Source organism: Anguilla anguilla, chromosome 2 (assembly GCF_013347855.1).
Source record: "Anguilla anguilla isolate fAngAng1 chromosome 2, fAngAng1.pri, whole genome shotgun sequence".
Lineage (NCBI taxonomy): Eukaryota > Metazoa > Chordata > Actinopteri > Anguilliformes > Anguillidae > Anguilla > Anguilla anguilla.
Window position 1 is genome coordinate 75,704,189 of NC_049202.1, and position 70,844 is coordinate 75,775,032.

General features: G+C 48.0%; 5 protein-coding genes and 1 long non-coding RNA gene across 7 annotated transcripts; 4 read left to right on the top strand and 2 right to left on the bottom strand.

The window, feature by feature from the left end:
- The first annotated feature begins 239 nt into the window (after nt 1–239).
- Nucleotides 240–2,124, top strand: LOC118220429 (repetitive proline-rich cell wall protein 2-like). Its single transcript, XM_035404288.1, has 2 exons — nt 240–251; nt 644–2,124. The coding sequence occupies exons 1-2, from the start codon at nt 240–242 to the stop codon at nt 1,976–1,978; spliced, it is 1,347 nt and encodes a 448-aa protein (XP_035260179.1). The 3' UTR covers nt 1,979–2,124.
- An 848-nt stretch (nt 2,125–2,972) lies between these two features.
- On the bottom strand, nt 2,973–5,599 carry LOC118221579. 2 transcript variants are annotated; one of them, XR_004764143.1, is made up of 4 exons: nt 5,515–5,598; nt 4,029–4,193; nt 3,420–3,514; nt 2,974–3,211 (listed from the first exon to the last, which is right to left on the bottom strand). It is a non-coding gene; the product is annotated as an uncharacterized LOC118221579 (long non-coding RNA). The 2 variants fall into 2 exon arrangements; XR_004764144.1 differs by lacking the exon at nt 4,029–4,193 and having other exon boundaries at nt 2,973–3,211; nt 5,515–5,599.
- An 8,035-nt stretch (nt 5,600–13,634) lies between these two features.
- Nucleotides 13,635–28,187, top strand: LOC118219905 (fascin-2-like). The gene is made up of 6 exons (XM_035403397.1): nt 13,635–14,329; nt 14,478–15,309; nt 21,128–21,284; nt 25,179–25,300; nt 26,368–26,535; nt 27,397–28,187. Exons 2-6 carry the CDS (start codon nt 14,487–14,489, stop codon nt 27,600–27,602), a joined length of 1,476 nt encoding a protein of 491 aa, XP_035259288.1. The 5' UTR covers nt 13,635–14,329; nt 14,478–14,486; the 3' UTR covers nt 27,603–28,187.
- Nucleotides 28,188–31,135: 2,948 nt separating this feature from the next.
- Nucleotides 31,136–40,711, bottom strand: faap100 (FA core complex associated protein 100). The gene is given in 10 exon segments (XM_035400643.1): nt 31,136–31,350; nt 31,858–31,944; nt 34,991–35,107; nt 36,565–37,438; nt 37,558–37,714; nt 38,068–38,630; nt 38,632–38,774; nt 39,059–39,230; nt 39,596–39,714; nt 40,276–40,711. Coding segments are annotated over 10 exon segments (2,517 nt in total). The 5' UTR covers nt 40,432–40,711; the 3' UTR covers nt 31,136–31,221.
- Nucleotides 40,712–40,792: 81 nt separating this feature from the next.
- Nucleotides 40,793–44,053, top strand: LOC118218170 (baculoviral IAP repeat-containing protein 5-like). Its single transcript, XM_035400630.1, has 4 exons — nt 40,793–40,984; nt 41,166–41,275; nt 41,570–41,687; nt 43,149–44,053. The coding sequence occupies exons 1-4, from the start codon at nt 40,877–40,879 to the stop codon at nt 43,239–43,241; spliced, it is 429 nt and encodes a 142-aa protein (XP_035256521.1). The 5' UTR covers nt 40,793–40,876; the 3' UTR covers nt 43,242–44,053.
- A 1,336-nt stretch (nt 44,054–45,389) lies between these two features.
- Nucleotides 45,390–56,328, top strand: LOC118218601 (transmembrane protein 235-like). The gene is made up of 4 exons (XM_035401234.1): nt 45,390–45,856; nt 49,502–49,585; nt 50,031–50,168; nt 54,974–56,328. Exons 1-4 carry the CDS (start codon nt 45,679–45,681, stop codon nt 55,258–55,260), a joined length of 687 nt encoding a protein of 228 aa, XP_035257125.1. The 5' UTR covers nt 45,390–45,678; the 3' UTR covers nt 55,261–56,328.
- Nucleotides 56,329–70,844: the final 14,516 nt, after the last annotated feature.

Below are 70,844 nucleotides of genomic sequence, written 5' to 3' on the forward strand. Positions count from 1 at the left end.
GTTATTGTATGAAGTGAACCCCAATCTGCAGTTTATGAATGAGTTTATACAGAGTCTATCAGTGAGTGTCACTGAGTGGAAGTGTGTGCATGTGTGTGTGTCTAAATGATTATATGTGTGAGTGTGAGCATGTGTGCATGTGTGTGTGTCTGAAAGTGTGTGTGTGTGTGTGTGTGTGTGTGTATGTTGCAGCTTTCAAATGTGATAATCTCCACCCCCGAACCTACAGGGATGACCCAATGGCACTCTGGGTAAGAGGTGTACCCAACCACCTCCCCCCCTCACCCCACCCCCCTAACCCCCACCAAGGGCCTGGAACCTGGGGTTAATGAGCTCCCATCACTCACTCTGCTGTGCACAGACTTGGAAAGGGCTGTGAGAGAGAGGGAATGTGTGTGTGCGCGCACGTGCATGTGCTTGTGTATATGCGTGCATCCGTGTGTGTGTGTGTGCATGTGTGTCTGTGTTTGCATGCATGCATCTGTGTGTGTACGCGTGTGTGCGTGTGTGCGTGTGTGTCTGTATGTGTATGCATGCATGCGTGTGCGTTTGTGTGAGTGCATGCGTGTCTGTATGTTTGTGTGTTTCTGTGTTTGTGCGTGTGTGCAGCACATACCTGCACCTCATAAATGTCTCACCCCAGGTGACCCTGTCTGGCCTGGAGGGGTCGGGGGGTGGGGGGGAGGGGGGTGGAGGGGTGAGGTGTTGGTGGTTCACTAAAAGGCAAACTGATCCTGGTTTCCATTTAAAGGGGATTAACCCTCATCCATCATCCTCCCCTTTAAGAGCTGTCAGACCTGCAATCTACAGGCCCCATGCCTACAGACCTATAAACTACAGGCCCCAAACCTACAGACCTAAAAACTACAGGCCCCAAACCTACAGATCTATAAACTACAGGCCCCGAACCTACAGATCTATAAACTACAGGCCCCATGCCTACAGACCTATAAACTACAGGCCCCAAACCTACAGGCCTATAAACTACAGGCCCCATGCCTACAGACCTATAAACTACAGGCCCCAAACCTACAGACCTAAAAACTACAGGCCCCACACTTACAGGCCTATAAACTACAGGCTCCAAACCTACAGACCTATAAACTACAGGCCCCACACCTACAGACCTATAAACTACAGGCCCCAAACCTACAGACCTATAACCTGCAGGTCCCAAACCTACAGACCTATAAACTACAGGCCCCAAACCTACAGACCTAAAAACTACAGGCCCCACACCTACAGACCTATAAACTACAGGCCCCACACCTACAGACCTATAAACCACAGGCCTCAAACCTACAGACCTATAAACTACGGGCCCCAAACCTACAGACCTATAAACTACAGGCCCCAAACCTACAGACCAATAAACTACAGGCCCCAAGCCTACAGACCTATAAACTACAGGCCCCAAACCTACAGACCTATAAACTACAGGCCCCAAGCCTACAGACCTATAAACTACAGACCCCAAACCTATAGGCCTATAAACTACAGGCCCCAAACCTACAGATCTATAAACTACAGACCCCAAACCTATAGGCCTATAAACTACAGGGCCCAAACCTATAGGCCTATAAACTACAGGCCCCAAACCTACAGATCTACAAACTACAGGCCCCAAACCTACAGACCTAAAAACTACAGGCCCCAAATCTGCAGACCTACAAACTACAGGCTTCAAACCTACAGACCTATAAACTACAGGCTCCAAACCTACAGACCTATAAACTACAGGCCCCAAACCTACAGATCTATAAACTACAAGCCCCAAACCTACAGACCTACAAACTACAGACCCCAAACCTACAGACCTATAAACTACAGGCCCCAAACCTACAGACCTATATACTACAGGCCCCAAACCTACAGACATATAAACTACAGGCCCCAAACCTACAGACCTATAAATCACAGCTGTAAACAGTCGCACACACATGCAAACACACACACACATACATGTGTAAACGTGTGAACACACACACACACACACATTTATTTATTGCGCTGACACCCCCTTGTCTCGCCCCATTTCCAAACAGCTGTTCTCTCAAGCACAACAACCTGTGCAAATCACACACAGATGATGTTCAAGGCTGCCAGTTCTGCTCTCTAAAATCAGCACACCTGAGTAAGGCTGCCAAGTCTGCTCTCTAAAGTCATGGTGGTGCTGTGAGCTGTGAGCCGGACTGAGAGCTGTATGGTGGTGCTGTGAGCCGGACTGAGAGCTGTATGGTGGTGCTGTGAGCTGGACTGAGAGCTGTATGGTGGTGCTGTGAGCCGGACTGAGAGCTGTATGGTGGTGCTGTGAGCCGGACTGAGAGCTGTATGGTGGTGCTGTGAGCCAGACTGAGAGCTGTATGGTGGTGCTGTGAGCTGTGAGCCGGACTGAGAGCTGTATGGTGGTGCTGTGAGCCGGACTGAGAGCTGTATGGTGGTGCTGTGAGCTGGACTGAGAGCTGTATGGTGGTGCTGTGAGCCGGACTGAGAGCTGTATGGTGGTGCTGTGAGCTGGACTGAGAGCTGTATGATGGTGCTGTGAGCTGGACTGAGAGCTGTATGGTGGTGCTGTGAGCCGGACTGAGAGCTGTATGGTGGTGCTGTGAGCCGGACTGAGAGCTGTATGGTGGTGCTGTGAGCCAGACTGAGAGCTGTATGGTGGTGCTGTGAGCCGGACTGAGAGCTGTATGGTGGTGCTGTGAGCTGGACTGAGAGCTGTATGGTGGTGCTGTGAGCGTGCTCAGTGACGCTCAGAAGCCGCTGTTTAATTAGCAGCTACACGCTGTGCTCCGGCAGCCTGCCTGCAGCTGATAACTCTGGGGAGGGGGGAGGCGTGGGGGGGGGGGGGAGTCTTGTCCTGAGGAATGGACACCAGATTCTTCATTTAATTAAATATCTGGAAAGCAAATATTTTCCAACAAGTACTTTTAAAAAAGCATTAGTCATCACCAACAGCTGTCAGGAAATAATATTGGCCAATGTGGGTATTATTTTATTTTATGAGTTTATTATATTAAGGGAATTTCCGTTGTTATTTTCCTTAGCTCTGCTAAAGGGAAAATTCAGAACCAGAGTTTTCACCTGTACACTGTTTTCTTCCCTGTTTGGAAGGCCCAGTCATGCTGAAACTGCCTGTCTTCTGATGATACCATTGTGCGTGTGATCAACAGGAACTGCTGAACTGAAGCAGGAAATGCCCGCATAGCATCTGGAGTTTTTGAAGAAGGAAGTAAAGTCAAGAGCCCTCAGCTTGTGGGCCACGTGGGTTAAATCGTATCACAGGAAGTGGTGAAAAGGTGCTTAAAACCGCAAAGAAAAACTCAAAAAAGAGAAATAAGAGAGCAAAGTTTGCATATTCAGGTTTGTAATAATACTGGAACAAACAAACTCCTACAGGGTGCTGGGGTATGACCTACCAGCCTCAGAAAACACTGTCTGTCAGGGACGGGCTTCATCCACAGGCTCCCAGGATGCATCACTGCACAGGACCCGACGGCCAGAGCGAGCGGTTCTGTGGGGGTCATAATTGGAGTGATTATACACATCCTTTTAAATATTGCCAGTAGACTTTGATCACCTTCCTTTAGAATGTAGCCAACTACAGGAATTTTTTTTTTTTTTATCAGAAAATGATTTATTTCACCTTTAGTGCACAAGTTTGTAAGTCTGTGTTATGAACTGTCATTACTTTAAATATGAATTAGAGATGGCCACCTCAGAAAATGATTTCTTTAATTTCATATCATAATTTCAAACAGCAGCTTGAACCAAAACAGATGCTTAATCCTTCGTTCACATCGCAATAGACCCATTAAACGCAACCTGGTTTATGAAGCTACTACTCTTTAAAATTTTATCTTTTTCAAATATCAGATCCAGATATGCATCCCATAGCCTATTTTAAGCCCAGCATTAGACCTCTTCATGTTTTTGGTTGTGCAAATCATTTGATTCCTGAAAAACCTTGACAACGCAGCACGTGCCCTTTTGGCTGGTGTGTACCGGATATTAGAAGACTGACTGACCGGCCTAAAGCAGATATGGTCCTGAGAATGTTCCCAACTTGTTTGGCTTCACTGGTCCTGTGCGAGGAATTTACAGTCCATTGGGTTTCTTGCGTTGGTGGGGAGTACCAAGCCAAAATCCATTGGCCAGCATCGCGCTTCTGACCGGGTTTGCTCTTGTCGAGGCTGCGAGGGGCACGCAGTTAAAAGACGCACCACAATAAAGATGAATTAAATAGCCAGATTGATTCTCGCGTGTATTTCACGTCTCTTAAAATGCGCAGTTGTATAACTTCCAGAAATGTGAAATACTACCGTGCCTGGCGGGAGGTGGGGGGAGGGTGAAAAAAAATCTATTAGTAATAAAAAATGAAATAAAATAACATGGAAGGTGACAGGTTTGCACGTGGCGCCTGCATTTGTGCTTCAAGTATAGAGGTGATGTACAGTTAAATATCATATCTAATAATCATGTTTTTAAAAGAAATCATATTAGGGATGTAAAGTGGTGCGGTGCAAAATGTCAGATCCCTGTTAGTTTCACGCACTGCCTGATAGATGCGAAGCGACAGACCGATGGCGCTAGCTTTGAGATCGCGGGCGGTGGGGGGGCGGGGTAGGGTAGGGGATCCGTCGAGTGAGAACAAGGGAGGAGGCGGGTCGAATGGGAACCAGTTCAACCAATCAAATAGCACCGGAGGAGGGGACGTGGCTTTTCTGATGCCTATTCAGCCCGTCAGCGCCGCACAATTCTCACACCCCACGTGGGAGAGACAACAGGGGCCATATGACAAGCCTCTTCTGGCCAATCATTGAACAGCAAGGTGTTAATCCCAAATCGGATTGGATAAAGAGAATTTTCTAACGCACATTCAAATTACTTTTAACCCCCCTACCCCCGACTTGTATCACATTAAGCACGCAGTCAATGAGTCGTTTATTAAATATAAAAATGGAAAGTTTCATTAGACTACAGTTGTACCGTGTTCATAAAATCTGCGTCTGAAGCGCTGCATAAATTGCTCGTTGAATGGAAATAAATTCGTATGGAAATAAAAGCCTGCCAATATTTGAATTAATCATGTCGTGCGACGCTGGAAACTTTGGGTTGACAAAAAAAAAAAAAAATCACCAGTGCAGCCCGTGCGCGAAGCGATTGACCAGCGTCAGAGGTCGCCCAATACAAAGCTAAACGGCACGTGCTTATTTAAGAGTTAAGATATACAGTTATTAAAACGAATGTTAAAGTGGTGCATTAAGAATAACGGGCAAAATTCACGAACAAAAAAATTATTTAGCCTGTTATATTGCCAGAATAACCTGGCAGGCTATCGCCATAATGTACACTAACGTGTCATTTCACACTTTTAAGTGTTTAAATAAACAGCTGCGTGAAAATGCTCATTTAGATAACATTCCCGTGTTGGTGTCTTTGGATTTCGCTACAGATGTGCCCGGAACTGCCCGGCGGTAAAAGCCTGATTAAAATAGTTATTACAAATATCACCTTTCCGTTTTCGCGGTCCCTCCTGAGCCAGTGGGGCTGACAGACTGAACATGAGTCCTTCATTTTCTCAGAACGCTGGCTTGCATCTTCCAGCCCTTATCATGACCGCCACCTTGATGGACAAAAGGAACTCCAACACTGTCACCCAGCGGCAGCGCTGCGAAGTTCATTAGATGCGGAAGGGGGATGTTAGTTACCATCTCAGTATTTCAGAGAGCACAGAGAACCGCATTTTCTTCGGACAAAAAAGGGCAATTTTGTGTTGAAACGGCCAGTAGAAATGTGTTATAATAATTCTAAAAACTATAATAAATTTTACTACTTCTGGTAACTATGGTTGCTACAATGGCTACTGCAACTGCTAATAACAACAACAGGTATAATAACAACAACAACAATACTACTACTACTACTACTACTAATAATAATAATAATAATAATAATAATAATAATAATACTACTACTACTACTACTACTACTACTAATAATAATAATAATAAGTATTATTATTATTATTATTGTTATTATTATTATTATTATTATTATTATTATTATTATTATTATTATTATATTAAGTGAGTGGTCGCCCCTGCCCACGCACATCCGCTCTGGCTGGCAGTGCCCGGTCATTAAAAAATGACGAGCTTCAGTCATCGTGTGGACAAACAAGCAAATGAACCAACTACCAAATATGCAAAGAGAATAAAAGAAAAGACATGACACCCGGCTCAGGATGAACCATCACAGCAATGTGAAGACGAAGCACTTCATGGCAATTACCCAAAGAGACTAAAAGAAGCAGATGTTGACCATCATAAAGCCATCCAATGGCTCAGCAGCAGCTGGCTAAGAGCAGAAACAGACAGGTCTAAAATCACAGCCCGAGTCCAAAGCCTGGCTGCTAGATGATCTCATGCCAGAGTTATCAGAGATGGCTCTAACACACTGTGCAGAATGAGAATGAAACAGTGGACCATATTGTGTCTGGCTGCCCTGAACTTGGCAAAACAGAACATATCCACGGACACAATAACAGCTACATATACACCCTGGAAGGTGTGTCAAAACTATAATGTGGTACAATCACAAACCAGAAACGGTCACTGAAAATGAGAATGTTACTGTGCTGCTCTCTCTCTCTCTCTCTCTCTCTCTCTCTCTCTCAAATTCAAATTCAAATTCAAATTCAAATTCAAATTCAAATTCAAATTCAAATGGCTTTATTGGCATGAGGTAACACTGTACATATTGCCAAAGCAAGCGTTTAAACATTGAAAAGCTAAACATTCATTAGAAAACATACTACAGTAAATAGTAGAAAATACAGTGGATGGAAGTAGAACATAGATAGTCATAAAAAAAGGTGATTGTTCATATCAACACAAAACAAAACAAATAAACTGTCATAAAATATAACAGCAACAATGTGTGTCAGGTGACTGTCACTCACTGTCCCTCAGGTTATGACAGGCAGCAACACAGACTGCTGCTAACTCACAGCTCTTTGGGTCCTCCCCTAGTAGGACTGGTAGTTTTTCTTCATCTAATAAATTAATAAAACCTTTTGTTATTAATTCAAATTTTTAAAAATGTGCTTCTCTAAGATGTTTATACTTTTCACATTTGGTGAGGAAGTGTAGCTCTGTTTCAGGCTCACTGAGGGTGCAATGACAGCACAGCCTTTGCTCTGCCGGGAGCCAGGTTTTCCTGTGTCTCCCCTTTTCAATAGCAAGGCTGTGCTCACTCAGTCTGTACTTTGACAGGGTTCTTTTTAGTTGTTGATTAGTCACCATGCTCAAATAATGTGCTGTGGTGTATTGTCGATTTAGAGCCAGATAGCACTGCATTTTGCTCTGTGCTTTTGTTTGTGTTTGCCAATAGGTGATGTAGTTTTGTTTTAACTGTGTTGTAATTTGATTCAGTCTGATTGGTGATGTGTTCTGTTCCTGAGGTGTGTTAATAGAGCAGGTTTGTGGACTCAGCCTCAGGACCAGCTGGGTAAGGGGGTTCCTATTACTCCTCATCTCTCTCACAGCTCTGAGCCTGTGCTGCTCTCGGAGCTGTGAGAGAGAGCGGCACAGGCTCAGAGCTGTGAGAGAGAGAGCAGCACAGGCTCAGAGCCTGTGCTGCTCTCTGTCACACAGCTCTGAGCCTGTGCCGCTCTCTGTCACACACCTCTGAGACTGTGCTGCTCTCTCTCTCGCAGTTCTGAGCCTGTGCTGCTCTCTCTCTCTCTCTCAGCTCTGAGCCTGTGCTGCTCTCTCACACAGCTCTGAGCCTGTGCTGCTCTCTCTCTCTCTCTCTCAGCTCTGAGCCTGTGCTGCTCTCTCTCACACATAGCTCTGAGACTGTGCTGCTCTCTCTCACACACAGCTCTGAGCCTGTGCTGTCTGTGCAGGCCTAGTCTGTAGAGGGAGGGGAAGAGAGGGAGAGTTGTTTGTGATTGGGGATCAGTGGGAGGTGTTGGGGTGAGTGACAGGGGATCAGTGGGAGGTGCTGGGGTGAGTGACAGGGGATCAGTGGGAGGTGCTGGGGTAAGTGACAGGGGATTAGTGGGAAGTGCTGGGGTGAGTGACAGGGGATCAGTGGGAGGTGCTGGGGTGAGTGACAGGGGATCAGTGGGAGGTGCTGGGGTGAGTGACAGGGGATCAGTGGGAGGTGCTGGGGTGAGTGACAGGGGATTAGTGGGAGGTGCTGGGGCGAGTGACAGGGGATCAGTGGGAGGTGCTGGGGTAAGTGACAGGGGATTAGTGGGAAGTGCTGGGGTGAGTGACAGGGGATCAGTGGGAGGTGCTGGGGTGAGTGACAGGGGATCAGTGGGAGGTGCTGGGGTAAGTGACAGGGGATTGGTGGGAAGTGCTGGGGTGAGTGACAGGAGATCAGTGGGAGGTGCTGGGGCGAGTGACAGGGGATCAGTGGGAGGTGCTGGGGTGAGTGACAGGGGATCAGTGGGAGGTGCTGGGGTGAGTGACAGGGGATTAGTGGGAGGTGCTGGGGTGAGTGACAGGGGAACAGTGGAAGGTGCTGGGGTGAGTGACAGGAGATCAGTGGGAGGTGCTGGGATGAGTGACAGGGGATCAGTGGGAGGTGCTGGGGTGAGTGACAGGAGATCAGTGGGAGGTGCTCGGGTGAGTGACAGGGGATTAGTGGGAGGTGCTGGGGTGAGTGACAGGGGATCAGTGCGGGACTTGGGCAGCAGGACGGGGAACTGGATCCCTTCCTCTTTCAGATAAAAGGCATGAATTAGAGATGGGAACCCTTCACTAGCCCCACGGGCCTTCCACAGGGGTCTGAGCTGTCTCTTTGCAGTCTCTCATTACCCACAGACCCATAACCCCGCCCCTGAACCCACCTCCAGCCAGTCAGCAGGGCCCTTCTTAGACAGACAGGTTGAGCCCACAAAAATGGGTGGAGCTACGGCATGTTTCAGATGACTTCACTGATTCTATTCCAATCAAAGTTTTCCTGCAGTAAAGTGCAATGTTTTTTTTGGTTGGCTCAAAGCGAGTGATTGACAGCACATTATGGCTCTGCCCAATATGGGGGTCCATGCACCTCACTCTTTGGCTCCCATCCAACCAACAGGGCCAGGAGAAGCTCCAGCAATGCAGTCTCCTGTGCATGGCTTTCTGGGAGATGTAGTATTTATGGGCAGATGAGCTGGGACAGCAGAGGGAGTATTTTTTATTTCAGCTGCAGCACTTAATCCTGGAGAAATAGACCTGTCACTTACACTTTCCCTCTATCTCCCATATTCACTGCAAACAACCAGTATGGGTTAAGTTTAAGAGTTATAGATTATGAGCTATGCTAAAGGGATATTATTTATGAGTTTGATTAAGGGCTATTGATCATGAGTTATGATTAATGGCTATTGATTATGAGCTATGATTCAGGGTTTATTCAGTATGAACTATGACGATGATGATGATGATGATTATTATTATTATTATTATTATTATTATTATTATTACTATTATTAAGATATACAACCACTTCTCCATTTATGTGAAAAAAATCATTGAGTTCAAAATCATTGGACTGATTTTAGCACAAAAGCTTTAAGGTTTAGAAAAATGTTTAAAACCTAATTTAAGGCTTTAAATTAATTATTATTGATTTTTATTGTTTCACAAGGCAGTAATGTTCCGTTTGGTTCATATAATTTTAAAACTTCAGCTGATGCTCTTGACTTGGTTCTCACTTCTTAATTTGATTTGGATCCAGAATTTTTGAAGATTAAATTCAAAACCCCTTTCTGTTGAGAAATAAAAACCTCAAATGCAGCATTACACTGCCAGGCCAATGAATAACTATATAAGAATGCTTCTGATCAGCAGTTCTTGTTCTGTGGTAAGTGTGAGGATATCTACAGCCCTATTGGCATTTGAGCTCCCTCTGCTGACAGGTGTCTTGCTACTGCATTGGCAAGAAGGTCAAGGTATGTCAATCACTCTATTTAGACATAGTAACAGAATGCCGGTCACCACTAGAAGGTCACCCTAGAAAGGACAGAAATCCCGATCAGCACTGAGATTGACAGATTAAACTAAAATAAGACCGTTTGGGGTCGAGGAGAGGGCAATACTGATTTCTCGTTTTTTTCTAATTTTTCTCAATCTTAATTTCTGCAGTGAAATTTATTTATACAACAATTAGATGTCCCTAGTCTAACAAAACATGAAAATGGGTCATGTGGAGGACTTAACCAAATGTCCTGATAGGCTGTTGGCTGGGCTTGGGTGGGGCTTCTATCCTTTCTAGGATGGCCATTTAGTGACAGCAGGGAATGCCTGGCACTGACTTACCCATTTTACCCAGCTGAAAGTAACCCCCTTATAAAAGGAATCAATAAAACTCTTTCTTCCCTCGAGCTGTGGGATTTGTGTGAACAGTCTTTTTCTGAGGCTTTTTCTTAGTTACTAATATCCCCTCAAAAATGTGTGTGTGTTTGTGTGTGTGTGTGTGATAGAGAGAAAGAAAGAAACAGTGTGTATGTCTGTGAGAGGGAAAGGGAGAGAGTGAAAGTGTAAGTGTGAGAGAGAGTGAGAGATACACTACATGGACAAAAATATGTGGACACCCCTTCTAATCAGTGGATCTGGCTACTTCAGCCATACCCATTGCTAACAGGTGCATAAAATCAAGCATACAGCCATGCAATCATCATAGATACACATTGGCAGTAGAATTGGTTGTATTGAAGAGCTCATTGACTTTCAATGTGGCACTGTCATACGATGCCACCTTTCCAACAAATCAGTTCATCAATTTTCTGCCCTGCCTGAGCTGCCCCAGTCAACTGTTAGTCCTGTTATTGTGAATTGGAAACACATAGGAGCAACAACAGCTCAGCTGTGAAGCGGTAGGCCACACAAGCTCACAGAACAGGACCGCCGAGTGCAGAATCATATAGTGCATAAAAATAATCTGATCTTGGTTGCAACACAAGAACTGTTTGTCAGAAGCTTCATGAAATAGGTTTCCATGGCCGAGCAGCCACACACAAACTTAATGCGCAATGCCAAGTGTTGGCTGTTGCGGTATAAATCACACCGTCATTGGACTCTGGGGCAGTGGAAACACGTTCTCTGGAGTGATGAATCACGCTTCACTATCTGGCAGTCTGACGGATGAATCTGGGTTTGGCGAATGCCAGAATGCTACCTGCCCAAATGCATAGTGCCAACTGTTGGGAGGAGGAATAATGGTTGTTTTTCATGGTTTGGGCCCCTTAGTTCCAGTGAAGGGAAATCTTAATGCCACAGCATACAATGACTTTCTAGAGAATTGTGCTTTTCCAACTTTGAAGCAATAGTTTGGGGAAGGTCCTTTCTTGTTTCAACATGACTATGCCCCCATGCACAAAGTGAGGTCAAAAAAGAAATGGTTTGCCAAGTTTGGTGTGGAAGAACTTGACTGGCCTGCACAGAGCCCTGATCTCAACCCCACCGAACACCATTGAGATGAGTTGGAATGCTGACTGCAAGCCAGCAGCCTTATGGCCTAACATCAGCACCTGACCTCACTAGTGCTCTTGTGGCTAACTGGAAGTGAATCCCCGCAGCCATGTTTCAACGTCTAACGGACAGCCTTCCCAGAAGAGTGGTGGCTGTTACAACAGCAAAGGAGGGACCAACTCCATATTAATGCCTGTCATTTTGAAATGAAATGTTCAACAAGCACATATGGATGTGATGTTTGGGTTTCCACATACTTTTGGCCATGTAGTTTACATTGTATGTGTTTGTGAGTGAGTGAGAGACCATGTCTATGTGTGAGAGAGATTATGAGTGTTTGAGAGAGAGGGTATGTATATGTGAGAGAGCAAAAGAGCATGTTTATGTGTGTGTATGAGAAAGAGTATGTGTGTGAGAGACACTAACAAGTGAGAGCCAGAAAAAGTATGCACAACTGTGTGTCAGAGAGTGAGAGAGATTGTGTGCATATTTTCTGTCAAAGTATATGAGACTCGGGTAACAGTATTAATACCATTCTATAAGAGAGGGCACACAAAGATATATAAACATGCATACACACAGAAACATATGCACACACAGCATAATGTAAAGTGTGTTTGTGTAAAAAAATAGAGATAAAGCAAATGTGTGTTTGTGCGTGTCCATTTGTATGAGGAAGATACAGAGAAAGTGTGTTGGTGTGTGTGTGTGTGTGCGAGAGAGAGAGAGAGAGACAGAGAGAGATGGGGGGAATGTATGTTTATATGTGTGGGTCAGACAGAGAGAGCGTGTGTGTTTTTGTTTGTGTGTGTTCATATGAGTGAGAGTAACTATGGAAACCAGCAAGAAGCACCTGGAGCTCTTTCATTCATATTTATTGTTTGAGCCAAATCACCCTGGGGCAAGGATCTCTTCACATAGCAGCTGTGATGGTCTCTGGGTCCCTGTATGAACTCTCACACCCACAGTGTCCCTGTAAGAACTCTCACACTCAGGATGTCCCTGTAAGGACTCTCACACTCACAGTGTCCCTGTGAGGACTCTCACACTCACAGTGTCCCTGTAAGAACTCTCACACTCAGGATGTCCCTGTAAGGACTCTCACACTCAGGATGTCCCTGTAAGGACTCTCACACTCACAGTGTCCCTGTAAGAAATCTCACACTCAGGATGTCCCTGTAAGGACTCTCACACTCAGGATGTCCCTGTAAGGACTCTCACACTCAGGATGTCCCTGTAAGTACTCTCACACTCACAGTGTCCCTGTAAGAACTCTCACACTCAGGATGTCCCTGTAAGAACTCTCACACTCAGGATGTTCCTGTAATGACTTGTACACTCACAGTGTTTCTGTAAGGACTCTCACACTCAGGATGTTCCTGTAATGACTTGTACACTCACGGTGTCCCTGTGAGGACTCTCACACTCAGGATGTCCCTGTAAGGTCTCTCACACTCACAGTGTCCCTGTAAGAACTCTCACACTCAGGATGTGCTTGTAATGACTCTCACACTCACAGTGTCCCTGTAAGGACTCTCACACTCAGGATGTCCCTGTAAGGACTGTCACACACACAGTGTCCCTGTAAGGACTCTCACACTCACAGTGTCCCTGTAAGGACTCTTACACTCACACTCAGGATGTCCTTGTAAGGCTTTTACTGGTGCCATCACAAATGGAAAAAATGCACTTAATTAAAGGATCTTGTTCATAGATGGAAAACCTGTGAAATCCTCTTTACTTAAGTTAAGAAGACAACAAAGTGATAAAACATTAAGCATCAACCGGACACTGCTGGTGATAACACTGCAGATCAAAAGATGTCTTAGTTACGTGTGTGTGTGTGTGTGTATGTGTGTGTGTGTGAGTTCATGTGTGTCCAAGTGTGTATGTATGGACACAAACATAAACACACATGCATATACACAAACACACACACACACACACACACACACACACACACACATATATATATAATGCCCCCCTTTCTCTGTCCCTGTCTCTCTAATAAAGCTGGCCCACAGGGCCTGGAATCAGAGATGCAGTGTAACTCTATACAGCCCTCTATGAGGGAAAACAGATACCGGCTTTGGCCAGTCCCACTGTGAGAGTGGGTCAGCTCCAGTGTCTCACTGCATTCAGAGAGACACAGAGCACAAAACAAACACAGAGAGAGCGGGAGAGAGAGGACAACCGGACCACAGCAGAGACAGAAATAGAGAGAGAAAGAGCGAAGGAGCACAGAAGAGAGAAAGGAGAAAGAGAGAAAGAGACTGGGACTGTAGTGAGGCTTATACTGGTTTTGCAGAGAGTTGAACCATGTGGTGAGAGAGGGCTTTGTGCAAAAGGCGAGAGGCAATTAGCCCGACCCTGTCCCGCTCCACACCAGTCATCAGCCGCCCCAGGGCTTACCCAAATCTGGGGGGAAAATCTGGTAATCCAAGATGTGCTTAATTAAGGGCTACTCACAGCAGAGAGAATGAGACAGGGATAGACACTACCAGAGAAGGACAGGGAGAGAGAGGAAAGAGAGACAGAGACAGCGCGAGGGAGAGAGGGAGTCAGTGAGAGAAAGAGGGGAGAGAGAGGGGGAGAGGTGGTGGGATCAGGTGACGTCAGCATCTCGCTGGATTGAGGTGTTGAGAGCTGCTGATTATAATCTGGGCTGATTAGGAAACGGAAAGAATCGGAGCGTGTGGGAGAGAGACAGAGGAGAGAGGCCGTGAAGAAAAAGGAGGTTAGGAGGAAAATGATAAATTAACACAGGACAAGAACAAGGACAAAACCAACAAGGACTGGCAAAGGAATAGATAAACTGCTACAACAGCGGCATTCAGGAGAGAGAGAAAATACCTGTGAGTACAACTCTTTCAGCTCTTTCCATCTGTTCAGAACAACCTGTTGGGGGGCAGGTGCTGGGGGTGGGGAAATAAGACAAATCGAAAGCTGCTTTGAGATCCTGTTTTTCTCCCCCCCCCGGCATAAATATTAACGCCCCCCCAGGAGGCCGACATGCCCACGAACGGGGTGAACAAAGCCCTGAAGCTGCAGTTTGGGCTCATCAACCACGAGAGCCGCTACCTGACGGCCGAGGCCTTCGGCTTCAAGGTGAACGCCTCGGGGCCGAGCCTGAAGAGGAAGCAGATCTGGACCCTGGAACAGGACGAGCGCCACACGCAGGTGGTCTACCTGCGCAGCCACCTGGGCCGCTACCTGTCCTCCGACCAGGACGGCAAGGTGAGCTGTGAGGCGGAGGAGCCGGGGGAGGGGGCGCGCTTCCTGATCGTGGCGCAGTCGGACGGCCGCTGGGCCCTGCAGTCCCAGCCCTACCTGCGCTTTTTCGGCGGGTCGGAGGACCACCTGTCCTGCTTCGCCCAGACCGTCGGGGAGGCGGAGCTGTGGGCCATGCACCTGGCGCTCCACCCGCAGGCCAACCTGCTGAGCGTGAGCCGCCGCCGCTACGCCCACCTGAGCGGGGAGGAGGGGGAGGTGTCTGTGGACGGGAACATCCCCTGGGGGGTGCGCTCCCTGCTCACCCTGGTGTACCTGGGGGGCCGGTACTGCCTGAAGACCTGCGACAGCCGCTTCCTCAACCACGACGGCAAGCTGGTGCGGGAGCCGGGCCGAGGCACGGGCTACACGCTGGAGCTCCGCGCGGGGAAGCTGGCCTTTAAGGACTGCGAGGGGAAGTACCTGGCCCCCACCGGCCCCACCGGCACGCTGCGCGCCGGCCGCTGCTCCAAGCCCGGCAAGGACGAGCTCTTCGACCTGGAGGAGAGTCACCCACAGGTGGTGTTCCAAGCCCCCAATGGGAAATACGTCTCCATCCGCCAAGGTAGGAGACCTGTCAATCACTGATTGATTGATTGAATTTTAATTAAGACCTGTGAATCATCAGCTTCACCTGTATGCCTGTGCACGTGTGCGTGAATATGTGTGTGTGTGCGTGTGTGTGTACATGTGTGTGCATGTGTGTGTGTACGTGTGTGTGAATATGTGTGCGTGTGTGTACATGTGTGTGAATATGTGTGCGTGTGTGTACATGTGTGTGCATGTGTGTGTGCACATGTGCGTGTGAATATGTGTGCGTGTGTGTGTATATGTGTGTGAATATGTGTGTGCGTGTACATGTGTGTGCATGTGTGCATGTACATGTGTGTGTGAATATGTGTGCGCGTGTGTGTACGTGTGTGCATATGTGTGCGCGTGTGTGTATATGTGTGTGTGATAATGTGCGCGTGTGTGTGTGAATATGTGCGCGCGTGTGCGCGCATGTGTGTGAATATGTGCACGCGTGTGTGTGTACATGTGTGTGCATGTGTGTGAATATGTGTGTTCTTTTGGTTGTCACTGTTGGGGTAACTGCTTTAGGACCGTGTAAGTTTGTGCGATTGGATAAAAGCATCTGTGGTGACGTAATGTGTTCCATCATGTGATTAAATTGCTAGAGAGATGAGACCTGGAAAGAGCCAGTCAGTGTCCTGCAGGGTAAACTTATGCAGAACACCAAAAACACACAGTAAACCCAGAGAGCAGATATTGGTCTACAGCTTTTTTATTATTTAAAGTATCCACAGGTTTTGTACTAAAGTCCTTCTCTAAAACCCTGCTCCACAAAATCCTCTTAATTTGTAGTTTTCAGAGCAATGGTGTGCTAGGGATACAGTCAGCAGGCAAGGGGTCATGCAGGATTGATGATGGAGCAGGCTTTGTGGAGTTGTGCTCATGGAAAATGTAGTTCTGGGCTCAGTGGTTGAATCTGTGCACGTGAATTTCAACTGTGACTAGCCTCTCCACCAATGGAGTCCCGCCAGCCCCTGCCCAGATCTGATCCAATCACAGTTCTTTGGATTCTCATTTGGCGGTATGGGGGAAAAAGTGTGGTGTCATTGCTGGGCAGTGGAGGCTACACCCCATACACCCTGTACAGATAAACTTAAGCTAAAACTACAGCCAATTATCTTGAAAAATACAGCATCGAAAGCTCTTTCATCTCACTGGTTAATATTTGGTTGGTTTGTCTTCTCAAACTAAATTCTTGAAGTCTAAATTCTTCTCCTTTGTCCTCTGATGATTAACTGCCCTTGCCTGTATCAGGCAGTTATTTTCTATATTTTATTTTTTACACATGCTTTACACATATTTACCCTGGGTGGTTGGTATCCATGGTGATTTAGCGGTGCTACTCTCAGGCCTGGATTCAGTCAACATATGCCCTTTACCCGGACCTGACTTACAAGCAAATACAAATCTTATCTTTCTACACAAATTAAGTTTAACAAGAGAATTTTGTGGTTGCCAAACAAACTTTTTAAAGAAAAAAACATCTGGTGGGAATGGGTGTAGGTGTTAGGGCGGGGGATGGTTGAGGTGGTAGTTTGGGGAATGGGTATATGTTCTCTGGTGGGTGGAAGTGTAGGTGGTAGTTTGGGGAATGGGTGTAGGTGGTAGGGTGGGGGTGAGGGGTAGGTAGTAGGGTGGGGGTATAGGCAGTAGTTTGGGGAATGGGTGTTGGTGGTTGGGAGAGTGAGGGTGTAGGTGGTATGGTGGGGGTGAGGGGTAGGTGGTAGGGTGGGGGTGAGGGGTAGGTAGTAGGGTGGGGGTATAGGCAGTAGGAAGTTTGGGGAATGGGTGTTGGTGGTTGGGAGAGTGAGGGTGTAGATGGTAGGGTGGGGGTGAGGGGTAGGTGGTAGGGTGGGGGTATAGGCAGTAGGAAGTTTGGGGAATGGGTGTAGGTATTAGGGCTCAAGTGCTTTCAGGTGTTTCGTGGGAAACTGGGCCAGTGACGATCCCCCTCCCCCCACTGCCCACCATCCCTCCCCTGTTCCTCGGACATCGGGGGTGGGGGGGGGGGGGGGGGGGGCGGGGGTATTGACCAAAACTGAGGAAGCGGCCGCAGTGGTGAAGTGCGCGGTGTGAATTATTGATGTGAAAAGGGCATTTCATTGATGGGGGGGTTCGCGTTTCTGTAACACAAGCTCCCGGGCCAGTGTGTGTGTGTGTGTGTGTGTGTGTGTAGTGTGTGTGTATGTGTGTGCGTGTGTAGTGTGTGTATTGTGTGTGTGTATGTGTGTAGTGTGTGTAGTGTGTGTATTGTGTGTGTGTGTGTGTATGTGTGTGTGTAGTGTGTGTGTGTGTGTGTGTATGTGTGTGCGCGTGTAGTGTGTGTATTGTGTGTGTGTGTGTATGTGTGTGTGTTTATGTGTGTAGTGTGTGTAGTGTGTGTGTGTGTGTGGCTACCCAAGGGGAATAGTGGGGTCTTTTTATGTGCGAAAATGGGTGGGACTCACAAAGGACACCTGCGTGTGGAACACAGGTGGGACATCCACCTGCTCACTGACACCTTCCTGAAGCCATAAATCTGCAGCCTGCTGACTCTATTCAGCAGGGAATAACAGGAGGCAGGGGGCAATAACTGTGGGCGGGGGGGGGGGGGCAATAACTGGGGGGTGGGTGTGAGACCTCATTTTGCCCTGGAAAGAAAAGCGGACACTGGTCATGGTGATAGGGGTGGGATTAATAAAAAAAGAGAGAGAGAGAAAGAGAGAGAGAGTGAGAGAGAGCGAATGAGAAAGAGAGGGAGTGTAGAATTGGTTTACCGTTAATAATTAATAACCTTTTGCTGAATTACCTGTACCTGCTCCAGTCTGGGTTGACATGGTTCCAACCCCCCACCCCCAACCCCCACACCAGACATCACCGTAAGCCCCAGTTCAGCTCTGCTAGTCAAAGTTGCCATCATATAAGAACTGCACTCGCTTTTTCCATTGGGGGAATCATGTGCTGAGTCCGAATCAGCCTCTGAACTACTGTGTCCTCAAAGTAGGTACTGTCCACTAAGCATACTACGTACTTTGTAGTACGCGATGGGCAGGATACCAAAAATTATTCTCTATACTATTTTCCTTTCACGGCCATGCTTGTGTTTCCTTGTTGCGGATCCTGAGTGCAGTCTGCGCAGACTCTGCAGACCCTGAGTGCAGTCTGCGCAGACTCTGCAGACCCTGAGTGCAGTCTGGGCAGACCCTGCAGACCCTGAGTGCAGTCTGCGCAGACTCTGCAGACCCTGAGTGCAGTCTGCGCAGACCCTGCAGACCCTGAGTGCAGTCTGCGCAGACTCTGCAGACCCTGAGTGCAGTCTGGGCAGACTCTGCAGACCCAGAGTGCAGTCTGCGCAGACCCTGCAGACCCTGAGTGCAGTCTGCGCAGACCCTGCAGACCCTGAGTGCAGTCTGCGCAGACACTGCAGACCCAGAGTGCAGTCTGCGCAGACTCTGCAGACCCAGAGTGCAGTCTGCGCAGACCCTGCAGACCCTGAGTGCAGTCTGGGCAGACCCTGCAGACCCTGAGTTCTGGCAGACCCTGCAGACCCTGAGTTCTGGCAGACCCAGAACGCTAGTTTGTGCAGACAGTTCTATGTCTCTGCACATACTTCTCAGGGTAGGGGCAATAGAGTTGCCATTGACAGGTGTGCATTGTTCAGTTAGAGGCTGGAGGGGAGGGGGGGGTGACACCGCAGAAACAAATCAGCTTAAGTGGCCGTGTGGGACGGCTTTGCTCTCACCCCTCCAGTCAGCCCGGGGGCGGGGTTTAAATACAGGGGGATTAGGCAGAACCATGCTGAGATATTCTGGGTGGTGTCAGCTGACCCAGTCTGCTCTGAGCAGCAGCGAGAGAGAGAGCAGCAGGGCAGGAGGCTGGGTCCCACACAACAGGAGGTAACAAGTTGGGTCCCACACATCAAGAGGTAACAGGTTGGGCCCCACACATCAAGAGGTAACAGGTTGGGCCCCACACATCAAGAGGTAACAAGTTGGGTCCCACACATCAAGAGGTAACAGGTTGGGCCCCACACATCAAGAGGTAACAGGTTGGGCCCCACACATCAAGAGGTAACAGGTTGGGTCTCACACATCAGGAGGTTATGGGTTGGGTCCCATACATCATGAGGTAATGGGCTGGGTCGCACACATCAGGAGATAATAGGTTGGGTCCCACATATCAGGAGGTTATGGGTTGGGTCCCACGCATCAGGAGGTTATGGGCTGGGTCCCACACATCAGGAGGTTATGGGCTGAGTCCTGCACATCAGGAGGTTATGGGTTGGGTCCGACACATCTGGAGGTAACAGGTTGGGTCCCATACATCAGGAGGTTGTGGGTTGGGTCCCACACATCAGGAGGTTATGGGTTGGGTCCCACACATCAGGAGGTATTGGGCTGGGTCCCACACATTAGGAGGTCATGGGTTGGGTCCCATACATCAGGAGGTTATGGGCTCGGTCTCACATATCAGGAGCTCATGGGTTGGGTCCCACACATCAGGAGGTAATGGGCTGGGTCCCACAAATTAGGAAGTCATGGGCTGGGTCCCACACATCAGGAGGCTATGGGCTGGGTCCCACACATCAGGAGGCAACAAGTTGGGTCCCACACATCAGGAGGTTGTTGGTTTGGCTCTGGGACCTACACAGTGGTACTGAACACTCAGGCTTGACATGTCAGTGAACTGGAGTTCCTGCAGAATGTGCTTTGGTCAGATAAATGAAATGGGGATTAGCTCCTGCCCTGCAAGCCACCCGGATTAAGTCCTATTATTACGGCAGCCTGTGCTGGATTAAGGAGTTCCACAAAGTACATTTTCCTTTCGCAATGAGACGGTCATTAACGTGAACCAATCACAGCCAAAGTCTTCCTTTCGGAAACAAGATGGTCACTACCATAAACCAACCATTGCTAAAGTCTATTTCAAATCATTCATAAATGACTACCCCTTAGCATGTCATCCCTTAGCATATCATCAGCAGCATCAGTGGACATTTACAGAAGGACCTGCTGTAAATCAGTTAACAAAAAACTGCTTTGAGGCTGAAGATATCCAAAAGGATTCCTATGTTGTACTAAGAAATAAGATGTCAAATGAGCATATATATATTTATTTGCATTATAATCTCACCCCTTTCCCATAATTAGTACTCACGTACATTTTCAGTTGCATAATTTGGGGTCGCTTGTTCTTCATTCTCCAGGGCATCCATTTCAATTCACAAGAGAGAGCAGCAGTGTGGATCAGTGATCAGAGCAGCAGTGTGGAGCCGTGGTCAGAGCAGCAGTGTGGAGCAGTGGTCAGAGCAGCAGTGTGGAGCAGTGATCAGAGCAGCAGTGTGGAGCAGTGATCAGAGCAGCAGTGTGGAGCCGTGGTCAGAGCAGCAGTGTGGAGCAGTGGTCAGAGCAGCAGCGTGGAGCAGTGATCAGAGCAGCAGTGTGGAGCAGTGGCCAGAGCAGCAGCGTGGAGCAGTGATCAGAGCAGCAGTGTGGAGCAGTGGTCAGAGCAGCAGTGTGGAGCAGTGGTCAGAGCAGCAGTGTGGAGCAGTGATCAGAGCAGCAGCATGGAGCAGTGGCCAGAGCAGCAGCATGGAGCAGTGGTCAGAGCAGCAGTGTGGAGCAGTGGCCAGAGCAGCAGCGTGGAGCAGTGATCAGAGCAGCAGTGTGGAGCTGTGATCAGAGCAGCAGCATGGAGCAGTGATCAGAGCAGCAGTGTGGAGCAGTGGTCAGAGCAGCAGTTTGGAGTAGTGTCCAGGGCAGCAGTTGCTGGAGGGTTTAGCTGCATTGATTTCTGTCACACACTCATTGTGATGTCATTTATTCCTACAGGGGTGAATATCTCAGCCAATCAGGATGACGAGACCGACATGGAGACCTTCCAGATGGAGATTGACAGGCAAAGCAGGAAATGCACATTCAGAACCAAGGAAGGAAACTACTGGACGCTGGTCTCCCATGGAGGCATCCAGTCCACAGCAACAGAAGTGTGAGAGTCAACTTCCTCTATTACCACAAAGTCCCCTACACCACCCAAACACCCCCCATTACCCCACATTCTCCTACACCTCCCAAATACCTGCTATTACCCCAAACTCCCCCACACCACCCTAATACCCGCTATTACCGCAAACTCCCCCACACCACCCAAATACCTGCTATTACCGCAAACTCCTCTACACCACCCAAATATCTGCTATTACCCCAAACTCCCCTACACCACCCAAATACCTGCTATTACCCCAAAGTCCCTACACCACCCAAATATCCCCTATTACCACAAAGTCCCTACACCACCCAAATACCCTCTATTACCCCGAACTCCCCTACACCACCCAAATACCCGCTATTACCCCAAACTAACCTTACACCACCCAAATACCCGCTATTACCCCAAACTCCTATACACTACCCAAATACCCGCTATTACACCGAACTCCCCTATACCACCCAAATATCTGCTATTACCTCAAAAAGTCCCCTACACTGCCCAAATACCCCCTATTACCCCAAACTAACCCTACACTACCCAAATACCCCCTATTACCCCAAACTCTCCTACACCTCCCAAATATCTGCTATTACCCCAATGTAATAGGAGGAGAATGGGGATGAATATATATATATATATATATATATATATATATTGAGGGTGTAAAAACCCATTAGGAAGAATAGATCCAGCAAGAGAGATGGGGGTATAGCTCTCTATGCAAAAGATAATCTTAATGTGCAGGAAATGACAGATATTGACCAGCCTAGTGAGGATATTTGGATTAGGCTCACTGGGGAACATGAAAAGGGTCTTATGTTAGGTGTGTGTTACTGGATGACAGTACTTCAGACAGTAATGTGAATTAAATGCTCTTTGGAAACAAAACAAACTTGTTAGGATTGTGAGACTATTTTTATGGGTGACATCAATTGGGAATTGATGACAGGACAAGGAAAAAGCGAGGAAGAATTAGAGGGAAATCAATTCTGGATCTGTTGCTATGTAATGGTGACAGAATTTGTAGCACAGAGGTAATCAAGCCACTTGGAACTAGTGATCATTCTGCAGTTAGATTTCCTGTATGTTGGATAATTAACAAGGGTTCCTCTATGGCCAGAATTTCACATATTAGACGAGGCAACTTCAACAAGATGCGAGCACTTCTTGACTGCAAGACTGTGAATGAAAAGTGGTGCAGGTTCAAAAGGGTTATTCTTGAAGCACAATGTAAATTTATTCCAAAGTTCAGAAAAAGTAAGTTTAAGAAGCAGTCCCCAGTGGATGTACAAAGCCATATGGGAGAGTTTGAGAAAGAAAAATATACTGTATAAGATATATTAAAATGACAGCACTGAGAGTAATAAGGCTGAATTTTGTATTATGTGTGCTAAAGTTAAAAAAGAACTACAGGAAGCCAAGAGGCTCTCTGGAAAGAAAAAAATGTAATCCTAAACATTTCTTTAAATACTGTAGTAGGAAAAGGACAGTGAAAGAAGATATCACAAATGAAGAAGGAGCATTGCTTTATAAGAATAAAGATATTGCTGATGCCTTAAATAGTTATTTTGAATTTTACTAGAGAGGAGGTTACTAATAGACTGGAATGCATATTCACTACTCAGCAGATTTTGATATAGAGGATAACGAAGAACTGGATGAATTCCTTAAACTAAAGACAAATAAGGCAGCAGGTCCTGATGGCATATACCCAAGGGTACTTAAAGAGGTAAGTGAAGTCATCTTTAAACCACTGGAAGGTATTTTTAGACAGTGCTTAGAAACTGGAGAAATACCTAAAGACTGGAAGCAAGGTAATATAATACCAATATATAAGAAAGGGGACTGTACTGATCCAGGAAACTACAGGCTTGTCAGTTTAACTTGCATCACATGTAAAATACTGGAATCTATCATTAGATAAGTTAAAAGTGTTTCTTGGAAATAGCAACATCCTAAGGGATGTTTTTCACAAGGGAAGGTCATCAATCAATCAAACACATTTCCGGCAGCGGGTGCAAGTCAATGTGTTCATGTCTGACAGACCTTCTGGTATTCTTTGAAGAAGCTACAAAGTGTTTTGAATATAATTTTGGTTATATTGTGATAGTATATACTTAGATTTCAAAAAAGGTATTTGATAAAGTACCACATGAGAGACTTGTTAGCAAAATGAAGACACTGGGAATTAGAGGATGTTTTTCAGAGTGGATACAAAACTGGCTACAGGGTAGAACACAAATATTAGTAGGAGGGATATTATCTGAGCAGGGAACTGTGGGCAGTGTCCCACAAGGATCAATGCTGGGACCACTGCTCTTTCTCGTTTATATCAATGACCTTGACAGGGACATATAAAGTACTTTAAATTTATAAAGTACTTTAAAAAAGTTAAATTTGCAGATGGTGCAAAATTGGGAGGCTCAGCTAATAGTTTGGAATCAACTGAAGTAATCCAAGAAAATTTAAATAAAATCCAGAAGTGTGGGAAACCTGGCAAATGAAATTCAATATAGCTAAATATGATGTTCTTCATGTGGGAAATAAAAACATTAGGTAGGATTACTTTATGGGAGGAACAAATTTGGAATGTGCTCAATTTGAAAAAGACTTGGGAGTAATGGTTGATCAAAGCCTTTCATGATTATTGAGTATAAATCCAAGGAAGTTATACTTATCTTATACAATATATTATTGAAATCACACAAGGAGTATTGTGAGAAGTTCTGGGGACTGTACTACAGGAAAGATATAGAGGCTCTGGAAAAGGTTCAAAGAAGAGGAACTAAAGTGAATCCTGGTGTGAAAGATAAAAGATACGAGGAAAGACTTAACCTCTTCAAGCTTAGTAAAAGGAGACTTAGGGGCAGTGGCGTTACTAGGGTTGGTGTCACCCGATGGTGTCAACGGGGGTGGGGGGGGTGGTGTTGTTGGACATGGTCGACCAGGGTTATGCATTCAAACGACAAAGCTCTTCTCGTCACATTAATTAACCGCTAATTAAATCAACCGGCAGTAAACTGCATCTGAGAAATTAGCTGTTTCAACGCCTCGCTACAAAAAACACTGCACAAAAATTTTATTGCCAGTCATTTCGGTGTCACCCCCCCCTGATGGTGTCACTCGGTGCAGTCCGCACCCCCCGCACCCCCCTAGTGACGCTTCTGCTTAGGGGTGATTTGATTGAAGCTTTTAAATTCATAAAGGGGCTCAAAAAGTGAACTACAAGAAATTCTTCAGGTTGAGTTCAGTTAGTGGAATGAGGGGACATAAATGGAAATGAGCAAAAGTTAAATTCCATACAGTCATAAGGAAGAATTTTTTTCACACAATGAAATGTGTGGAATAGCCTACCAGATCACGTAGCAGAGGCAGAAACTCTGGGGATTTTCAGAACTAGGCTTGATACAGTGTTAGATACTATCTAACACCCCAATCTTACCTATACCATCCAAATGCCCTCTAGTGCCCCAACTTGTTGGGCTGAATGGCCTTCTCTCATCATTATGTTAACATCTCCTATACTACCCAACTGCCCACCAGTACCTTAAATTCCCCTATAGCACCAAACTGCCCTTCAATACCCCAAACTCCACTGTATCTCCTCACTAACCTCTAATACCTTAAATTCTCCTATGCTTGTGTGGTGCCAGTATTTCATTACATTACATTACAGGCATTTAGCAGACGCTCTTATCCAGAGCGACTTACACAACTTTTACATAGCATTTTACATTGTATCCATTTATACAGCTGGATATATACTGAAGCAATTCCGGTTAAGTACCTTGCTCAAGGGTACAACGGCAGTGTCCTTACCCGGGAATCGAACCTACGACCTTTTCCTCTGCCCCCCTACCCTCGCTCACTGCTCTCTGCTGCCCCCCACAGGGCAGCTAACACCATGTTTGAGCTTCAGTGGTTGGGCCGGAGGGTGGCTCTGAGGGCCAGTAATGGGAAATACGTCTGCACAAAGAAGAACGGGCAGCTAGCCGCTGTGAGCGACTCCGTGGGTGAGTGATTCAGTGACTCTACGGGTGAGTGTATGGCTCAGCAACTCTGTGGGTGAGTGATTCAGTGACTCTACGGGTGAGTGTATGGCTCAGCGACTCTGTGGGTGAGTGATTCAGTGACTCTATGAGTGAGTGTATGGCTCAGCAACTCTGTGGGTGAGTGATTCAATGACTCTATGAGTGAGTGTATGGCTCAGCGACTCTGTGGGTGAGTGATTCAGTGACTCTACGGGTGTGTGTGACTCAGTGACTCTACAGGTGAGTGTATAGCTCAGCGACTCCATGGGTGACTGTCACTCTGGGAGAGTGACTTAGTAATTGTGGATAAGTGTGAGACGCAGTGACTCTGGGTGAGTGAGTCATTAATCAAGATGTGTGAGCATGTGGCTGTTGGTGTGTGACTCAGGATGTGTGAGTATGTGACTGTTGGTGTGTGACTCAGCATGTGTGAGTATGTGGCTGTTGGTGTGTGACTCAGGATGTGTGAGTATGTGACTGTTGGTGTGTGACTCAGCATGTGTGAGTATGTGACTGTTGGTGTGTGACTCAGCATGTGTGAGTATGTGGCTGTTGGTGTGTGACTCAGGATGTGTGAGTATGTGGCTGTTGGTGTGTGACTCAGCATGTGTGAGTATGTGGCTGTTGGTGTGTGACTCAGGATGTGTGAGCATGTGGCTGTTGGTGTGTGACTCAGCATGTGTGAGTATGTGACTGTTGGTGTGTGACTCAGTATACAGATTCAATTTCATATTAGCTAGTATATTATCATGTCCTCTGAAGTTAAATGTGATCGTGTGTGATGGCAGATCTGATTGGTGTTCCATTAATCAATTATGCACTAATTAGCAATAAGAGTAGCAGCAGCTTAAATGTTCAGAACACAATTTTGAATTATTCTTTCACTCTGAATGGTTTCCAGCGTTCTACAACAATCTTTCATTGCCAGCTGTGTAAACAACTCTCTCCTTCCGTCCTTCCCTCCCTCTCTCCTTCCTCCCCTCCCTCTCTCCTTCCTCCCCTCCCTCTCTCCGTCCTCCCCTCCCTCTCTCCTTCCTCCCCTCCCTCAGGGGAGGACGAGCAGCTCTTGTTGAAGCTGATAAACAGGCCGATGCTGATCCTGAGGGGGGAGAACGGCTATGTGTGCCACCACAAGGGCTCCAACACGCTGGACGCCAGCCGGTCCGTCTACGACATCTTCACTCTGCACTTCAGCGACGGAGCGTACCACATCAAAGGTTCCCACAATGCCGCGCTCTCGCACTCCGGCCAGATACTCAGCTCCTGCATCCCTCTGTCCTCTCTGCTTCTGACAACAGGAGGTTCTGCATGGAGGAGGAGGTTCTGTGTGGAGTAGTAGGTTCAATTGGGAGCAGGGGGTCGTGTGTGGAACAGGAGGTTCTGTCTGGTGCAGGTGGTTCTGTGCGGGGCAGTCGGTTCTATGTGTATCACACATATCTTATCTTAATCCTCTAGCACTTTCATGTTACACTGACATCTTCCTCCAGCATTTATAATGCACTTGGTAAATGGTAAATGGACTGCATTTATATAGCGCTTTTATCCAAAGCGCTTTACAATTGATGCCTCTCATTCGCCAGAGCAGTTAGGAGTTAGGGGTTAGGTGTCTTGCTCAAGGACACTTCGACATGCCCAGGGCGGGGTTTGAACCGGCAACCCTCCGACTGCCAGACAATCGGTCTTACCTCCTGAGCTATGTCGCCCCTATTGTTATCTTGATGTTACAACCACTTGTTATCTTGATGTTGTAGGTCTATCATATCTTGCAGTCATGCCTCATTCAAGTTTGACTTGTCATAACTTTCTGACCTAGCCTATGCTTACAGTGTGAACTGGACTTGATGTTCATAGCTATGGATAACTGTACCTTATCACCCCCACCCAGCACCCCTAATGTTTACACTAATTATTTGCCTGGATGCTGAAATGGCAGCAGATGCAACTGCATAGTAGGAAAGATGATTTATATACCGGCCAGTGAGCGCAACCCCCCCCCCCCCCCCCCTTTGTCCTTTCCTTTCCCTCTCTTGACCTTTTTCTCTGCGTCTTTCTCCTCCCCCCTTCACTGTCTGTCTCAGGGGTGGACGGAAAGTTCTGGTACGTCTCCAGCAGTGGGCTGGTATGCGCCGATGGGGAGGCCCCCGAGGACTTGTTCCTGGAGCTGCTGGAACACGGGCGGATGGGCATCAGGACCCAGAGCGGGCAGTATCTCCGTGGCGACCAGGGTGGCACGCTGAAGGGCGATGGCCAGGCCGCCAACTCCGCCTCCCTGTGGGAGTACTGACCCCTGGAGGACACTGGAGGAACTGCGCCTGATTCTACCAGAAGCTCAGGCAAAGGGCACCGACAGTGGGTTGGGGGGGGTATGTGTTTGCCCCCCCAGGATGATTACTGATTTGGAAAGGGAGGGGCTGCAGGAGTGTGTTCTCTGCTTGAATACTTTTATACGTTTTCACTTCACTTTGTTCTCCTTGCGGGCGGAGTTTCATGTGGGAGTGTGCAGACTTTCTGTCTCCATGGTTACAAACTAGACCAGTGACCTTTAGGGCTCAGGGGTCCAACTCGCCCTAGAACACCATGCAGGTATTTTAAACATCTCTGTCCCACGCCCTGGAACATGGCTGCTCTTCATAAGGAATACTGCTAATAATGCCCCTGTCACTGCTGGCTCATGCTAAAATAAACATTTACTTTGTGAAAACAAGCTCAACCTTTTTTTTGTTTTATTTTTACAATGGAAATTTCACATCCAGGAAAAACGAGCAATGATAATTAAAAAAAAATTCCTAAATGTGAAGATCACCTTTGAGGCATTCAGCCTGCATATGCACAACACTACAATGCATGATAATACTGTGTGAGATGTTATCAGGAGATGAAAACTAAGTTAGCAAGCAGGAGGTCACTCTAAAACATTCCAAATTCTCTGCAGAAGTAGGTTGCTATGAACCTAAACCAGAATTTGAGGAAATGTGTGTTAGTACTTCTTCACACAATATCTGACACCTCCAACAACAAAAAACTCTTTGCTGTAAGATGTAAGTTAGCTGTGTAAGCTGTGTGAGTTGCTCTGGGTAAAGAATGTAAGCTGAGTGAGTTGCTCTGGGTAAAGAATGGAAGCTGTGAGAGTTGCTCTGGGTAAAGAATGGAAGCTGTGAGTTGCTCTGGATAAAGAATGGAAGCTGTGTGAGTTGCTCTGGATAAAGAATGGAAGCTGTGAGTTGCTCTGGATAAAGAATGGAAGCTGTGTGAGTTGCTCTGGATAAAGAATGGAAGCTGTGTGAGTTGCTCTGGATAAAGAATGGAAGCTGTGAGTTGCTCTGGATAAAGAATGGAAGCTGTGAGTTGCTCTGGGTAAAGAATGGAAGCTGTGTGAGTTGCTCTGGGTAAAGAATGGAAGCTGTGTGAGTTGCTCTGGATAAAGAATGGAAGCTGTGTGAGTTGCTCTGGATAAAGAATGGAAGCTGAGTGAGTTGCTCTGGGTAAAGAATGGAAGCTGTGTGAGTTGCTCTGGATAAAGAATGGAAGCTGAGTGAGTTGCTCTGGATAAGAGAATTTGCAAAATGCCTAAAATGTAAATGTAAAAAGGAAACAGCTGATAGATGGTTGGTAAAGGCCCTTTTTATTTAAAAAACCCACTCACATTAGAAGGCAGGCTGAGCACAGTTCACTTTTTAAATACTTAGCGCCCATGTTTAGACACAGCTGAGTGTGAGCGTCAAGACATGCTTTTGAATGTGTTTGGCAGAGATTACCCGTCATCAGGGACTTCAATGTGCAAGCCAGGCAGCTAGCCAGTCTGTTAGCCAGGCAGCTAGCCAGTCTGTTTGCTGACACAGATTGCCACAGTCACAGTGAATGACCCAGCGCCAGTGAAAGACGCACATCTTTTGCTTGCAGTAAAAGTTACATGAAAAACATTTAAGGCTTTTTGCACAAATTCTTCAGGACCATTTTCCACAACTCATCAGGAAGCGTATATTCTCATGGGCACTCAAGGTCTGCGGAAACTCAGTGAAAGTGTGCCTCTAGTGCCCTCTGCTGGACGGCTGTAACCTCACACACTAAATAGTATTTGCACTGTAACAGCCAGTAGTTAATAATGACAGCTTAAACAAAGCATGCAACCTATAACGCCACAGGAAAGATCTAGCAGTGTAAGTAAAAACTATGTTAAATCTGCACCACAAAAATAATGTAAGATTATCAGATCCATTTGACTTTGTATCTGCAAGTTTAACTCCAGTTCTGGAGGGCCGCAGTGGCTGCATGTTTAACTCCAGTCCTGGAGGGCTGCGGGGGTAAAGAGGGACCCCACGGTGGTGTGCAGGGGTACAGGGTGGAGTGCAGGGGTACAGGGTGGAGTGCAGGGGTACGGGGTGGAGTGCAGGGGTACGGGGTGGTGTGCAGGGGTACGGGGTGGAGTGCAGGGGTACGGGGTGGTGTGCAGGGGTACGGGGTGGAGTGCAGGGGTACAGGGTGGAGTGCAGGGGTACAGGGTGGAGTGCAGGGGTACGGGGTGGTGTGCAGGGGTACGGGGTGGTGGGCAGGGGTACGGGGTGGTGTGCAGGGGTACGGGGTGGTGGACAGGGGTACGGGGTGGTGTGCAGGGGTACGGGGTGGAGTGCAGGGGTACAGGGTGGAGTGCAGGGGTACAGGGTGGAGTGCAGGGGTACGGGGTGGAGTGCAGGGGTACGGGGTGGTGTGCAGGGGTACGGGGTGGTGGGCAGGGGTACGGGGTGGTGTGCAGGGGTACGGGGTGGTGGGCAGGGGTACGGGGTGGTGGACAGGGGTACGGGGTGAAGTGCAGGGGTACAGGGTGGTGTGCAGGGGTACGGGGTGGTGGGCAGGGGTACGGGGTGGTGGACAGGGGTACGGGGTGGTGGACAGAGGTACGGGGTGAAGTGCAGGGGTACGGGGTGGAGTGCAGGGGTACAGGGTGGAGTGCAGGGGTACAGGGTGGTGTGCAGGGGTACGGGGTGGAGTGCAGGGGTACGGGGTGGTGGGCAGGGGTACGGGGTGGAGTGCAGGGGTACGGGGTGGTGGGCAGGGGTACGGGGTGGAGTGCAGGGGTACAGGGTGGAGTGCAGGGGTACAGGGTGGTGTGCAGGGGTACGGGGTGGAGTGCAGGGGTACGGGGTGGAGTGCAGGGGTACGGGGTGGAGTGCAGGGGTACGGGTGGAGTGCCGGGGTACGGGGTGGAGTGCAGGGGTACGGGGTGGTGGGCAGGGGTACGGGGTGGAGTGCAGGGGTACGGGGTGGTGTGCAGGGGTACAGGGTGGTGTGCAGGGGTACAGGGTGGTGTGCAGGGGTACGAGGTGGTGTGCAGGGGTACGGGGTGGAGTGCAGGGGTACAGGGTGGAGTGCAGGGGTACGGGGTGGTGTGCAGGGGTACGGGGTGGAGTGCAGGGGTACAGGGTGGAGTGCAGGGGTACGGGGTGGAGTGCAGGGGTACAGGGTGGAGTGCAGGGGTACGGGGTGGTGTGCAGGGGTACGGGGTGGAGTGCAGGGGTACAGGGTGGAGTGCAGGGGTACGGGGTGGAGTGCAGGGGTACGGGGTGGTGTGCAGGGGTACAGGGTGGTGTGCAGGGGTACAGGTTGGAGTGCAGGGGTACAGGGTGGAGTGCAGGGGTACAGGGTGGTGTGCAGGGGTACGGGGTGGTGTGCAGGGGTACAGGGTGGAGTGCAGGGGTACAGGGTGGAGTGCAGGGGTACAGGGTGGAGTGCAGGGGTACAGGGTGGTGTGCAGGGGTACGGGGTGGTGTGCAGGGGTACGGGGTGGTGTGGAGGGGTACGGGGTGGAGTGCAGGGGTACGGGGTGGTGTGCAGGGGTAAGGGGTGGTGTGCAGGGGTACGGGGTGGTGTGCAGGGGTACGGGGTGGTATGGGGGACCCCCGTGTGGCTCAGAGACAGAGAAGCAGACCCTCTCTCAGCCGCTGGTAGGCCTGGATCAGTTTGTGGGCGGTCCTCTCGGGCTGTGCCACGCCCAGAGCAGCAGGAGCGCGGGACTCCTGTATCTCCTCACACAGGGCCTGAGAGCAAGAGGAGGGGCTATTAGTGCTAGGCAACCACAGAACCATTCCTGCCATGGCAGCAATTGAACCTATTCCTGACTTTCTGAACATCAGATGAAGTCTGTTGATCATAGCACTAATAATAATAATAATAAGAATAAGAAGAAAGACATTAAATATTAATATCCATCCATCCACTATCTATACCTGCTTATCCTGACCTCAGCCTGCAGTAAGACCCTGCCCCCTGCCCTCTGACCTCAGCCTCCAGTAAGACCCCGCCCCCTGCCCTCTGACCTCAGCCTGCAGTAAGACCCCGCCCCCTGCCCTCTGACCTCAGCCTGCAGTAAGACCCCGCCCCCTGCCCTCTGACCTCAGCCTCCAGTAAGACCCCGCCCCCTGCCCTCTGACCTCAGCCTGCAGTAAGACCCCGCCCCCTGCCCTCTGACCTCAGCCTGCAGTAAGACTCTGCCCCCTGCCCTCTGACCTCAGCCTGCAGTAAGACCCCACGCCCTGCCCTCTGACCTCTGCCTCCAGTAAGACTTGTTGGAGTCTTTGTCCTTGCAATTGCAGGGGGGGCTCTGTTGTCGTGGCAACCTCCTTAAACAGAACCTGAAAAAGGAGAAATAACCAAAGCAGATAAAAAACAGTTCAGATCAGATTTCAAAACCTCATACCCTGGGTCCCCACAAGAAACCTCACACTCTGGGTCCCCAAAGAAACCTCACACTCTGGGTCCCCACCAGAAACCTCACACTCTGGGTCCCCACAAGAAACCTCACACCCTGGGTCCCCACAAGAAACCTCAAGAATTCTCCCTACATGTCAGCTAAGGAGGTGTCAGCAGGTTTCCTGGCCACTGTGGCCTCTGGCTAGCTCTGTAGGAGTCTAGGCCCGAGTAAACCAGCATACAGCGATAAATCCTTTGTTATTTGCGCTAGATGAATAACATTTAACCTCTTAGCGCAAAGCCCCTAGTGGTCGGCACGCTGGCGTGCCGAGATTACTAAACTCAGACATTCAGTGCTACTGCAACCAAAGTATGAGTTAAAAACAGAAACGTGTTGTTTTAGTTTCATTAGTAGATGATACACGACAACTATGCCGAATACGGAGTTTCGCAGCGCCACAATTGTCGCTCTGGTCGTTCATTTAACACGCACCCCCTCCCTGCAGTCTCATCTGCAACTACACCCCCCACCCATGACATAATGGACAATACTGTCTATCTGGGTATTCATAAAAATATTCTTTCACCACTCAAAAATCATATTCCGTCATAGCAACAAGATAAACCCAACAACAGCCCTAAGATATGCCTATACAGCAGTGAAAAAACTGCTCACTGAATAACGAAATAAACAAGAAAAAGTTTTAAAAAATGATACCATGTCATTCTACAGTCAATATCTGGGACTAAATATTGAATAAATATACAACCTTACTGTTGGTTATACGTGTAGAGATGTCTCTTTTGAGTGGTCATATATTGTCTTGGACAATTCGTTTGTGAAATATACGCGCATTTGTGATGCCTGGGTACCTTCCAAAATAGCTGTGCGTAATACCTCACGTGTTGTTTATGGCATTGTCGCCCTTTTTAGTACAGTCTGGCTTGATTGACAATTCATTTATTCAGTAGGTGAGAGTATAAGCTTTCTAACGATGTATAACATGTCTAATTTTGCTTTTGGAATAGCGTTTAATAGGTCAGCGTAATCGAAGGTTTTGTTATCATTGCATTCACTTTCGCATTCACACTGTGGTAGCAGTAAGGCTGGATTCACACCAGATCAGGCAATGCGGCAACTTGCCGCAGGGTTGTGCGGAGGTGTGGGCGTGTCACTACTTGGCCCATTTGTGTGACGTCATGTTGTGAACTTTAACCCCCCCCCCCCACTTCTCCGTTTCCTACTCAAACAAATGGACACAAACACAAACCGAAGGAAGCTCCTTGCAATCGTTATTCTGCAGCGTAGGCTGCCAGCCAGACGCAGACATCGAAACTAGGTACACAAAATAAACCAGGCGAGGACACAACTGGGAGAGTATCATCGTTTGGTCCATGAACTCCATAGTGCTCGGTACAATAAACTAGCATTCAAGAACTGCTAAATAGCGAATATTTTTATACAGCTTAATTCCGATGTTGCGTCAGTGATTAATCCGACAGTTGCTCGGTTAACAGCGGAATGCTACATGGTAATTTAAACAACTTACGTGATTGGCCACTGCAGCGTGACGTCGGGTTGCGTTCCGGCAAAAGTTGATTCTGGTTCTGCTTTCTTGCCGCAGGCCGCTACGGTTTTTTTCTGCGCCCCATGCGGTCCCCACTGCCGCAGCCTAAACGCACTGCCCCCATTCAAATGAATGGGAAGACTGCCGTTTTACCGCATTGCCTGATCTGGCGTGGATACAGCCCAAAAGACACTGCACCTAACCAAACGTTGTCAACGATTTTTCGTAATTTCTTGGAAAATACTATTATTATTGAGGACTTCTGGGCATAGCTAAGCCATATGTTTGCTGACAGACCTATCTGACATTGTTTTCTGGTGTAAGACAGAAGCGGATAGAACAGTATCATTGATTTACTGTCTGTCTCTGTCTCTATCTACTGAAAACAGATAAGATTTCATCATTGCTATGTAAGTATTACTGTGCAAAATATTTCGGTTATATACGTTATTTTTTAAATTGAGTGTCTTTAAATAGGTTAGTGGTATTTTATAATGAGGATATTTCACACTGTAATGTAAGGGTTCGTTGGTAGTCTAGTAGTTTTTGTGATGCACGCAACAGTGATGACCAGAGTGTTGGAACATTGCCAAAACGTGGTGATGGACGGTTGAAAATTGTTTTCATATCGTCCCACCCCCATACAAGAGAATAGAGTACATAAATACATACAAGAGTTAATTATTACACATTTAGGTACTGTACAGCATTGTGTGACAATATTTTTGCATTATTGTTAAATCTGACATCAATGTTTCATCTTAAACCTTCATAAGGGGCTCATTCATATGCTTTACAATTGACAAAAAGCATTATATTCCCTTTTGGAGAGATTTTGGATATGTTTCTGGACCCCTAGATATTTTAGACCACTGTACTGATAGAGAGCTTGTAATTACCACTTGGAAATGATGCAACAGTGAGTTTCTTGAGTAAAAACAGTTGATTTGTAGTGAAATACGTGAATATGTTGTGATTTACAGCAATGCATAATTTAGACATTTTGGGTAGATTTGGAGACGCTGGGTACACTGCTTAGTTTTTGCTTCATAGATCTTTAGTAGTTCTACATATCCACCCTTAGATTTTATGAACTTGTGGTCAAGAAGTTTTTGATCCAGGACATGTATACTTTTTTTTTGCCTAGACAATTGCATTTGTGGCACTTTATTTCTTCCAAAATTATGAACATAAAGTAATCTAAGCTAGTACTGTAAATTGTACAAATGTCTTGCTTCATTTAAGCTATTTTTCAAGTGTCTGTGGTGTTCACATCTGGAGTTATAAAGCTTTAAATAGGGTACCCCCTAAATGGGCAAGGATTGGCCAGATTTGGCGTGTGCGCTGAGGGTTTAACTGACTGAAAAGTCCAGGTTATTAACAGCCGCTTGCAGAACCCTCAGAACCTGCAGAGTGTTACCTGGAGACGGCGAAGCAGGGCATGGTGCAGTACACACACCGCCCTCAGGGAGGCGCTCTCCACCCTCAGCTCCACAGCACCGACTGGCCCGCCTCCACACACCTGGCTCACCGTCACCTGCAGCATGAGCGAAGAGTGCGTTTATAACAGTGAGCGGACAGCGCGTTACAAAGAGCGAGGAGTGTGTTGAACAGTGAGTGCAGAGTGGGGCTGGGCAATATATCGATATTATATCGATATCGTGACATGAGACTACACATTGTCTGGGATTTTGTATGTCGTAATATCGTGATATGGCATGACTGTTGTCTTTTCCTGGTATTAAAGGCAGCATTACAGTAAAGTGATGCAATTTTCTGAACTTACCTGGCTGTTCTAGCTGTTCTATTATTTGCCTTTACCCACTTATTTATTACATAGGCATTACTGATGATTATTTATCAAAAATCTCATTGTCTAATTTTGTACCAATATTCATCCCCACAATATCATCACAATATCGATATTGAGGTATTTGGTAAAAAAATTATTGTGATATTTGATTTTGTCCATATCGCTCAGCCCTAGTGCAGAGTGTGTTAAACAGAGCAAAGAGTGTGTTAAACAGTGAGGAGAGAGTGTGTTACACAGAGCAGAGAGTGTGTTACACAGTGAGCAGAGAGTGTGTTACACAGAGCAGAGAGTGTGTTACACAGAGCAGAGAGTGTGTTACACAGTGAGCAGAGAGTGTGTTACACAGTGAGTGGAGAGTGTGTTACACAGTGAGCAAGAGTGTGTTGCACAGTGAGAGGAGAGTGTGTTACACAGTGAGAAGAGAGTGTGTTACACAGTGAGTGGAGAGTGTGTTACACAGTGAGTAGGGAGTGTGTTACACAGTGAGAGGAGAGTGTGTTACACAGTGAGTGAAGAGTGCGTTACACAGTGAGCAGAGAGTGTGTTACACAGTGAGCAGAGAGTGTGTTACACAGTGAGCGGAGAGTGCGTTACACAGTGAGTGGAGAGTGTGTTACACAGTGAGTGGAGAGTGTGATACACAGTGAGGAGAGAGTGCGTTACACAGTGAGCGGAGAGTGTGTTACACAGTGAGCGGAGAGTGTGTTACACTGTGAGTGGAGAGTGTGTTACACAGTGAGCGGAGAGTGTGTTACACAGTGAGCAGAGTGTGTTACACAGTGAGCGGAGAGTGCGTTACACAGTGAGCGGAGAGTGTGTTACACAGTGAGCGGAGAGTGTTACACAGTGAGCGGAGAGTGCGTTACACAGTGAGCGGAGAGTGTGTTACACAGTGAGCAGAGAGTGTGTTACACAGTGAGCAGAGAGTGTGTTACACAGTGAGCAGAGAGTGTGTTACACAGTGAGCAGAGAGTGTGTTACACAGTGAGCAGAGAGTGTGTTACACAGTGAGCGGAGAGTGTGTTACACAGTGAACAGAGTGTGTTACACAGTGAGCAGAGAGTGTGTTACACAGTGAGCGGAGAGTGTGTTACACAGTGAGCGGAGAGTGTGTTACACAGTGAGCGGAGAGTGTGTTACACAGTGAGCGGAGAGTGTGTTATAAAGTAGTGGTGTTTCACCTCTTTGGCGGTCAGCTTCAGTGCGTCTCCCCCAGGACCGTGGGCGTATGCACGGGGGCACCCCTGACCCGGAGTGCCCCCCCTCTGGAACCCGCGTGCATCAGACAGCAGCCAGCCCAGCAGAGCGTTTGGGGTGGGCTCCATCCCCAGCGTGGTCTTCAGCCCACCGCAGGACACCCTGACAGACGCTGCAAACGCTCCGCCCTGGGACACGCCTGCGGCCCCGCCCTGCCGTGGCTCCGCCCCCCGGGAGCTCAGGAAGGTCCGGACCAGATCCGCACCAGAACCAGAACCAGAAACAGAACCAGAACCAGGTCCGGGGGCATTTGTGGGGCCTGGTGGGCAATCCAGGTGCAGACAGTCCAACCAGTCGAGGGTCCCGCAGTTCAGTGGCAGGCTCAGACAGCCACACCCATCCCCCCCAGCATCTCGCAATCCCAGCATGCCTTGCAAAGAGTACACCAGCCAACTCCGGACCATCAATGGGAGGGATAAGCCGTCCTCTCCCGCCAGTGGCAGAGTCTCCTCCATGCTGCCGTTCTGAGTGAGGGTTTTTAGGGGGAACGTGTAGGTCCTGACGGGGGGTCCCCCCTGCGTGTGTGTGGCACGGGACAGGGGTGCCAGCTGCAGGCACAGAGCCCAGCCTGACTCCAGAACAAAACTGCTGGAGTTTTCCAGAACACAGCTCAACATCAGACAGTCCTGCTGCAAGGAGCTGGCCCACCTGACCGCCACCCGACACCTGATTGGCTGCTGTTGGGCTGTGTCTTCACCTTCCTGATTGGGCCGCAGGAGGCTGCAGACATTCAGGACGTGGTTCAGGCTCCGAAGTGCTGTCCTCTTGGACTGGATACTGTCCTCTAGGGAGGACGCTCTGGGTAAAAACAGAAAGGACGGGATCCTGCTCTCTGTGGAGGACACTCTGGGTAAAAACAGGCTCACTCTGTACGATGTGCTCAGCACCATGCCTGAGGGTGGCCAGCGCAGACTCACCTGTGAGCCACGTGCCCGATGCCGGCGAGCAGGTCTGAGATTCTCTGGCCCACCTGCGCTGCAGACACCAAGGATGCATAACTGCTGTCTGTCTCCTCAGGTAACGTCACCTCTAGGAGTCTCCCCGTTAGAGACACACACAGCAACTGCACTGCACCTGTACACACACACGCGCACGCACACACGCACGCACACACACGTACGCACGCACACACACATACACGCACGCACGCACGCACGCACGCACGCACGCACGCACGCACGCACGCATGCACGCACGCACGCACGCACAAATAAATATACCTCATTTGCTGTACAGAGCAGCAAGATTCTAAACTCTGAGGAGATTGTGAATCTTCAGGAAGTGTGAGTGAGAGGCTGGAAGTCTGAGTGAGAGAGACAGGAAGTCCTGTTCAGGAAGTGTGAGAGAGGCAGGAAGTGCTCTTCAGGAAGTGTGAGTGAGAGAAGCAGGGAGTGATCTTCAGGAAGTCAGAAAGCAAGGCCCTGTACCTGAGGGGTCCTGTGTGGGCGTGGCCAGCCCTATCACCCTGGTGACGTTCAGGCTGAGTGGCGTCTGAACCGCAGGAGGGGGAAGGTTGGAATCGGTGTCGGGGGAGGGGCTCCTGGCGAGCGACAGGGCCAGTAGGTCCGTGCAGGTGCTGTAGTACAGGTGTGTGTCGCTGACGCATGCACACTCCACCGGCCCCTGCACCCTCCGCTCCTCAAACCCAGCCACTGCGCCCTCCGGCCCCTCCTCTGCCCAAACCTGCAGCACCGCCCCGCCCCGCCCCACCACCACCAGGCAAGTGGGCCCGCCCCCCATCGCCACAGAGCTTCCGATGAACCTGATTGGCTGCTCCAGGCTGTGAAGCACCCTAACTCTGCGGCCCTGACCCCTGACCTCCGACCCTCCGGGGAGCAGCAGGGGTAGGCAGCAGAGCCGCCCGTCCGGCAGGCCGCAGAGGATCATGGGAGAGGAGAGGAGAGAGGCGTCCACACCGAAGAGGAGGCGGAAAAGGACAGGCTCCAGGAGAAAATGGCCGTCACCCCCCCCCTGCCCCTGACCTCCCACCCTGCGCACAGACACAGCACAGTACAGGGAGCATGAGCGCCCCCTGCCTGTCAGCTCTCGCTGCTGCGCTGGGGCCTGCGGCAGAAACCACCGGAACACTCAGCTCTGCTAGTCTGCGGTAGCAGGAGGAAGCATCGCCTGGGATCTGGGGGGGGCAGAGTAGCACAATGGTTAGGGAACTGGGTCTGTAACTCAGGGCTGCAGGTTCAAATTTGCAGGTGGGGGCACAGCCATTTTACCCATGAACAATGCACTTATCCTGAATTGCTTCAGTAAATATTCTGCTGTGCATGTGTACTGTTTGCAGTTCTGTGGATAACAGTGCCTGAATGCATAACTTCACCGGCACATATTTTGCAGAGTCTTATACAGAATGACTTATACAGAATGACTAGCATAAGTGCACACACAAATACTAATACACTGTACCTCATACAGCCCAAACTGCCAGACACCGTCTCCCAATGCAACTGCCACCAGAACCTTCTCCGTCACCACAAACGAGCGGATCTGGGGATCCCTGATCACACAGGACTCAGACACCACCCTGAAACAGGCTGGGCTAGGGGAGTCGCCCCCTGGGGGTCTGGAGGACAGAGTTCTGCAGGAGAGGAGAGGAGGAGAGTGAGTGAGTGAGAGAGTGAGAGAGAGAGAGAGAGAGAGAGAGCGAGAGACAAAGTGAGTAAGTGAGAGAGTGTGCACGGTTAAATTGACCTTGACAGGTATACATGCTGCAAACATGACTGCTGCTAAACCCACACACCCCGCAGAAATACGTCTGAGTAACGAGCCTTACCGCCATCTATAATACCAAAAGTAATATATCACTGTTCGATATTTGGAGTTAAAATGCAGCACACCAGTCCACTCGCATGTGCCCACAGCACCAGTCTAAAACATAGTTGGTTTTGCTGATATGAAGCGAAGCTTAGAGGGACCTGTAGTCTTTGTTGTTTGGGGATGTACCTGGGCTGCTGTGGTAGAGACGTAAAGTAAACCCCGTCGCGCTCACAGAGAACGTAAACTCCATGTCCGTCAGCACTCGGCACTAGCTGCGTCACTCGACCTGAAAATGTATGAGTTTCCTGCGGAAGAATACAGCGGTTTTCACTGCGTGTGCTTCTGGTTCCTACAGCAACCTCTGATTTTTAAACAGCTCTTAAACGTTGTTATTTAGAAACTTCGCGTCTACTGAAAGATAATTTAGCCTCTAAAGGTCACATTATGTCAGAATAGCAGTGCACACTATGAAGGGACTTTTAATCAGTCCGCTCACCTAAAGCTTCATCTTCTGTGAAGTGCTGTACGGCAAATTATCCCCTTATAAAAATGTTTTGATGGATTAAATTACAGACTGACGGGCCATATTCAGATAAGGAGAACCGTGTGACAGTGAAAAACATGAAAGAACCTCTCTTGACGCAATGCTAACAGCGATATAAGTGCACAGTAAACCAGATCCACACACTCAGAATCATTTCATAAAACATTAGCTGATAGCAAACATCACAAACATTCTTAATATCACGTTAGCAACCTGTGCTAGTGTAAAACTAACCATAGTCGTTTAAAAACTACGTTTGCCATCATGTACATTTTTATCATTCATATTATTAGTAGTAGTGATGTCATTATCTGACACTTGCCGTCACTCCTCGCTCCAAACCACTGCAGGTGAACACCTGGCTGGTTCCGTTGCTGATGACGGTCTTGGGTTCCGTCCCAAAGCGGATCACCTGGGCAGGTTTGGAGGAAGCTTGAAACTCCGCCAGAGATTTTACCGAACATCGCATTCCTGTCATCGCCACAAAGTACCTAGCTATCCAGCGCTCACCTACAGCTAGATCGGACTTTACTCGGCTAAGCCTAAACCCAATATGCAAGCCAGCAGCCTCTGCTAGCAGAATTAACCAGCTGTCCTTGCATAGCAGTTAGCCACCATGAAGCTGTCAGTTCTGTTAATTCTGAATTACTTTAGTTGTATGTTATATAACTTCCTAAATAATGCTGATTTTCTTTAGCTACATGTAGCAACTTAGTAAACCATGTTGTAAACATGCCCTCTTCTACCAACTGTGCCGCGCATGTTATTCAGCCAATCACAATCGCTAAACCGAAGGGACGTGACGCTTTGCGTAATGACGTCTCTCCAATGAGTAAACCCGCTGAAAATTTAAACGTACTGGGGACCTTTGTGAAGGACGAGTGAGTGAAGAGTGGCAAGCGGAAATCGAACTGGGGAAAGATATGGAGCTTATGAACGAGGAGCACATCAAAATGTACTTTTATGAGAACAGATTGAAAACATATATGGGATGGCCATTTGAGGAGGGCTGCGCGTGTACTCCAGAAAATGTGAGTAAAGTTGCTGTCGTGCGCTAACGCTAGCAGGCTAGCTTAGGTAAGGTATCATAAAATGGTGAATTGGGGTTGTGTTCCACAATCTAACGTTTCTACAGCAGGTCATGTGTATTGATACTGTTTAAGGGACGCCACATGCTCGACTGACGCTCCAGCTGATAATATTTGTTCCTAGATGGCCAGAGCAGGATTTATCCACACTCCCGCGGAAAACTGCCCGGACGTGGCCCAGTGCTTCTTCTGCTATAAAGAGCTGGAAGGCTGGGAACCGGAGGACGATCCAGAGTAAGTTGTGCGTTTTATTTTAAAAACACCCGACCGGTAATTTATCGTGCGCTATTCAATAAATGCATATGATGTTAGGGAATTTGCATGCTTTTCAGGTAATTAACATTTCCCTGTATGTATGTGAATGTGCGATGGTCTCGGTGCTTCAACTACTTCTAGTGCTAGTTAGCAATGGCGGCTCCTGTTTACATCCTCTGCCAAACGCTCGCTATATCGCGTAGAAAGCCACTTTATTCCATCTCAGTATGTTAATTGTAACGTTAGCTTAGTGTTTTGGTTTCTCTTCCACAGAAAAGAGCACAAAGCTCATTCGCCGTCCTGCAATTTCATTAGTCTCAAAAAGGACGTGTTGGAACTCAGCGTGGAGGAGTTCCTTAAACTTCAGAAGGACAGACAGAAGTTCCTGATCGTAAGTCGCTGGGATCACCACAGACCTGGTTACCAGTCTCGGGCGGTTTACTTCGAAAATGTATTCCAGTACATACAGTATTACAAATGGCATGACTAAAATGTTATTTTTTAATAATAATAATAATAATAATAATGTTATCTGTTGTATTACTCAATGTCTAAGCTGATTACTTTTGAACTGCCTGTGCCCTCAATAACACCCAGGTATAGAACAGCACGTGAACGGCTGGCTTTTGACGAACTTTGTCCCTGTAGGAAACGCAAATGTGGCTTTCTACTCCGCAATGTAGAGTTAGTTTGATCACTACACTGAGTAAATCCTGGAACCCTCCCAAATCTGGAAGATGGACTGAAGTGAAAGGAACTGTTCCAGGCTTTACTCAGTGCAGTTATCCAGCGAACTGTTATCTTGCTTCATGAAACAATCCCCTGATCTTTTCCATTTAAAATCCACATTATTATGAAGTTGACACCACCAATGGCATAACTTTGGTCTGAATTGGGGGGGGGGGGGGGGCATTAAAAAGCATACTGCACAATATGGGGGGGGGGGGGGGGGGGGGCATTAAAAAGCATACTGCACAATATGGGAGGGGGGGGGGGGGGGGGCGGCTGGGTAGCAGATCTGGGCTTGCGGTGGAAAACTACTTCAGGAACATTGAACCATGAACTGTGCTCCTGGACAGGGTGCTTGCTGTGGCGCAGGATTTCTACGCTTTTCTTTTGGTAAATGGTAAATGGACTGCATTTATATAGCGCTTTTATCCAAAGCGCTTCACAATTGATGCCTCTCATTCGCCAGAGCAGTTAGGGATTAGGTGTCTTGCTCAAGGACACTTTGACACGCCCAGGGCGGGGTTTGAACCGGCAACCCTCCAACTGCCAGACAATCGGTCTTACCTCCTGAGCTATGTCGCCCTTTTCATTCTTCACCACTCATTGCATTCGTATCTTTCTTAAATCATTCGGCGGTGGAGATTCAGACTGTAAACCGACCTCTCCCACCCTCCTCCCCTCCCCTCCCCTCTCCCACCCTCCTCCCCTCCCCTCCCCTCTCCCACCCTCCTCCCCTCCCCTCTCTCTCTCCCACCTTCCTCCCCTCCCCTCTCTCTCTCCCACCCTCCTCCCCTCCCCTCTCTCTCTCCCACCCTCCTCCCCTCCCCTCTCTCTCTCCCACCCTCCTCCCCTCCCCTCTCTCTCTCCCACCCTCCTCCCCTCCCCTCTCTCTCTCCCACCCTCCTCCCCTCCCCTCTCTCTCTCCCACCCTCCTCCCCTCCCCTCTCTCTCCCACCCTCCTCCCCTCCCCTCTCTCTCTCCCACCCTCCTCCCCTCCTCTCTCTCTCCCACCCTCCTCCCCTCCCCTCCCCTCTCTCTCTCCCACCCTCCTCCCCTCCCCTCTCTCTCTCCCACCCTCCTCCCCTCCCCTCTCTCTCCCTCCCTCTCTCTCCCTCTCCCTCAGAAAAAGAAGTGTGGTCAGGTGATTGATAAGTTCGAGCAGGCGGCACAGTTGCGGAGGATGGAGATCATAAAGACGGCGATGGAGGAGGAGTGAGCAACAGTGAGGCCCCGCCCACAGTCGTGCTGGCGGGCACGTGTCTCTCTCTCCGCTGCCTGTCGCGGTGTGGCCATGCTGGGACCCTCTGTGGTTTTATTTATATTCTGTATGTACATATTTTAAATATTTTTAATTCCAAAAGGAATTTACAAATTTCAAATTTTTGTAAGATTTTCTTTTAAGAATTGTAAACAACTTCTCTTCTGTAAATTTTAGTTTTTATGTGGGGGGTGGTTGGCATTCTCAGACTGGCTTATGTAAAATATGGTTAAAGCTGCTCTTTAAGACCATACTAATGAAGTTACTCAAGTTCCTGTTTATTTTTAATTCCTAAAAAGCTGTAAAACCTTTATCAGGGAGAGGATAATACTTGCTGGTCTTCATGGTCCTGCTGGCCTGGTCCTGGGCTTGCTGGACTTTATGGTTCTGCTGGCCTGGTTCTGGCCACATTGACCAGTTTGTGGTCACATTGACCATTTCCATAGTCTTAAGAGCCCATGGATGCAGTCCAGTCATGAACATCTGAAACCATATTTTACTTTGGATATGACATCCAAACACATGGTCAAAAAGCTGCATTTTGGCCTCACCTTCCTATAACCTGACCACTGAATTTAAAGGGATTTATTCTTTTCTCTTTTTCCTTCTGCAGTTTTAGTACTTGTTGTTCAACACAGGTTTTGTGTGTACTAAAGAGACTTTCCCTGTATGATGATCATGTCAGTGACTAATCCTGTGTTTAGAAAAGTGCTGTGGTTTTAATCTGGAGTTGAGGTAAGAGAATACAGAATAAATGGATTTACATTTTTTATTTGGCTGGATGAGATTTTATTTGAAGAATAACAGTGAGGTTTTTCTTCCAACTGGAGAGTTGGTTTTGTTGCTCACTTTAGGAATAAAGGTCTGAAAAGTGTGAAAGGTAAATGCTTACCCCCTGGGGTAGCACCCTATAGATATGCACCCTATAGATACGTAAAACTGCACCAGGTACTTTAAGGGCACTGTACGTGTGGGAAATTGGCCCTGGTAGCTGTTTATCCACTTTTATTCCGTTTAACCGTATAACCATTTGTAACTGTCTTGAAGTTTTATCCACACTGTCCAATTGACTTTTGTCTGCACAACCCCTGCAATTTTGAGTTGGGGTGGGGGTGGGGCAGGGAGCGGGCACTGTTCCAGGGGTGGGGGCCATATGAGTGGAAAGCCACCACCACAGGCTTTAGTCGTAAATTTAGGAATTTTTCAAATTAGGGAGTCTTGTGGGTCTGAGTGCTCTGCTAGGAACATATTTAGGAAGCAGATCAGTAATGAATTCAGGGACAAGTGCAGGAACAGATTTAAAAAGAATCTTAAGATCAATTCTAAAATGAATGGGTAACCAGTGTAAGGACTTTAAAACAAGTAATGTGTGAAGCCCAGAGAACAGTGCGCTGCAGTAGTCCAGCCAGCTTGTAATAAAAGTGCATTAGTTTCCCAGTCACCTTGAGTGAGAACAGGTCTGATCTTAGAAAGGTTTCTCAAATGGTAAAATGCAGTTTTGATCGCATTCCGGATGTGTGGCTCAAATCTCAGAACACTGGCAAAGATAATACCTCAGAGTTTTGATGTTCTGCGATAGCATCTTACATTACATTTATTTAGCAGATGCTTTTATCCAAAATGACGTACAAAAGTGCATATCATGTTCATTGGACAACTACAAAACAGGTTCTAAAAGGTACAATACTCATTTTGTACAGCTATTTCTAGCCAAGAACACAGTTCAGTTCACACAGTGAACACTATTCTGACCTAACTTATGCCAAGCCAAACTAGAAAGAAGAACAAGCTACAATATTAGGACACATACAAATTACAGAAAGTGCTGGAATGGGGGTACATGTAACATGAGTGAAAGGGGGAATTTAAAGTGAAATGGTACGCAGAGTGGTGGCCGTTAGTCCAGGTATAGTCTGAAGATCTATATCTTTGTGTCGTTTTCTCTCGGGGTGCTTTGGGTCCAAATATCTGTATCTTTTGTTATTTAGCAGTAGATGTAGATGTTTATCAGCGATACTAATTCCGGCGCCTTGTCCTTATCAACACGCGCGGAGGGAAACCTCGGAGTGCGCGTGTGGAGAGCATAACTGCGTGCGCGCGATGCTCGCTATAAAAGGCTGTTCTGATGGGAGAGGAGCTGTTCGCAGACTGCGATTGAGGCGACTCACACACGAACGCACTCATTTTAGGGGAATGTTTCGTGATGGCACGTCTAAGCGCAATGCTTATGTTTTGGAGAGCGAGTAACTGAATGATTTCGGTTGCTCAGTAGCCTACCTTGACGTACAGTACCGGGGGCCAGCTGTATTTCGGTTAATTTACATGTCGCCAATCTGGTGTTCAGTGGCTGCTGATTTTCACCCCACTATTCTGTATAGTTAAACAAACATTGAAAATGAAAATTAATTTCGGAACTGTGGTTGTTGTTGCTGGCTTCGCGGGGATGTTAAGTTTTGGATTCCTGGCTGCAGCCATCGGGAGTGAGTACTGGTATATTATAGAGGTGAACAAACTGAACCAGACAGACTCGGAGGAACTGAACTCTCATTCTGGACTGTGGACGACGTACGAAGGTATGTCCAGACTTGGCCAGTATTATCTCGCGTTATTGAAAGACTCGCGCTCTGAGGTGGGAAATATTAGCGTACTTATGTCACTACATCGTTTTTTATGGATGTATACGATTTGTGATGCAGTAAATGACAATTTCATGCTGTAAGTCTTAAATGTTATCTGTCTTTCTTAAATCGGAATGCCCAATCATGCCGACAGGCACGCGACGCTTATCGCAGCCTCAGTTGTTGAATCCTCTGCGGGGATAATTAAGCGCTTCCTAGCCCGGGAAGCTTCCGTTCATCCCCGCAGTTCACAAGTCGCGCGCTAAAACTTGAGAGGAAGACCCTCCATGCGCACCTTGGCAGGTGTCAGACAGACTGCGAGACTCATTTGTGCGCTGGGAAGGACACCTTGACACAACGAGCTTTCCAGCGTTACATAAAAAAAACACTTGGTTTCACGAGATTTTATTTCAATAAGAAAATAGCCCATGTTACACTAACATCGTTAAAGCAGACAAATGGCCTTTACAATGTGATCTCATATCAATTTAATGCAAGCCTGTGTGGAGTGAAGGCGCGTGATGGTCTATGTGCAATACTGAACTTTATCCTCACACAAATAGATTATTAATTCTGTCGATCAGTGCACATTCCAGAGTGCGACCAAATGTTATCTATTAAGAGTTGAATTAACACTTTTCAAGTTTAATTACCATGGACATTTTATTGTGCACCTTTATTATATTTCAGTAATATAATATTAGTGTCTGGACTATTAAATGCCACACATTCACTGTGTAACTTACCTGTAAAGAAACCACTTTAAAAAGAATACACCAGTGGGCTAAATTCCCAGGAGCTAAGAGTGGATGGATGGTGTAGGCCTACAGGCTTGCTTCGTTGTTTGTGCCACATTTACACAAGAATTCTAACCCCATTACACTTACGTGCTTACTCACTACGCACATTTCTGTTTCCTGTAGTAATGTTGCTAATTTCCTCTGCTGGTGCTTATAGGAGGGGATGTTATTATCTGGAGCTTCTGCGTTTTACTGCTCGTACCAGAGCCCTCAGGACACGCTAACACTTCCTCCGTTTTCATCTCGCACAACTGAGCTCTTTCTGCACAGATGGAATAAAATAAACTGCTATTGTCTCTTTGCTTGGCAACTTAGTCTGACCTCTACCAGATTACAAAGCCCCCATTTACATATGTTTACATTTATACAGCTGGATATTTAGTGAAGCAGATCAGGCTGTGCAGCTCACTCAGCTGCGATGTGAACCTGCAACCTCTGGTAAAAACCTTGTGTAGAGGTGCTCTCCTGGTGGTGAACTGTGACCTGGTTACCCCTCTAGATTCCCAAATTTTCTCCTGCCTTTTGGGGAGCATATATCTTTTCTGTGATCCCCTGTCCTGACTGGCTCTGAGCATGCACAGACATTAGGACTCGTAGGATACTGAGCAGACTGGCTCTGAGCATGCACAGACATTAGGACTCATTGGATACTGTGCAGACTGGCTCTGAGCATGCACAGGCATTAGGACTCATAGGATACTGTGCAGACTGGCGCTGAGCATGCACAGACATTAGGACTCATTGGATACTGTGCAGACTGGCTCTGAGCATGCACAGACATTAGGACTCGTAGGATACTGTGCAGACTGGCTCTGAGCATGCACAGACATTAGGACTCATAGGATACTGTGCAGACTGGCTCTGAGCATGCACAGACATTAGGACTCATAGGATACTGTGCAGACTGGCTCTGAGCATGCACAGACATTAGGACTCGTAGGATACTGTGCAGACTGGCTCTGAGCATGCACAGACATTAGGACTCATAGGATACTGTGCAGACTGGCTCTGAGCATGCACAGACATTAGGACTCATAGGATACTGTGCAGACTGGCTCTGAGCATGCACAGACATTAGGACTCGTAGGATACTGAGCAGACTGGCTCTGAGCATGCACAGGCATTAGGACTCATTGGATACTGTGCAGACTGGCTCTGAGCATGCACAGACATTAGGACTCATAGGATACTGTGCAGACTGGCTCTGAGCATGCACAGGCATTAGGACTCATTGGATACTGTGCAGACTGGCTCTGAGCATGCACAGACATTAGGACTCATAGGATACTGTGCAGACTGGCTCTGAGCATGCACAGACATTAGGACTCATAGGATACTGTGCAGACTGGCTCTGAGCATGCACAGGCATTAGGACTCATTGGATACTGTGCAGACTGGCTCTGAGCATGCACAGACATTAGGACTTGTAGGATTGTTCTGTCCTGTTCAGAGTGGGCTGTCAGACTCATGCCATGGATGCAGTCTGTCCTGCACAGCGGGAGAGAGAGTAATATCCCATCACCCTGGAATGTAGGCCAAGCAGAGTGTAGCAGCTGCATTCAGGACCACAGTGCAAAACCATAATGTCTGCAGCTCCTCGCTGGCAATCAAACATAAAAACCCTCCGGGAACATAACTGCTTCATTGTGAAAACCTGATAATGATACATAATACCTGAAGCCGTTAATCAAGTATCTTGATGATCCGACTTTTGTAATAACGGCTCATTCATATCTCCTGTGTACAGCTGTTTAAGCACAGAGCTCTGTGTTCATGCAGTAGAGCTGTTTAAGCACAGAGCTCTGTGTTCAGGCTGTAGAGCTGTTTAAGCACAGAGCTCTGTGTTCATGCAGTAGAGCTGTTTAAGCACAGAGCTCTGTGTTCAGGCTGTAGAGCTGTTTAAGCACAGAGCTCTGTGTTCATGCTGTAGAGCTGTTTAAGCACAGAGCTCTGTGTTCATGCAGTAGAGCTGTTTAAGCACAGAGCTCTGTGTTCACGCTGTAGAGCTGTTTAAGCACAGAGCTCTGTGTTCACGCAGTAGAGCTGTTTAAGCACAGAGCTCTGTGTTCACGCTGTGGAGCTGTTTAAGCACAGAGCTCTGTGTTCACGCTGTAGAGCTGTTTAAGCACAGAGCTCTGTGTTCATGCAGTAGAGCTGTTTAAGCACAGAGCTCTGTGTTCACGCTGTAGAGCTGTTTAAGCACAGAGCTCTGTGTTCACGCTGTAGAGCTGTTTAAGCACAGAGCTCTGTGTTCACGCTGTGGAGCTGTTTAAGCACAGAGCTCTGTGTTCACGCTGTAGAGCTGTTTAAGCTCAGAGCTCTGTGTTCATGCTGTAGAGCTGTTTAAGCACAACGCTCTGTGTTCAGGCTGTAGAGCTGTTTAAGCACAGAGCTCTGTGTTCAGGCTGTAGAGCTGTTTAAGCACAGAGCTCTGTGTTCACGCTGTAGAGCTTTTTAAGCACAGAGCTCTGTGTTCATGCAGTAGAGCTGTTTAAGCACAGAGCTCTGTGTTCATGCAGTAGAGCTGTTTAAGCACAGAGCTCTGTGTTCACGCTGTAGAGCTGTTTAAGCACAGAGCTCTGTGTTCACGCTGTACAGCTGTTTAAGCACAGAGCTCTGTGTTCACGCTGTACAGCTGTTTAAGCACAGAGCTCTGTGTTCACGCTGTAGAGCTGTTTAAGCACAGAGCTCTGTGTTCACGCTGTAGAGCTGTTTAAGCACAGAGCTCTGTGTTCACGCTGTAGAGCTGTTTAAGCACAGAGTTCAGTGGGAGTTTGACGGCCTCCTGTTTTTCTTTAAGGGAGAAGTGGCAGTGCTCATTCCATCTACTCCTTCTCTGACTCCTCTGGATACAATTACACCGAGCCGGAACAGCGCATACGCAGTGTGTACCACTGTGTGATGAGTACCGCTCTGTGTGATGAGTACCTCTGCGTGATGAGTACCACTGTGTGATGAGTACTGCCCTGTGTGATGAGTACTGCTCTGTGTGATGAGTACCACTGTGTGATGAGTACTGCTCTGTGTGATGAGTACCACTGTGTGATGAGTACTGCTCTGTGTGATGAGTGCGTGCATGATGAGTACTGCTCTGTGTGATGAGTGCGTGTGTGATGAGTGCGTGTGTCATGAGTACCATTGTGTGATGAGTACATGGGTGATGAGTACTGCTCTGTGTGATGAGTGCGTGTGTAATGAGTACCGCTTTGTGTGATGAGTATCACTGTGTGATTAGTACTGCTCTGTGTGATGAGTACCACTGTGTGATGAGTACTGCTCTGTGTGATGTGTTATTACTCTGACGTAGTGCTCTCTGGTGCCCCCTCCAGGCATGCATAGGATGATCGTGATCCTGCTGCCACTCAACCTGGTGCTGCTGGTGTTCGGCGGTATCTGTGGCCTCGTTAGCGCCCTGTCACGGAGCCCCGCCCTCCTAATTGGCTCCGCCTCCTACATCTTCCTCTGCAGTAAGTGTGTGGACCCCAGTCCTCTGAACCCAACATATTTAAGATCACTGTCGACAAAAGTGATTAATCAAAAAGGTTACATTTTTATGCGTGTCCGCATTTGTGTGTCTGTGTAAGAGAGAAATATTTATTTGCATGCATTTTTAAAACACGTAAGTAGTGAACAAAAAAAAGTGCAGATCTCCGCCAGGTCTGTTAGCTTTGCTGATGCAACAATAGAGGCTACACAATCAATCCAAACAGACAAATACAATATTACAAGTTTTTACCATGTGCCACTGAAAATCCCCAAAACACTGATTCAGTGAAGTAACGTTAAAGGTGGTGACATGTTAGCTAATTTTATTCATATCAGCCACGATGTGTTAGAAAGAGCTAACGTTGATGTTATAGTCTGGCACTTTCATTTCAAATCTGGACAGGAACAATTCCAAAAGACCAGTGATGTAAAATATCAATTTCAATGTGAAAATGGCAACAAAATAATTGCACAGATTCAAACGTTAACGTATCCTGTTAGTTGGAAGATTATTTTGTTGGCATTTTAACATTGAAATTGACATTTTACTTCGCTGGTCTTTCATTCCAAACGGAAGCAGTTGTTGATCACTTGCGGCCTCTACCGGCCGGTTAGGAGGAGTGAGGAGTTAGAACTCAATGTATTTCAATGGACAATGATGGAAATTAATTAAAATAAAATACTTGTCGTTGACCGATTTGCAAAATATTAGAGAATTCAGGTCCTTGGGCTGCTGTCAGCACGCACAACAAGTATTAGGCTGATCGGCCCAGTAGTATGCAAGATTAGCTGCGGACAGATACACAAACAAAAACACACGGGACCAAACGCATAATCCCCTCCAGGCTCTCGCCTGGCGGAGATAATAACAATTGTTGGCACAGGGTCACTCATTACAGCCCTTTCACACAGTAGAGCTGGACCAGGCTGGCTCATTATAGCCTTTTCCCACTCTAGAGCTGGAACCAAGCTAGCTCATTATAGCTCTTTCCCACTGTAGAGCTGAACCAGGATGGCTCATTATAGCCTTTTCCCACTGTAGAGCTGAACCAGGCTGGCTCATTATAGCCCTTTCACACAGTAGAGCTGAACCAGGCTGGCTCATTATAGCCCTTTCCCACTGTAGAGCTGAACCAGGCTGGCTCATTATAGCCCTTTCCCACTGTAGAGCTGGAACCAGGCTGGCTCATTATAGCCTTTTCCCACTGTAGAGCTGAACCAGGCTGGCTCATTATAGCCCTTTCACACAGTAGAGCTGGAACCAGGCTGGCTCATTATAGCCTTTTCCCACTGTAGAGCTGGAACCAAGCTAGCTCATTATAGCCCTTTCCTAGTGTAGAGCTGGAACCAGACTGGCTCATTATAGCCCTTTCCCACTGTAGAGCTGAACCAGGCTGGCTCATTATACCCCTTTCCCACTGTAGAGCTGGAACCAGACTGGCTCATTATAGCCCTTTCCCAGTGTAGAGCTGGAACCAGAATGGCTCATTATAGCCCTTTCCCACTGTAGAGCTGGAACCAGGCTGGCTCATTATAGCCCTTTCCCACTGTAGAGCTGGAACCAGGCTGGCTCATTATAGCCCTTTCCCACTGTAGAGCTGGAACCAGGCTGGCTCCTTATAGCCCTTTCCCACTGTAGAGCTGGAACCAGACTAGCTTATTATACCCCTTCATAGAGCTGGGGGGGTGGTTAGATATGTTGGTGAAACAGGACTATTCAGCTGTTGTTGGTCAGACAAACACATTAGAAAGAGGTGCTGTGGAATCACTATGATTTTGACAGGGGAGGTTACCATTATTTTAAAATTCTAAATTACTGCTAGTGAAATTTCCGGCACTCTCCTCCAAAGCACAGTGTCATGGCGCTCTGAATGTATGAGAGTTCCTCAGCTGCAGATGTGTGTGGAGCCTTGTGGGAACCTCGGGCCTCTCTGGCCCCTCAGTGGAGACAGTCACTGTTGCCCACGGATACGAGTCCATGACAGGCAGGGCTGATGAGTGTAAGCTGATTGGACAAGCCCTGTAATGGGTCGGTATCCACGGGCAACCAGCTTCGTTTAACCCATCTTGGGTCTCGGAGGTAATGCAGAGATGCTAATGCCAGCCTGCTTCCTGTTTGCGTTTCTGTATGGTAATGTGTTTTTTTTTTTGTTGTTGCTTGTTTTTTGCCCTGCTATTACAACCCATTTCATTAAAAAAACAAAACAAAATTGTTCAGAGACAAGAAGTGGTTCAGGAACATTTGTTCAAAGTAATTTTGCGAAATGGGTTTAAATTTCTGTGCCTGTCATCTCTTCATTAGGAGCATTGTGTGGAAATCACTGAGATGAAGTTTCTAGACAGTGTATAAATATACAATGAGCTCCATAATGTTTAACAAAGACATATTTATTCTTCATTTGGCTCTGTACTCTAAACTTTTACATTTGTAATCAGACAATTTACATGTGGTGAATTCCCAGCTTTTATTAAAGGGTATTTTTTATACGTTTTTTGTTTCACCATGTAGAAATTACGACACTTTATATACATAAATCCTCTCATTTCAGGGTATTATAATGTTTAGGACAAATGGCTTTACAGGTGTTTTTGATTAGTCAGGTGCATTCAATTGCTTCCTTGCATGTTTAAGAGCTTTCAATATCTAGTGTTGATTCTAGGGTTTTAATTGCCTTTGAATTCTGTTATTGGCATTTGTCAACATGAGCACCAGAGTTACATTACATTACAGGCATTTAGCAGACGCTCTTATCCAGAGCGACGTACAACAAGTGCATCAGTTCAAGGTGCAGAAAAACACACTAAGCGAGTGGTGCCCGTGGAAGCTTTTAACAGGCTGATAAATAAGAACAGTCAGAGACATAGACCAAACTTCAAGCAGTCATTACATGCAAAGGGAACAAAGTACTAAACATAACTACTTGCATTTACATAACATTATTATGTTCCGAACATTATAGTGGGCTATCTGTGAAAAGTACTGTTATTTCTACATTGTGAAAGCAAAGTGTATAAAATACCTTTAAATAAAATATGAGAATCTGCACTTAAACCACATGTGAATTGTTTTATTACAAATCTAAAATTGAGTACAGAGCCAAGTCAAGGAAAACATGTCTCAAACATTATGAAGCTCAATGTAGGTTTAGAATATTATTTTCTAATGAATTTATATTTACGCATTTCACACCAAGTGTGGCTGGAGTTGGCTCAGGTGCTGCTCATATTCTAATCTCAGTATTAAAGCTTGACAGAGCACCTCATTACTGGTGTTGTATATGAGAGGTCCTCATTACTGGTGTTTTATAGGAAAGTCCTCATTACTGGTGTTTTATATGAAAAGTCCTCATTACTGGTATTTTATGAGTGGTGCTCATTACTGGTATTTTATATGAGAAGTCCTCATTACTGGTGTTTTATATGAAAAGTCCTCATTACTGGTGTTTTATATGAGAGGTGCTCATTACTGGTGTTTTATATGAAAAGTCCTCATTACTGGTGTTTTATGAGAGGTGCTCATTACTGGTGTTTTATATGAGAGGTCCTCATTACTGGTGTTTTATATGAAAGGTCCTAATTACTGGTGCTTTATATGAAAAGTCCTCATTACTGGTGTTTTATATGAGAGGTGCTCATTACTGGTGTTTTATATGAAAAGTCCTCATTACTGGTGTTTTATATGAAAAGTCCTCATTACTGGTGTTTTATATGAGAGGTCCTCATTACTGGTGTTTTATATGAAAAGTCCTCATTACTGGTGTCTTATATGAGAGGTCCTCATTACTGGTGTTTTATATGAAAAGTCCTCATTACTGGTATTGTATATGAGAGGTCCTCATTACTGGTGTTTTATATGAAAAGTCCTCATTACTGGTATTTTATGAGTGGTGCTCATTACTGGTATTTTATATGAGAAGTCCTCATTACTGGTGTTTTATATGAAAAGTCCTCATTACTGGTGTTTTATATGAGAGGTGTTCATTACTGGTGTTTTAAATGAAAAGTCCTCATTACTGGTGTTTTATATGAGAGGTCCTCATTACTGGTGTTTTATATGAAAAGTCCTCATTACTGGTGTTTTATATGAAAAGTCCTCATTACTGCTATTGTATACGAGAGGTCCTCATTACTGGTGTTTTATATGAAAAGTCCTCATTACTGGTGTTTTATATGAAAAGTCCTCATTACTGGTGTTTTATATGAGAGGTCCTCATTACTAGTGTTTTATATGAAAAGTCTTCATTACTGGTGTTTTAAATGAAAAGTCCTCATTACTGGTATTGTATATGAGAGGTGCTCATTACTGGTGTTTTATATGAGAGGCCCTCATTACTGGTGTTTTATATGAAAAGTCCTCATTACTGGTGCTTTATATGAGAGGTCCTCATTACTGGTGTATTATATGAACAGTCCTCATTACTGGTGTTTTATATGAGGTCCTCATTACTGGTGTTTTACATGAAAAGTCCTCATTACTGGTGTTTTAAATGAAAAGTCCTCATTACTGGTGTTTTAAATGAAAAGTCCTCATTACTGGTATTGTATATGAGAGGTCCTCATTACTGGTGTTTTATATTAAAAGTCCTCATTACTGGTATTTTATATGAAAAGTCCTCATTACTGGTATTGTATATGAGAGGTCCTCATTACTGGTATTGTATATGAGAGGTCCTCATTACTGGTGTTGTATATGAAAGGTCTGCTCCAATCCTACCAGTGCAGAGTCCACAGGAGAGTCAGTAGATTGATGAATGTGGATCCCCCTCTCTTCTGTTCTGTTCCCCAGGTCTCCTCACCCTGTGTGGGGCCTGCCTGTACCTCAGCTACTCCCAGCAGGCCCTGGAGGAGTTGCAGCGGCAGGTGGGACTGGAGCTCATGGCCCATGTGCACTTGTGCTTCGGCTGGTCGCTGGGCGTGGCCTGGCTGGCCTTCAGCCTGGAGGTCCTGACTGGGACTCTGCTCCTGCTGGCTGCCAGGATGGCCTGTGTGAAGCACCAGCGCAACCCAGCAAATATCTGCACCTCCTCCTATACATACTGCACCTCCTCCAACACCTACAGCACCAATACCTAAACCACCCCCTCCAATACCTACTGCACCTCCTCTGATACCTACTGCACCTCCTCCAACAACTACAGCTCCAATACCTACTGCACCTCTTCCGATACCTACTGCACCTCCTCCAATACCTAAACCACCTCCTCCAATACCTAGTGCACCTCCTCCAATACCTACTGCACGTCCTCCAATACTTAAACCACCTCCTCCAACACCTACAGCTCCACCACCAACACCACCACCTCTAACACTGACAGCTCCACCACCAACACCGCCACCTCCAAATCCTACAGCACCAACACCACCACTGCCACCACGAACACCTAAACCACCTCCATCTCCCAACACCTACGCCACCGAAACCACCCCTCCAGCACAGCCAATTACGGCACACATGCACCCAGCCACTGCACGATGAATGAGCATAGCTAACATACTGCAGTTTACACCCATTTCTGTGTGGCATCCAAACTAATAACCAGCATTTATATTGTTATGTGGCACACTGGACATGTTGTTTGTCTACATTATTAAGAAATTAAAACATTATTAATAACATAAATGATTGACAGGCCCATAACATAATAAAAGGTGTAAGAAGTGTGTAACTTTTACTGTGCCACTGCTGGTAAAACTCTTGTACCAAATTAATGAAAATATGTAGATACATCCGAATTGAATCAAGCTATTCATGTGAAAGATACCAGCAATTAAATGTCATGCATCCCGGATTCTATTGTTACATATATATTTATTCTGTGAGACTTGGACTTGAAGATCTGCAGTGTTATTTCCAGCGCTGATGGTGCGGTGAGTGAGAGGGCGGTTCCTGGCTTCCATGTTAAACTCCATCAGCAGCAGTGGCCTTGAGCTACAGAGGAAAAGGATTTCTACAGCCACGCCTTTCAGAAGCATTCTCATTGGACAGGAGAGAGCTGGGAGGAAGCCCGTTTTATCCCACTTGGCCAGTTTGCCTGGGCTGTTTGGACCAGGTTCTCCTCCCATTCCTACTGCTCCATTGTGTGGTCATTATTTAAAGTCAGACTGTGGGAAATAATTGAATTTAATGAGAGATTCCATGCAATTTGACAGGAAATGAGCATGGAGAGGAAATAAGTGTGGAGAGAGGAAATGAGCATGGAGAGAGAGGAAATGATAATGGAGAGAGAATATGAGCATGGAGACAGGAAATGAGCATGGAGAGGAAATAAGCGTGGAGACAGAGGAAATGATAATGGAGAGAGAAAATGAGCATGGAGACAGGAAATGATAACGGAGAGAGGAAATCACAGAGCTGCTCTTACAGCACCAGTCACAGAACACCAATCACATAGCTGCTCTTACAACACCAGTCACAGAGCACCAATCACATAGCTGCTCTTACAGCACCAGTCACAGAACACCAATCACATAGCTGCTCTTACAACACCAGTCACAGAGCACCAATCACATAGCTGCTCTTACAGCACCAGTCACAGAACACCAATCACATAGCTGCTCTTACAACACCAGTCACAGAGCACCAATCACAGACCTGCTCTTATAGCACCAATCACAGAGCTCCTCTTTACCATTCTGTACAGTACCAATCACAGAGCTGCTCTTACCAATCCCAGAGCACCAATCACAGAGCTGCTCTTTCCCCAGGAGTGTTTCATCTTCACCTCTGTACCATTATGCAGGAGCTAGGTGCAGTTAAAAGATCTTCCAAACACACCATTCCACTTTTGGCCATTAGAGGGCGGCAGCTCCACAGTGAGTGAAAGACTTTCTCCAGCTCACTGCTGCCTCCACAGGACATGAAGTTTCACTACAGGTAGGTAGCACTGGACTTTCTGGAGAAAACACCTTCTGCGTGTCCTAAGCGTGGGAGCTGGGAGATGTATGCAGCGACAGTACTGCTGACCGGAGATCAGATTCCCTGTGGGTTTAAGGAGGAACAGGCAGCCATTCCTCATCTACACAAAGACCTGACATGGGCACCACATATGCTGACCACAACACAACCAGATACGGGTGGGTGCTTATGCCCCCATTACTTCTGAGATCATATTGGTAACAATGGAGGACGTTCTTGGGTGAAATGGATTTTGGGGCCGATTTGTGTGTTTTTGATTAAAACCATGCAGCTTTAGAAATACTGAATGCCATTATTTCAGCACCACGGTGATGTCATAGCTTCCACGGCGGAATATTTTTTCATCTGGAGCGCTTGGCCAAGCCCTTTCCTGCTTGCCATTTTCCCAGGATGCATCTGTGATGTTTTAAACATAATCTGCAAGAAGGTTCAGAATGTCACTTGTTCCATGTTTCCGACCGAACTCGGTCACATGACTTTGCGGTGATTATGCGCGATTAAGGCCATTTCTCATGATCTGATGCTCATATCAATTTCAGGCTTCATAGAGAGCTTCAGAATATGACTTGCTAGTGATATTTAGCCTCAGACAGGCTGCTTTGGGCGGGATGGAGGCTGTGATGTGTGCAGCAAATGCACGCTAATTTGGCAGGGTTTGATCAGGGTGACAAAGCCCCGCAGCCTTTGGTGTTATTTATTTGGACTCTGATTTCTGACATCATCGCGCAGACGCTGGCATCACTGCACAGTAGAGTGGGTCATGGCTGAGGCTCGCAGCCTTGGACCGGATCTGGACTGGATCCGGAGCGGATCTGGACCGCGCCGGTGCTGACTGTGGCCTGTAGCTCCACAGGGTCGTCCAGGGCACGGGAGAGTTCAGCTGGTCATCGCTCTAGGGCAAGCCCCACTGACCAAAAAAAGCGCTCTTAAGATCGCATGTCTTATGATTGTCAAAGCCGCATGCGAAAGGTCTTCCTCTGACGGCGCTCTGTAGCGAGTTTAGCTGTGGTCTGCGACACAAAAACAAGTAGCTGATGGACGCCACATGGTCCCGAGGAGACGGCTGAGCTCGGCGGGCTCGGCCCAGCGGCTCGCACATGGAGCGCGGCTGCGCATGCAGACAGATCCACATTCCAGGCCGGGGTGGGAATCGCACACACGCAGCATGAATTAACCGCCAGCGCTGGATCGCGTTGCGCTGTATACTTTGTGTGTCATGTATGAGCATTATGGCGAATGATTCACGATTCTCACGTTTCTGTGCAATTGTAAATCAGAAATAAGCACTTCCCTAACGAAAAGGAGATGTCAAAGCACATATGAATCTAGACTGCATTTCTAGACATGACATATTAATTATAGAGAACTAAACAACCCATGCATGATATTCTTATAGTTATTTCATAGGTATTAAAAATGTGTTCAGCTTGTGATTAATATTCTTGTAATAATTTTAAAAACCAGCATGACTAATTCAAGCTCCTCATTGAAGGAGACTGAAATAAACATCATGGTGATCCTACAAGATTCTCTGCGCATTTTGATGTATTTAATTGAGTGTTCTATAGAATTTTCCAAAACCCCATCGGACCTGATAGAAAAATCCATTAGGCTTAATGGTCCTGTAGAATTCTGATTAAATTCTGACAAACCCCCATTAGATTTTTAGTTTATAGAGGATCCAAAAATCCTGCAGGCCCTTTTTACACAGGCTCACTGCTTAAGCAGCCTCTCCAACTTCACCTTTCTTTTTTCCGACTATCGTCCCTCTTTCTCCCCCTCCCTGCCCTCCCACTCCCCCTCTCTTTATCCCCCTCCCTATCCTCCCTCTCTCTCCCCCCTCCCTGCCCTCCTTCTCTCCCTATCTCTGTCCTCCCTCTCACCATCTCTTTACCCCCCTCCCTATCCTCTCTGTCCTCCCTCTTTCCCCCCTCCCTGCCCTCCTTCTCTCCCTATCTCTGTCCTCCCTCTCACCATCTTTACCCCCCTCCCTATCCTCCCTGCCCTCCCCCTCTCTGTCCTCCCTCTTTCCCCCCTCCCTGCCCTCCTTCTCTCCCTATCTCTACCCTCCTCCCTTTCACCCTCTTTACCCCACTCTCCCCCTCTCTCTGTCCTCCCTCTCACCCTCTCTCCCCCTCCCTCTCACCATCTCTTTACCCCCCTCCCTATCCTCCCTGCCCTCCCCCCCTCTCTCTGTCCTCCCTCTCCCCCCCTCTCCTGTGTGCAGGTGCTTTGGGGAGCTGGGGAGAGGGAGGTGGGGGGGTTAGCTTAGGTTAAGCTTACAGGAAAGCAGTAATCACGCAAATCTGCGTGTGGTTTGGCTGCTCCCTGCCAATACCTCTCACTCTGCGCGTCCCGGACTTTCTCCCAGGGCTATCCGGTCCCCCCCCCCACCCGCACACAAATGGTTTGAATAAAGGGCTGCACGACGAGGCCGTGGCTTTGGGAGGAGGGCCCGAGGAGGGCTCATTTACTCAGAGGAGCCGGAGACACACATGCTGCTCCTCGGCTGCGGTTCTCTCCCTGTTCTGGAAAGCTCCGGAAAGAGCCCACGCTTTGCAGCTCCGTCTCTCTGCGGCCGCTGGAACACGCGCTCTACCACAGTGCACCTCTCTGATTGGCAGGAAGGCACCCGGCATGCTTCCTGACCTCTGTGTGACCTCTGAAGGGCCGTGTTGCGCTCAGGCCGGTATGGGCAGTGCCGGCCCGTTTCCAGCTCTGTCCTCTTCCCGGGGGCTCCGGGTTCGAGTCCACACCACAACACTGCTCTGCTGAGAACACGGCCAGCCAGCGGAGGATGGGCTCCCCCTCTAATGTCGGGCTGCTTCCCAAATATCTTCCCACCAGGGTGATTGTTTTTACCTCAGTGTTATTTTGGGGGTTCAGGCAAGGTTGTCCTTTCCTGTGACGCATCTTAGGGGCTGTGTCTGTGCAGACAGGACTGGTGAACATCGCAATGCTGTGGAGCACACAGGCCTGTAGGGGGCTCTGTCTAGCTGCGTTTCTGCAGGAGTTGAGAAGGGCAGGGTCTGCTTTCAGGATGACTGAGGTTCCCTGTCCCAGCCGAACACCGCTGCTTTTAACTCCCCTCCCCCACCCCGCTGGCACGGATCCGGAATCACCAGCATGTCTGAGATCCACAAAGACCTGTTTGCACGACAGGAAGCCTCGCTCATTACCCAGCATGCCCCAGGGCTGGGGAGGGGGGACTGGAACCATCTGACCCTGTAATCACGCCCAAAAGCAGGTGCTGTGCGGTTCAGCATCATCAGAGACACAGAGACCCCAGACCTGCTCATCACACTCAGTCACATAGACCCCAGACCTGCTCAACAATCAGAGACACAGAGACCCAAGACCTGCTCAAAACAGTCAGAGACACAGAGACCCCAGACCTGCTCAACACAGTCAGAGACACAGAGACCCCAGACCTGCTCAACACAGTCAGAGAGACACAGAGACCCCAGACCCGCTCAACACAGTCAGAGACAGAGACCCCAGACCTGCTCAACACAGTCAGAGACAAAGAGACCCCAGACCTGCTCAACACAGTCAGAGACAAAGAGACCCCAGACCTGCTCAACACAGTCAGAGAGACACAGAGACCCCAGACCTGCTCAACACAGTTAGAAACACAGAGACCCAGACCTGCTCAACACAGTCAGAGAGACACAGAGTCCCCAGACCTGCTCAACACAGTCAGAGACACAGAGACCCCAGACCTGCTCAACACAGTCAGAGACAATGAGACCCCAGACATGCTCAACACAGTCAGAGACACAGAGACCCCAGACCTGCTCAACACAGTCAGAGACACAGAGACCCCAGACCTGCTCATCATACTCAGAGTCACATAGACCCCAGACCTGCTCAACAATCAGAGACACAGAGACCCAAGACCTGCTCAAAACAGTCAGAGACACAGAGACCCCAGACCTCCTCAACACAGTCAGAGACACAGAGACCCCAGACCTGCTCAACAGGTCAGAGACACAGAGACCCCAGACCTGCTCAACACAGTCAGAGACACAGAGACCCCAGACCTGCTCAACACAGTCAGAGACACAGAGACCCCAGACCTGCTCAACACAGTCAGAGACACAGAGACCCAAGACCTGCTCAACACAGTCAGAGACACAGAGACCCAAGACCTGCTCAACACAGTCAGAGACACAGAGACCCCAGACCTGCTCAACACAGTCAGAGACACAGAGACCCCAGACCTGCTCAACAGGTCAGAGACACAGAGACCCCAGACCTGCTCAACACAGTCAGAGACACAGAGACCCCAGACCTGCTCAACACAGTCAGAGACACAGAGACCCCAGACCTGCTCAACAGGTCAGAGACACAGAGACCCCAGACCTGCTCAACACAGTCAGAGACACAGAGACCCCAGACCTGCTCAACACAGTCAGAGACACAGAGACCCCAGACCTGCTCAACACAGTCAGAGACACAGAGACCCCAGGCCTGCTCAACACAGTCAGAGACACAGAGACCCCAGGCCTGCTCAACACAGTCAGAGACACAGAGACAACAGACCTGCTCAACACAGTCAGAGACACAGAGACCCCAGACCTGCTCAACACAGTCAGAGACACAGAGACCCCAGACCTGCTCAACACAGTCAGAGACACAGAGACCCCAGACCTGCTCAACACAGTCAGAGACACAGAGACCCCAGACCTGCTCAACAGGTCAGAGACACAGAGACCCCAGACCTGCTCAACACAGTCAGAGACACAGAGACCCCAGACCTGCTCAACACAGTCAGAGACACAGAGACCCCAGACCTGCTCAACACAGTCAGAGACACAGAGACCCCAGGCCTGCTCAACACAGTCAGAGACACAGAGACCCCAGGCCTGCTCAACACAGTCAGAGACACAGAGACCCCAGGCCTGTTGCTAATCCTCCACTGTGCTCCTACATGCCACAGTAACGCTGCACTATGCTACGCTAATGCTACACTAAAGATAATGCTAATGTTCATGCTAACCTAAAGCCTCCCAGCCAGCTGAGGGCTGCCCCCCTACACAGGCTCCAGGGGCCCAGGCCATGTGTCTCAGGACCTCCAGGACGTTTTTGGAGAAAGTGATATGAAGACACTAAGTCACAGGTAGCACATTTCCAAAAGGAAGCAGCAGCCCCTCACTGTGGTATTAATCCCTACTCATCCCAATACAGGGATTTATCCCACTCATCCTAATACAATGATTTATCCCATTCATCCCAATACAGGGATTTATCCCACTTATCTCAATACAGGGAATTATCCCAGTCATCCCAATACAGTGATTTATCCCACTCATCCAAATGCAGGGATTTAGCCCACTTATCCCAAAACAGGGAATGATCCATCATCCCAATACCGAGATTTATCCCAGTCATCCTAATGCAGGGATTTATCTCACTTATCCCAATACAGAGATTTATCTCACTCATCCCAATGCAGGGATTAATCCCACTTATCCCAATACAGGACATTCCCCCGCTCAACTCAACACTGGACCAGACGAGCAACATTCCCACACCAAAATGAACCACACGGGGAGGGGAAAGTCGCCTGGAGGAGCAGAGAGATCTGGCTGTGGTGGAGTCAGAAGACCAGTGGACCTGTATCACTCAGTGGCCTGTGTGTGTGTGTGTGAGAGAGAGAGGGAGAGAGAGACAGAGGGTGTGTGTGTGAGTGTGTGAGTATGAGAGAGAGAGACAGAGGGTGTGTGTGTGAGTGTGTGTGTTCGTGTGAGTGTGAGAGAGAGAGACTGAGGGTGTGTGTGTGAATGAGTGTGTATGTGTGTGTGTGTGTGAACGTGTGTATGTGTTTGTGAGTGTGTGTGTGTCTGTGTGTGAGTGTGAGAGAATGAAAGAGACAGAGGGTGTGTGAGTGAGTGTGTGTGTGTGTGAATGTATGTTTCTGTGAGTGTGTGTGTGTGTGTGTGTGTGTGTGAGAGTGAGTGCATGTGTGTTTGTGTGTGTGTGTGTGAGGGTGAGCGTGTGTCTGTGTGTATGTGTGTTTGTGTGTGTGTGAGGGTGATCGTGTGTTTGTGTGTGTGTGAGGGTGAGTGTGTGTTTGTGTGTGTGTCCGTATGTGAGTGTGAGTGAGTGAGTGTGTATGTGTGAGAGACAGAGGGTGTTTGTGTGTATGTGTGTGTGTGAGTATGTGTGTGTGTGTGTGTGTGTGAGTGTGTGTGTGTGTGTGTGTAGGTGTGTTAGCACGCTTCAGCAGACTGTAGACAAGTCACATGGCTGTCTGCCACACAACCTGTAATACAAGCATCCATTCCCCAGGCCTGCACTGACCTCACCATGAAACTCCCCATGACCTTCACCCTCAGTTACTCACACACACACACACACACTCTGTCTCTCTCTCTTTTGTGCACACAAACACACACACTGTCTCTTTCTCTCTCTCTCACACTCACTCACACACACACATACTCTCTCACACACGCACACACAGTCTCTGTTTCTCTCTCTCTCACACACACCCTCTTTAACACACATACACACACACACACTCCCTCTCTCTCCATGAGGGGAGGTATTGGCGGGAAGACACTTTGTGACTGAAGAGAGGAGAGCACAGCTTTCTCTGCCACTCACCTCTCATGTGCGCGTGACAGAAGTAAGAGCAGCAGCAGGAGTAAGAGCAGCAGGAGGAGTAACAGCAGCAGCAGGAGTAACAGCAGTAGCAGCAGCAGGAGTAACAGCAGCAGGAGGAGTAACAACAGGAGGAGTAACAGTAGCAGGAGTAACAGCAGGAGGAGTAACAGCAGTAGCAGCAGGAGTACCAGTAGCAGGAGTAACAGCAGTAGAACGAGTAACAGCAGGAGGAGTAACAGCAGCAGCAGGAGTAACAGCAGTAGTAAGAGCAGCAGCAGGAGTAGCAGCAGCAGCACTAAGAGCAGTAGCTGTAGTAGCAGCAGCAGGAGTAACAACAGCAGCAGGAGTAGAAGCAGCAGGAGGAGTAACAGCAGCAGCAGGAGTAGAAGCAGCAGGAGGAGTTACAGCAGTACCAGGAGTAACAGTAGCAGCAGTAGTAACAGCAGCAGCAGTAGTAACAGCAGCAGCAGCAGTAACAGCACCAGGAGGAGAAGCAGCAGCAGTAACAGCACCAGGAGGAGAAGCAGCAGGAGTGACAGCACCAGGAGGAGCAGCAGCAGGAGTAATAGCACCAGGAGTAGCAGCAGTAGCAGGAGTAACAGGAGGAGTAACAGCAGCAGGAGTAATAGCACCAGGAGTAACAGCAGCAGCAGGAGTAATAGCAGCAGGAGTAGCAGCAGCAGGAGGAGTAACAATAGCAGGAGTAACAGCAGCAGGAGGAGCAGCAGCAGCAGGAGTAATAGCACCAGGAGTAACAGCAGCAGCAGGAGTAGCAGCAATAGCAGGAGTAACAGCAGCAGTAGCAGGAGTGACAGCAGCAGCAGTAACAGCAGCAGCAGGAGTAATAGCACCAGGAGTAACAGCAGCAGCAGGAGTAGCAGCAATAGCAGGAGTAACAGCAGCAGTAGCAGGAGTGACAGCAGCAGCAGTAACAGCAGCAGGAGGAGTAGCAGCAGCAGGAGGAGTAACAGCAGCAGGAGTAACAGCAGCAGGAGTCACAGCTGGTGGGCCCGTTGGGACTAATGTGTGCTGGGGACACAGTGCCTCAAGAGGTATCACTTCCTGCTTGCCTGGCCAATGATGATCACATGATAAATTCCTGGTAAATGCTGTAGCCTGGCTCATTCCTCCATTCATCCAAACCCTGAAAACTGCAGCTCATTCAGTCCCTTCAACTGACAAATAAATGTGAAAGTTTGTTTGGTTTCTTCACAAACAGTCTGGCTGGATAATTAGCCTTTCTCTCGCCACAATATTGAAAAAGGAAGTGAAGCAATTTAGACGTAAACCAGAGTCCTGCTAGTAGGAATGCGATGTGATGAAGGGGTGGTATGTGAAACAGTGCATCTTTCACAGGTACACCCTGCAGGTACACCGTCTTTCACAGGTACACCTTACAGGTACACTGTCTCTCACAGGTACACCCTACAGAAACAGTCTTTCACAGGTACACTGTCTCTCACAGGTACACCCTGAAGGTACACTGTCGCGCACAGGTACACCCTACAGGAACAGTCTTTCACAGGTACACCCTACAGGTACACTGTCTTTCACACGCCCAGTGCAGGGATCGAACCAGCAACCCTACGACTGCCAGACAACCGCTCTTACCTCCTGAGCTATGTCGCCCCGACACAGACACACAGGTACACCCTGCAGGTATCCCTAAAAGAATCACATTGCGGTCAGATGCGTAGTTGCTGTAAGAGTGTTAAGATCAGTGTGGGAGCTGAAAGTCATGTGTTAAGATCAGTGTGGGAGCTGAAAGTCATGTGTTAAGATCAGTGTGGGAGCTGAAAGTCATGTGTTAAGGTCAGTGTGGGAGCTGAAAGTCATCTGTTAAGGTCAGTGTGGGAGCTGAAAGTCATGTGTTGAGGTTAGTGTGGGAGCTGAAAGTCGTGTTAAGATCAGTGTGGGAGCTGAAAGTCATGTGTTGAGGTCGGCGTGAGAGCTGGAGCAGCGTTATGTCACTTCGCATGCGACGCCCAGCACGCACACACATCTGCGGCACACAGACCTGCTGCAATCACAGACGGAGCGTGCTATTTGCGTTTCCGCAAGATGAGGTATGAGGACGAAGAAGCCCAACACGGCACAAGTGCCAAAGAAACAAATATTTGTGCTATTACGGAAAGCCCTGATTCCCAGCACTCAGCTCCTCTCTGCTTTAATTCCACAGACACATGCTCACATTCACCCTCAAACAGACACATGCTCACATTCACCCTCAAACAGCCACACGCTCACATTCACCCTCAAAAAGACACATACTCACATTCACCCGCAAACAAACACATGCTCACATTCACCCTCAAACAGACACAGGCTCACATTCACCCTCAAAAAGACACATACTCACATTCACCCTCAAACAGCCACACGCTCACATTCACCCTCAAACACACATGCTCACATTCACCCTCAAACAACCACACGCTCACATTCACCCTCAAAAAGACACATAACTCACATTCACCCCCAAACAGCCACACGCTCACATTCACCCTCAAAAAGACACATACTCACATTCACCCTCAAAAAGACACATACTCACATTCACCCTCAAAAAGACACACTCACATTCACCCGCAAACAGACACATGCTCACATTCACCCTCAAACAGACACAGGCTCACATTCACCCTCAAACAGACACATGCTCACATTCACCCTCAAAAAGACACATACTCACATTCACCCTCAAAAAGACACATGCTCACATTCACCCTCAAACAGACACATGCTCACATTCACCCTCAAAAAGACACATACTCACATTCACCCGCAAACAGACACATGCTCACATTCACCCTCAAACAGACACAGGCTCACATTCACCCTCAAACAGCCACACGCTCACATTCACCCTCAAAAAGACACATACTCACATTCACCCTCAAACAGACACATGCTCACATTCACCCTCAGGCACATGCTCACATTCACCCTCAAACAGACACAGGCTCACATTCACCCTCAAACAACCACACGCTCACATTCACCCTCAAACAGTCACACGCTCACATTCACTCTCAAACAGACACAGGCTCACATTCACCCTCAAACAGACACAGGCTCACATTCACCCTCAAACAGCCACACGCTCACATTCACCCTCAAACAGTCACACGCTCACATTCACCCTCAAACAGACACAGGCTCACATTCACCTTCAAACAGCCACATGCTCACATTCACCCTCAAACAGCCACATGCTCACATTCACCCTCAAACAGCCACACGCTCACATTCACCCTCAAACAGTCACACACTCACATTCCCCTCAAACAGCCACATGCTCACATTCCCCTCAAACAGCCACATGCTCACATTCCCCTCAAACAGCCACATGCTCACATTCACCCTCAAACAGTCACACACTCACATTCACCCTCAAACAGACACAGGCTCACATTCACCCTCAAACAGCCACACGCTCACATTCACCCTCAAACAGACACAACTGCACTGGAACAGGAGCGCATGTTCTGAGCTCTACTGACAGCCCCCATCACCTGTACACACACACGCATGCACGCACGCACACACACACTACAGGCATGCGCACACACACACACACGTACACACTCACTACACACACACTATACACACACACACACACTACAGGCACGCACACGCACGCACACACACGCTACACACATGTACACACACAAACCACATCCTCATCATACCTGCGCACACACACGCACGCCACATCCCCATCACACCTGTGCACACATATCCACTGCATTGCAACCAGACAGGATGATGATTATATAAGGGGCTTTGTTTCCATGCATGCCCATACCACACAGACAGGAAGTGGCACCAGCATATTTCCTGTTGACCTCGGACAGACAGACCTCCGGTTCTCACAATATCCAAAAATAAACATGACTCTCAAAGTATCACGTTTTCTCCTTGTTCTTACTTTCTTTTGGTTTCTTGTTCTCCAAGGCCCCATGTAATTTTTAATAGAGATAATCTGAAACAAATGGGCCATATTTTTATAGTATGAAATGATTTCATAGTAATTTTTAATGATTTCTTTCAGCCGTGTTCATTTTTTTTTGGTTTGTTTCTGATTTTGAGCAGTGAGCGTACCACGGGGCCTGCTGGACCAGGCAGAGGGTGAGCTCATTTTGGGGGTGCAGGGAGCCTGCAGGACCAGGCAGAGGGTGAGCTCATTTTGGGGGTGCAGGGAGCCTGCAGGACAGGGTGAGCTCATTTTGGGGGTGCAGGGGGGTCTGCAGGACAGGGTGAGCTCATTTTGGGGGTGCAGGGAGCCTGCAGGACCAGGCAGAGGGTGAGCTCATTTTGGGGGTGCAGGGAGCCTGCAGGACAGGGTGAGCTCATTTTGGGGGTGCAGGGAGCCTGCAGGACAGGGTTGACCATGAGGTAATTTTGGGGGTGCAGGGGGTCTGCAGGACAGGGTGGAGCATGAGGTCATTTTGGGGGTGCAGGGGGTCTGCAGGACAGGGTGGAGCATAAGGTCATTTTGGGGGTGCAGGGGGTCTGCAGGACAGGGTGGAGCATAAGGTCATTTTGGGGGTGCAGGGGGTCTGCAGGACAGGGTGGAGCATGAGGTCATTTTGGGGGTGCAGGGGGTCTGCAGGACAGGGTGGAGCATAAGGTCATTTTGGGGGTGCAGGGGGTCTGCAGGACAGGGTGGAGCATAAGGTCATTTTGGGGGTGCAGGGGGTCTGCAGGACAGGGTGGAGCATAAGGTCATTTTGGGGGTGCAGGGGGTCTGCAGGACAGGGTGGAGCATGAGGTCATTTTGGGGGTGCCGCTGGACAGAGTGGGGGGCTCGCTGCTGTGTCCGAGTCCCATAGGAGAGCAGGTGTCAGTGTCTGTGACATGTTGCTGCCTCTTAGGACCCCCCAAAAATCCCCCCCCCCCCCCAAAAAGCCCTCCCCTTCCCATCACATCTCTTCCATCACTCCCCATAGTGTGTGCCCCACCACCAAAATGTAACGGGAACACTGTGTCAGGCTCCTCAAAATGCTCTCTTAAGCAACACACACACATACACATCCATACACAAACACACATACAGACACACACCCACCTCACACAAACACACGCACACACACGCACTCACACACACACAAACAGGGCTGTGGACTTACAGCCGTTGAGAAGTCTACAGTCCATTATCTGTGCAGATCAGGTAAACCATGCACTATCCCAAACATGAAGTCAGAATCTACCAGACACATAATCTAGCTAAGGGTAACCATGACTCTAATCATGACCTCATATAACCCCATGCCCAACACATCCCTCAGAATGACCTCATAACCCCATGCTCCACACATCCCTCAGAATGACCTCATATAACCCCATGCCCAACACATCCCTCAGAATGACCTCATAACCCCATGCTCCACACATCCCTCAGAATGACCTCATAACCCCATGCTCCACACATCCCTCAGAATGACCTCATAACCCCATGCTCCACACATCCCTCAGAATGACCTCATATAACCCCATGCCCAACACATCCCTCAGAATGACCTCATAACCCCATGCTCCACACATCACTCAGAATGACCTCATAACCCCATGCCCAACACATCCCTCAGAATGACCTCATAACCCCATGCTCCACACATCCCTCAGGATGACCTCATAACCCCATGCTCCACACATCCCTCAGAATGACCTCATAACCCCATGCTCCACACATCACTCAGAATGATCTCATAACCCCATGCCCAACACATCCCTCAGAATGACCTCATAACCCCATGCTCCACACATCCCTCAGGATGACCTCATAACCCCATGCTCCACACATCACTCAGAATGACCTCATAACCCCATGCTCCACACATCCCTCAGAATGACCTCATAACCCCATGCTCCACACATCCCTCAGGATGACCTCATAACCCCATGCTCCACACATCACTCAGGATGACCTCATAACCCCATGCTCCACACATCCCTCAGAATGACCTCATAACCCCATGCTCCACACATCACTCAGGATGACCTCATAACCCCATGCTCCACACATCCCTCAGAATGACCTCATAACCCCATGCTCCACACATCACTCAGAATGATCTCATAACCCCATGCCCAACACATCCCTCAGATAGACCTCATAACCCCATGCTCCACACATCCCTCAGGATGACCTCATAACCCCATACTCCACACATCCCTCAGGATGACCTCATAACCCCATACTCCACACATCCCTCAGGATGACCTCATAACCCCATGCTCCACACATCCCTCAGGATGACCTCATAACCCCATACTCCACACATCCCTCAGGATGACCTCATAACCCCATACTCCACACATCCCTCAGGATGACCTCATAACCCCATGCTCCACACATCCCTCAGGATGACCTCATAACCCCATACTCCACACATCCCTCAGGATGACCTCATAACCCCATGCTCAACACATCCCTCAGACCTTATATAAACCCATGTCAGGCACATCCCTCAGTTTGATGCCCTGCAAAGGTCTGACTGTGGAACCGGACCTCTGTGGAAACACTGGAACAGGAGCTCTGTGGAAGGAGTACTGTGTATTATATATGTATATATGTATTTATAGTGACGTGTGTAAGCCTTGATTGTGCACGTTCTTGGTACTAACACGGCTCTAGGCATAGCACACCCAATCCTGCACCTCAGTGAATCAGGGAAATTCAATTAGCACCTGCTGCCCTAGAGCGCATTACCTTTTAGAGGCCTATTCCAGCCTCTCACCCTGAGCTCATTTTCACCCAAACCACAACCATCTCAAACACCTCACTTATTTCTCTAATTGATTCTTTTCTTTTTTTGTCTCCAAAGCACTTGGACAGCTTTTTTTGCGTTATGATTTTGCTAAGCATTACAAAGTGTTTGTTCTGGCCCAGGCCCTGGAGCTGCTTTGGACAGACATTGTTCTTAGAAAGAAAGAGAAAAAACCTCCAGTCTGGTTCCACCATGGCTGACTTCTCTGCTACCTGACTGCGCCCCAGCTGGTGAGGCTGAGTCACCACGGCAACCGGCCAAACGCAAGGGGCATTGATGCGCTCATTTACCCATTAACTAATGTCAGCGAGTACAACAAATACAGCAAACACAGTGTGTGTGTGTGTATGAGTGAG

Bases quoted from the DNA above. Each gene is read 5' to 3' on its own strand.
- LOC118219905 (XM_035403397.1), top strand. From the start codon at position 14,487: ATGCCCACGAACGGGGTGAACAAAGCCCTGAAGCTGCAGTTTGGGCTC. The intron at 21,285-25,178 runs GTGAGAGTCAAC...TGCCCCCCACAG, and splicing joins CAGTCCACAGCAACAGAAGT to GGCAGCTAACACCATGTTTG. The intron at 25,301-26,367 runs GTGAGTGATTCA...CCCCTCCCTCAG, and splicing joins CGCTGTGAGCGACTCCGTGG to GGGAGGACGAGCAGCTCTTG.
- LOC118218170 (XM_035400630.1), top strand. From the start codon at position 40,877: ATGGAGCTTATGAACGAGGAGCACATCAAAATGTACTTTTATGAGAAC. The intron at 41,276-41,569 runs GTAAGTTGTGCG...TCTCTTCCACAG, and splicing joins GAACCGGAGGACGATCCAGA to AAAAGAGCACAAAGCTCATT. The intron at 41,688-43,148 runs GTAAGTCGCTGG...CCTCTCCCTCAG, and splicing joins ACAGACAGAAGTTCCTGATC to AAAAAGAAGTGTGGTCAGGT.
- LOC118218601 (XM_035401234.1), top strand. From the start codon at position 45,679: ATGAAAATTAATTTCGGAACTGTGGTTGTTGTTGCTGGCTTCGCGGGG. The intron at 49,586-50,030 runs GTGTGTACCACT...TGCCCCCTCCAG, and splicing joins GCCGGAACAGCGCATACGCA to GCATGCATAGGATGATCGTG. The intron at 50,169-54,973 runs GTAAGTGTGTGG...TCTGTTCCCCAG, and splicing joins CTCCTACATCTTCCTCTGCA to GTCTCCTCACCCTGTGTGGG.